We start from the raw sequence: 61,205 nt of genomic DNA, 5'->3' as shown, positions 1-61,205 counted from the left end.
GAGGTCCTCAACATCAGCGCCAAGCTCAGCAGCATCGGCGCCAAGATGGAGGATGAGGACGTGGCGATCTGCCTGTTGCGCAGCCTCCCCAAGAGCTACGAGAACGTCGTGCTGAACTTGGAGATGAGCAGCGCTGAACTACGATCGCAAGACGTCGTGAAGGTGCTGACGAATGAGCACATCAAGAGACAAGGCGAGAAGACGGCGACGGTGAAGACGGAGAATGCGGCCAAGGCGTTCAACACCGACCGAGAGTCTCGCCAGTGTACGTACTGCGGGAAATTGGGGCACACGATTGACAAGTGATGGACCAAGCAGAAGGACGAGAATCGGGGCCCAAGACGCGGCGGCAATGGCAATGGCCGTGGACGCGGGGCCAACAATGCCCAGTGGAGGAACGACGACGCCAGCTACAACTACGCCTACGGCTATGATCGAGTGGCGTTCGCGGTCTCACTGGAGTGTGGCATTTCGACGGGCAAGAATGTGTCCGGGTTGTGGGCGGTCGACAGCGGCGCAACGCACCACATCTGCAACGACAAGGCCAAGTTCGCTCATTTGATTGAGCGGAGTGAAGGCGAACTTTCGGTGGCCGACGGCAACAAGGCGGCCATCATGGGTGTGGGGACCATCGTGGAACGAGTGGTTCTGCCCAACGGCGACGAGCGCGACATCGAGATCAAGAACGCGCTGTACGTCCCAAGCATGAGCAAGAATCTGCTTTCGGTGCCACAGATCAACAAGAGTGGTCTGTTCCAAGTCGTGTTCGACAGCACCAAGATGCAGATTGCGCACAAGGGCTCCAAGCAAGTGGTGGCGACGGCAAACCTCGTGGATGGACTCTACTGGCTCCAGACGCCTCAGCGATCGGCGAATGCGGCGACCAGTGGGAAGACGGTCGACTTACACGCGCGTATGGGTCACGCTCCGGTGGAGGTGCTTCGCAAGATGGTCGACAACAACATGATCAAGGACGCGAAGGCACCTTCCAAGTCGAGTGGACCAAGCGTGTGTCGCGGCTGCCAGCAAGGGAAAATGGTCCAGAAGCCGTTCCCAAGCAACCGTGACAAGCGTCACTACGACACGTTCGAGCTGCTCCACTTCGACGTGTGCGACCCCATGGAAGAAGAGTCACTGGGTGGCAGCAAGTATCTGCTGCTGATCGTGGACGAAGCCAGCGGATGCATGAAGGGGTTCTGCCTGCGTGCCAAGTCGGAGAGCGAGGACTGCATCAAGATGTACGTCACGAAGGTGCAGACGCAGTTCGGCAAGAAGGTCAAGTTTGTGCGGCACGACGGAGCCCGTGAGTTCGCGACCAACTCGCTCAAGGCCTTCTACGAAGTCGAAGGCATCGAGCAGCAAACCACGGTTCAGTACGCGCACCAGACCAACGGCACGGCAGAACGCGCCATCCGGACCATCGTCACGATTGGCCGCAGCATGCTGCATCACGCCAAGCTGGACAAGAGCTTCTGGGCTGAGGCGGCCATGACAGCCATCTACGTGAAGAATCGTCTGCCATCACCCAAGATCGAACACAAGACTCCGTTCGAGATCGTTTACAAGTCCAAGCCGAGTGTGAAGCACATGCGTGTGTTCGGATGCCAAACGTACATCCTGACGCCGAAGGAAAGACGGCGCAAGTGGGACCCCAAGGCTCGCGCCGGGCTGTTCCTCGGCTACGAAGAAGTGTCCAAGGCGTATCGAGTTTATGACATCGAGGCGGGGCAGGTGGTTATCAGTCGCGATGTCAACTTCGATGAGTCGACCTTTGGACTTTCGACGCATACTTCGGATGAAGACGTCGATGATGCTGTGCTAGACTTGGACGCGCTGGACCTGGACGACAACGATGGACCGCGCCAAACGAGCTTCAAGCAGGCGGGGAAGCGTAAGTACCGACCGAGTGGCGACGACAACACTGCCAGAAGATCGCGCCCCGTTCGCCACCGAGCTGGCTTAGAAGAAGCAAGTGCGCCGGGCGTATCCTCCTCGCGCCGAGCCGACCCCGATGAAGAAGAAAAGTCTGGGGACCAAGATGAAGACGACGACTCGACGCCTCCAGTGTTTTGGCGTGCCAGTGCCAACGCTGTGGAAGCAGCAGCCGATCTATCGGAGCCGACGACGTTCCAAGAGGCTGTGAACGGTCCTGATCAAGTGCACTGGCGCAAAGCGATCCGCGCGGAGCTCAAGTCGATGCGACTGCGTGGTGTGTTTCGAGCTGCCAAGTTGCCTAACGGACAACGCGCCATCGATACCAAGTGGGTGTTCAAGATCAAGCGCAAAGCGGACGGCTCGATCGAGAAGTACAAGGCGCGCCTCGTGGCCAAGGGCTTCAAGCAGAAGTACGGCATTGACTACACCGAGACGTTCTCGCCCGTGGTCAAGTATGTGACGCTGCGCATGGTGATCGCGATTGCTAAGTATTTTGGCTGGCCCCTCGACCAACTCGACGTGGTGACAGCATTCCTGTACGGGATAATGAAGGAGGTGGTCTTCTGCGTGGTTCCGGAAGGCGTCGAACTGGATGGTGACTTCGACTGCCTGGAACTGGTGAAGGCCATCTACGGTCTCAAGCAAGCTTCGCGAGTGTGGAACGAGACCTTCGGCGAGTTCGTGTGCTCCATCGGCTTCCAAGTGTCGGCCTTCGATCCGTGCCTCTACATCAAGGTGGTGGACGGTCACTGCGTGCTTGTACTGGTGTACGTGGATGACGTACTGATTACCGGGAGTTCGCCCGAGCTGATCGCACGCACGAAAACCGACCTGAAGACGCGCTTCGAGATGACCGACAGCGGCAAGTGCGCGTTTGTTCTTGGGATCGAGTTGGTGGACGGCCCGGACGGCAGCGTGACCATGTGCCAGCGGCGATACGTGGACGACATCCTGAAGCGCTTCGCCATGGACGAGTGCAAGGCCGTGGTGAGTCCGGTGGACATGAGCACTCGACTGGTTCCAAGCGACGCGGCGACCAAGGTGAACGCTCCGTTTCGCGAAGCTGTTGGTGCTCTGATGCACCTGATGACCGCCACGCGCCCAGACATCGCGTACGCCGTTGGCTATGTATCGCGCTTCATGGAGAACCCCCAAGAGGAACACTGGGTTGCGGTCAAGCGTATCTTTCGCTACCTGCAAGGCACCAAGACGCATGGGATCTGCTTCAAGCCGGGCGACAAGATCGACTTTCGTGGCTACTCGGACGCGGACTGGGCCGGCGACCTCGCCGACCGCAAGTCCACTTCAGGCTACACGTTCATGCTCATGAGTGCGCCTGTGAGCTGGGGAAGCAAGAAGCAATGAAGCGGAGTACATCGCGCTCAGTCTGGCTATCCAAGAAGGCAAGTGGATTCATCGCCTGCTATGCGAGATTCTGGCGGCCGCTAATGAGACTGGACCCGAACTCATGATCCGCGAAGACAACCAGTCGTGCATCAAAATGACGAAGAACCCAGTGAACCACGGTCGCGCCAAGCACATCGACATCAAGTACCACCACATCCGCGATGAAGTCAAGCGCGGCGAAGTCAAGCTCCAGTACTGCGAGACTTCTGTGATGCTAGCGGACATCATGACGAAGGCGCTTGCGGGACCACGCCACACGGATCTGACGGTGGCTCTCGGCATTCGTGGGACTTCGCATTGAGGGGGCGTATTGAGGGTTGCTGGTCTTGGGTACTGTGTACCAGTTGTACCCATTAACCGGTTAACCCGAACCGGTCCAATCCGAACCCACGTTGATTATGGTGATTACGGTAAGTTGTTTACGCCACCGATGATTAGACGAGTAGGATGATTGGATGAACACCGGTGAGTGATGGTTGATTAGATGCACTAGGTGATAGGACGCAGGGTCGCGTGTCTATAACAGTAGGGTGTAAGCTCCAACAATTCAATCACTTTCGAATCTTCATTCTACCCCTCAAGTGCCTTCGCTCCGGTCCCGCCGTCTGCGACGTCCCTCCCTCCGCTTCGTCCGAGCTTCGTGTCCAAGATCCATACCTTCCATCACTCTCATGGTAACATCTTGGCCGAACGACCGCTGCAGATTGTCTCGATGGTCCCGAGCTACGCTGAGCTATCGGCCACAAGCCAACGGCCAGCAGGAACGCTCGGTTAAGACCGTGATACAATCCGTCCGAGTGTACGCTGAAGATCCGCTACAACAAGACTGGGACGAGATCGTGGAGAAGCTAATCTTCGCTATCAACAACTCGCAGGACGCCACGCGCAAGGACACGCCGTTTTGCCTCGTACACGGCTGGGATGCGCGGACGACACTTTGAGCCATGTCCTCGTCATTGAAACGTGACCGCGGTCGCCAACCGGATGCCCTTGCTTGGAGACGAGAAGTCAACCGACAGCAGGAGATCGCTTTGGAAATGGCGAAAGAGTACCAGGCGACAGAGAAAGCGAAGCGAGCCGAGAAGCACAATGAGTCCCTGAGTCGACGGGAACGGGAATCCATGCTGACGTCTGACCGAACCGAACCCTCAGGTGATAACTCAGAGGCAGCGGAACCAGCCGACGAGGACTAGACACGACTGGCGCAACGTGATGAACTGCCGGCGGGGCGATGCAGCCCGTCTCACCAGACGAAAAGAACTACTGCATCAACATTACTGCATGTTTACATATTGCATGTACTTTCGAGTGGATTTCCCAAGTTGCTCAAGTGGAGAGATGGAAATTACGTTTGAAAATGATTGAATTGGAAATTGATTAGGCCTGCAGACTGGAATTACGCTAAACTACGACGAGAAACTTTGGACCAGTCTGGGCAGAGAAGACAGAACGAAGACCCAACAGCCGTGGCCTCATTACTTCGAAGCAGAAGCAGTGCGAGCGGGCGCTTGCAGACGACCGGAGCCTCGAGCCGGACGTTCGAAATCGGAAAGGGAATCCTCCACCGCGCCTTCGATGACCTGATTATCTTCGTCGTCGGAGTCAGAGTCCTCTTCCATACGGATCGAAGTCGAGACAGGAGTGCCGGACTTGTCCTGGACCGCATCCTCATCGATGTCTTCCATGACAACGTCTTCTTCTTCTTCCTCGACCTCGTCCGCATCCTCGTCGTCCGACATCTCTTGGTTCGCGTCCTCGACAACCGTGTCTTCTGGAGCGCGCTTCTCCTCGAGGTCTTCCTCTTGCTCCTCCATGACTGCGCCTCCGCCGGCCATCGCTCCGTCAGCACGAGCTCTCGCCGGGCCGTGGTAGTCGGTGTATGTACGAACCCAAGGCGCCGATACGTCCTGTGGATCTAGCGAAGGGTCGACCACGACCTCAGACGCGACTTCCTGCAGAGTGAAACCGCGGGGGACGAAAACAGGGACTCCCGGGTTGCAAGGCGCGAACAGGGTGTTATACGGATGCAGCGAGGGAACGTCGATCCAGCCGTTGCACCAAGGCTCATGCACATCGATCTCCGCTACCTCATGAACCCAATCGGCCGTGTCCGGGATCCACGAGAGAGTGTCGAGAGAGTAATACTGCGCCGTGGGTTCGAGCAGAGCCTCCGAGTGGAACCCGACGTCGCCTGCAGAGTTCGGAAGGAGAAGCGACCACCAGCGCTTGATGTGAACGCGGAGTCGATCCGAACGCCCGCTCCGATCCTTGGAATACGCGCGCCACTCGTTGCAAATAGCCACGTACAAAAAGGAAGAGCACTTGAGCAGTAGTTGGCAAAATGCAAAGTGATTCGATTCAGGTCCTTAGTTCGCAACCGCGTGCTACCTCTAAGCCTGCTACTGGATACCTCTTACTGGATACACCCTACTGGATTCTCTACTGGATACACAGTTACCTTATCCAATCAGAGAACGCCACGTCGATGCCCATCTTGTACCCACAATCATGTACCCACAATCATGGCGTAATCACCGTGACGTAATCATCGTCCCGTAATCACCTGAATGATTGCGGTACAACACAGTGAAGGTCACGCCAACCTCACTGATGACGCATTCGCGTGACACGGTCGCTTGGCGAGGCGTCGTCACATCAGTCTTGACAACACTCCCACTCGACTCGTCAGCGACCACGATGCCCAGCTTCGTCCTGAGCGCGTCGAACTGCGGCGCCGCGATCGGCTTCGTCATGATGTCCGCCAGCATGTCGAGTGTCGAAACATACTGCAACACCACTTGACCGTCTTCCACCTTCTCGCGCACGAAGTGGTAGCGAATGTCGATGTGCTTGGTGCGCTTGTGGAACTCCGGGTTCTTGGCCAACGCGATGGAGCCTTGGTTGTCCTCGTAGATCTTCACCGCTTCATCGCTCGCCATCTCGCCCAGCTCGCACAGAAACACCTTGAGCCACACCGCCTCCTGCGTGGCCTCCGACAGCGCCATGTACTCGGCTTCCGTCGACGAGAGCGCCACCGTGCGCTGCTTCTTGCTTCGCCAGCTGATGCATCCGCCGTTCACCATGAACGCGTAGCCGCTCGTACTCCGTCGAGACTCGATGTCGCCGGCCCAGTCCGCGTCCGAGTAGCCTTGCAGTCCGTCCTCGCTGCTCGCTTGAAACACGAGGCCGTGCGTCTTCGTGCCTCGGATGTAGCGGAAGACCCTCTTGAGCGCCTGCCAGTGTGTCGGACATGGGTCCGCTGCGAACTGGCTCAGTACTCCCACTGCCGCTGCGAGGTCCGGACGAGTCCCCACCATGAGATACATGAGGCAGCCCACGGCGTTCCGGTACGGAACATTCGCCATGGTCTCGTCGTGCTTGCAGCCTCCCTCGCACATGGCCTTGGTCAGCTTCAGACCCGGATCCTGCGGTGTCTTCACAGGGTTGCTCTCATCCATCTTGAACTTCTCGAGAATGTCCTTCGCGAACTTGGTCTGCCGCACCGACACCTTCCCAGTCGCCACATCTTGCTCGATCTCCATACCGAGGAAGTACTTGAGCTGGCCCATGTCAGTCATCTCGAACCGGTCACTCAGCGCCTGCTTCGTGTCCTTCAGCATCCCGTCGCTGCTGCTGGCGAGTACCAGATCGTCCACGTACAGTGCCACGAACATCATGTCGTGATTGTCCCGCTTCAAGTAGATGCAGTGGTCGGACTCGCACTTCTTGAACCCCAGCTTCAACATGAACTCGTCGATCGTCTTGTTCCACATCCGCGGCGACTGCTTCAGGCCGTACAGCGAACGCTTGAGCCGGCACACGTAGTCGGGTCGATCTCCGTCCACATATCCGTCCGGCTGCGCCATGTAGATGTCCTCATCCAACAAGCCGTTGAGGAACGCGGTCTTCACATCCATCTGGTGCACTGTGAGCTTGTACTTGGCCGCCAGACTCAGCAACACCCGAATCGACGTGAACTTGGCCACCGGCGCGAACGTCTCGTCGTAGTCGATGCCGTACTTCTGGGAGAACCCCTTCGCCACCAGTCGCGCCTTGAACCGCTCGATCTCTCCAGACTGGTTCTCCTTCACGCGGAACACCCATCTGCAGCCGATCGCCTTGCGTCCCTTCGGCAGTGGCACCAGGGTCCACGTCTCGTTCTTGCGGAGCGACTCCACCTCCGAGTCGCACGCCTCTTTCCACTTGTCTGCGTCGCTGGATTCCATCGCCGACTTGAACGTTGTCGGCATCTCTCCCACTGAATCCACGACGTACGCAGCCTCGAAGTCTTCCTTCTCTTGTGCTGCGGCAGACATCTCGTCCAGCGGCTGCTGTCGTCTCGGCACCGCATACCGCTTGGCACTCGGAACCTCCACGGCTTCCTCGAGCGACTGCGTGCGCGGGTGTCGCTTGCTGCCGGGTTCAAAGTCTTGATTCCGCGCAGCTTCTTCTCTGTTCTCGTCTGATCCGGACTGAGGCTCTTCATCCGTGGTGTCTTCATCATCATCTGTCGGAAGACCCACCAACACCTCCTTCGAAGCGTAGTCGCGTCTCCCACCGTCGAAGACATCCTCCATGAACTGCGCGTCGCGGCTCACCAACACGCGACCGCTCTCGATCTCCTCGAACCGATACGCCTTCTCGTGCTCCGAGTACCCGAGGAAACGACAGCGCACCGACCGAGCGTCAAACTTCGACCGCTTCTCCTTCGGCACGTGCACGTACGCGTGGCACCCGAACACCTTGCGGTTGGCCAGCAAAGGCTTCTTGCCGGTCCAAACGTGGTGCGGCGACTTGTCGTGACTGATGGCGCGCGTCGGACACCGGTTGCGGAGGAACGTGGCCGTCATCACCGCTTCTCCCCAGTACTCCTTCGACAACCCGGCGTGCTCCAGCATGCAGCGCGCACACTCCACCAGCGTCCGATTCATTCGCTCGGCCACTCCGTTGAGCTGAGGCGTGTATGGCGGCGTGAACTTCTGCTCGATGCCGCGATCCGCACACAACTTGGCCATCGCACCCGAAGTGTACTCGCCGCCGTTGTCGCTCCGAAGCACCTTCACTCGCTTGCCGGTCTGCGTCTCAGCCAACGCGACGAACGCAGCGAACTTGGCAGCCACCTCCGACTTGTTCCGTAGCAGGTACACCACGCAGAAGTGCGACTTGTCGTCGATGAACGTGACGAAGTAGCGCTTGCCTCCGAACGTCGCCGTCTGCATCGGACCGCACACATCGCTGTGGACCACCTCCAGCACTTGCTTCGCACGGTTCGGCGACGACTTCATGAAGCTTACTCGCGTTTGCTTGCCGAGTGCGCACCCGTCGCACACCTCCCACTGCTTCACCGACGTCATTGGGATGCCAGTGCCGTAGCCCTTCTTGACGATGGCGTCGAGACCACCATGGCCGATGTGACCAAGTCGAAGGTGCCAGAGGTACGACGTGGTGTCCCCTTGGCGATTCTTCGAGCTTGCCGCATTGGCCTCGTCAGCAGGCGTCCTCGGCGTCTTGCAGAGCTTGAACAGTCCTTTGCCTTCGCGAGCGCCGAGCTTCCACTTGAGACCCTTCGTTTCCGCGAAGCACCCGTCGCTCTCGAAGGTCACTGGCCCGACGTCCTTGGTGAAGCGGCCGACGGAGAACAGGTTGCGCGACAGCTTCGGGATGTGCCACACACCCGTGAGCACACCCTTCTTCATGCCGCGCGGTGTCTGCATCGACATCACGATGTCGCCGCTCCCCACCGCCTGAACCACGCCGTCGTCCGCCAGATGCACGTCCACCGGAGAGATCTTCTTGTAGTTCTCCATGTACTCCTTCGAGTACGTCATGTGCTGCGTCGCACCTGAGTCGACCAGCCACATGCCGCTCAGCTTGGAGGCACCGTGTCGCCACCAACCGAGAAGAGGAAGTCGCCAGAGTCATCTTCGACCTGCGCGACGTTCGCTCGTTGCGGCCTCTGCCGCTCCCCGTTCTCGCGGATCCGCACCGGACACTTGGCGATCCAATGTCCGTGCTCGCCGCAGTAGTGACAGGCGCTCGTCCTCTGCGCTTGCGCCTGCCGTCCCTTGCGCTTCCCGTTGTCGCTTGTCATGAACGCTTGACCTTGAGCGTGCGCGGTTCCGTCAGCACCGCCACCTTGTTCCTTGCGCTTCATGTCCTCGTGCAGGAGCCGAGACGTCACGAGCTCCCACGTCAGCGTGTCGGAACGCGATTCCAACGCCGTGATGAGGAACTGGTACGACTCGCTCAGACTGGCAAGAAGCGTGATCACCAAGTCGTCCTCGCTGACCGGAGCGCCGACCGCGTCGAGCTGTTCCGCCAGCGTCTTGAGCTTGTTAATGTGCTCCAGCACATCATCACCTTCGTCCATCGTTGTCGTGAAGAATCGTCGACGAAGAAAGAGCTTGTTCGCCAGGCTCTTCTTCTCGAAGTGTCCCTCGAGTCTTGACCATGCATCATGCGCGTCCTTCGCCGACCGCACCAGCGGCAGCTGTGAGTCCTCCAACGCGAGACAGACGATCGCCAGCGCCTTGCGCGACTTCTTGCGAAACGTCGCTTGGTCCGCCGCGGTCGTGCACTGCTCGAGCTTCACTTCCCCACCCGTCACTTCCCACAATTCGCGCTCCTCCAGCACCATCTGCATCTTGAACTTCCATGTGTGGAAGTTGGTTCCGTCGAACTTGTTGATGCGGGCGGTCGCGGTCGGGGCGGCGTCCATGGCGAAGGCGTAGTCGGGGTCTTGGTCAGGGAAGACGGGGCTTGGGCTCATAACCAAAAGGAAGAGCACTTGAGCAGTAGTTGGCAAAATGCAAAGTGATTCGATTCAGGTCCTTAGTTCGCAACCGCGTGCTACCTCTAAGCCTGCTACTGGATACCTCTTACTGGATACACCCTACTGGATTCTCTACTGGATACACAGTTACCTTATCCAATCAGAGAACGCCACGTCGATGCCCATCTTGTACCCACAATCATGTACCCACAATCATGGCGTAATCACCGTGACGTAATCATCGTCCCGTAATCACCTGAATGATTGCGGTACAACACAGTGAAGGTCACGCCAACCTCACTGATGACGCGTTCGCGTGACACGGTCGCTTGGCGAGGCGTCGTCACATCAGTCTTGACAACAGTACACAGGGTGGGTCTTACCGAGTTTTCGGCCGAGACGCCGGAGCCATCGATCCACAGCAGCGGGGGCGATCCAGTGATCACGTTCGTAGAGAGCAAAACCGAGGTCGGAGTTCTCGGTCGCCCCGAATGCGCGGCTGCAAAACTGGCGCCAGAGCTTGACTGCCAGCTCTTCGACGCTTGCGCGAATCGAGATGACGACGTCAGGCATGTAATCCGAAGCGTCGAACAGACACGGCCACTCAGGAAGCTGCGCCAAGAACTCTTGGTGCGGGTGATTGGGGTTGGTCCAGTCAGCGAATGCCTTGATGCCGTCAACCGAGCACTCAATCAGAGTACTGTTAGGGACGGGAGGCCCGGACCGAGTCTCCAGTATCTTCTTCCAGCAGAGCTCTGCTCCAGGAGACGCGAATGGTGCCGACAAGAGAGTCCCCTCCAAACTCAGAGTCTCAGGGATCACGTGGTCCGACGCCTGCGCGCGCTTGGTCGCGACAGCTGCTTGGTCGGGACGCGACAGAGCCTTTGATTCAGGAACCGGAACCAGCCCAGTCTTCGGAGCAGCAGCGGAAGCCTTAGGAAGCTGGTTGAGCTGCGTCTTCGTCACCTTAGCCGAGACCTTCATCCGCTGCTTCGGCTTGCCACTTGGAACAGCCGTAAGCTTGGACTTGCCCTTGGACGAGCCTTGGACAACTCGACTCCCAGACTGTTGATCCGTGTCTGCCCCAGTCAGGTCAATCTCCGCTGGTGGCAGGACTGAAGCCTTCTGCAACCCAAGCACGGCGTCATCTGGCGCCTTTTCGCTCTCAACCGTGACCTTGGACTGTAGTGAAGCTACAGTTGATGCAGGGCGCACAGGACGCCCATCCTTGCGAGGCTGAATCACGACCGACGCCTTGTACGGCGAGTCGTAGTCCAGGACCACGAGCTCCTGCTCGGCGTCTGACCCTTCAGCTTCTTGGGTGTGCTCAGGCGACGCCACTGACGCTTCTGGCGAACGAGTCGGCGACCCGGGCATTGACGAAGTCGACGCGTCCGAGGGATGCGGAGAAGACGGACGAACAGCAGACGACTCGCCAAGACTCGACCTGGGCACTGCCGACAGGTCGAGAGTCAAGTCGACAACTGCTGGAAGAGACGACGGCTCGGCTGCCGGTACACGTTCTTTAGCATTGGAAGCCTTAGACTTGGCCGCAGGCTTAGTATCGGTCGGACGAGACTTGGACACTCGGAGAATCTTCTTCACCAGGGGCTGAGACGGCCGCCCGAGCCGAGCCTTCTTCTTCTGAGCTACGGATGCCACGTCTCGAGCCGATAGGGCCTTCACAGTCTCTCCTTCCACCTTCCTCCGACGTTTGGAAGACGGGATGATCGGATCGTCGTCGTCCGAATCCTCCTCCAGAGTTACGCCTGCAGTTGACGAGTTCTCAGCGTGAGCAGTTAGGCGTGGACCGGAGTGAGTTGGAGCCGACACCTCCCCGTGAGAACTAGACAGCGCAGAACCCTCACGGTCGCGCTTGGAACCGGACGTGGCCTCCCTCAGTGCGAACTCCATGGAACAGAACTCTTGAAGGAACGTCCGCAGGACTTGAGGCAACGTTGAGCCGTCGCCAAGGTCGAGCTGACTCAGTGTGAACCGATGCTCTTCCAGATGCTGGAGGTATGCGTGGAAGTCCCGGACAGTATTGGTGTATCGCACCAAGCCGTTCTTGAACGTCAGCCGGTCCTGTGCGATCACCGCCTGGGTGGCCTTGTCCGCGTCCTCAAGCGCCTTGACTTGGACTCTCAGCTGATCGAGCATCTCCTCACTCTGCGCGAGGGCTCGAGCCGAGAGGTTGAGCCGCTGGTTAGCGAAGTCTCTTTCCTTACGACAAGACTGGAGGTCTCTGTCCAACCGATTACGTTCGGCTGAAGCTGCGACGCACAGTCGGTCAGCCCTGAGACGAAGAAGGTGCTCCTTGTCGCTCAGGCGCTTGCTCTCCACAGCCGCGTCCTGGAATCGCTGGACTTCACGGCGCAGCTCTTCCATCTTCTCGTCCCAGCAGTAAGGTTTCGGAAGCGCGTCTGGAGCCACCGCTTGGACGACGTCTCGCAGGCTCCGAGCCTCCGCAAGGCGCTGGTCCAAGTCTTCGTCGATACGGAGACTTGGATTGCGGACGAGGCCGACCATGAGCTGGCCGAGATCTGCAAGCCGCTGGTCCAGGTGCTCGTCAAGACGAGCCTCCGACTGAAGCAACGCCTTCTTGACACCGCCGTCGACGAGATCTTCGAGGGCGAAATAGAGAGCCCCTGGGACGACGGTGGAGGCCGAAGGAGTCTTGGTCTGAAGTCCCAAGCGGGACGCGATCGCCAGAAGACGAGTACTCAGATCGACAAAAGCGAGTCGGACCCGACGAAGGCTCGTGCGGTGGAGTAGCAGGAGGCGACGGTGGAAAGGAAGACGGAGCTGCATTTGAGCCCCCCGACGCCCCGCGTCGGCCTTCCATCGGCCTAGCGGGAGTTGTCGACGAAGGCTCTGCGGTGCTCGACACCGGCCGCTTGCCAGACGCCTGAACCGACGGCTGGGCCGCATGCTTTGCCGCCGCAGCCTGAGCCTCAGCCGACGCCCGGCGGGTCATAATAAATCCCCGCCGAGCCCTCCAGGTAGTCATAGTGGGTACAAGATTTGCCTCTCATTAGGAATTCGGACCTAGCCGAGGAGTCGTCGAGTTGTCGGTCCGGCTCGAAGATTCGGCTGATACTTGATATTTGTATAGACATTAGGGATTAGCTATAGGGAAGGCCTCACAGCCTCTAATCACTAAGTCAGAGTCAGGTGCCTGGCCAGTTTAGCGCAAATTTGCGAAGTGTCGCCGCAGTACAGCGATATCTCGCTGTAGACTGGGGTGATTTGAGCACGAAGACCACCTACCGAAAGCTCATTATTAGGACTATCTCGTCTATTTATACGGCTTCTAGCAGGCGATTTCAAGACGAATTGGTGGCTCGTTAGGCAGAGCACACCGAAAAGGCCGTTCGGCCCTTCCGCGACAGTGATGTCTCGTCCTCGCCGAGACCAAGTGCCCCAAGCCAGTCAACCACGGAAGCCAGCTGAGTTACCTGACTCCGGAATTAGAAATCCCGTGCCCTCCGCCAAAGGACGGACGACGGCCCTCGCGGGCTTTTACGGGTCGCCGAGAGCAAAGGCTTCTCGACTCAGCAATCAGTGCCCGGGACGTACGGGAACACCGGCTCGCAGCGGTGGCGAGACTTTTCCTTCGCGCTTGGCGAGACACGCGCCCAACCCGGGCCGACCTTAATCTCTTGGCGCTACCAGTCAACACCCTACAAGCTATGCCTCTCGGGTGCTGACAGCAGACATAATCCGGCCCGTGCAGGGGCTTACTGGAAGCGCGTGCACGTGTTGTGGACCTAGAAAATTCTGCTCTGTTGTTTGTTATCTCTGTCGGGCGCCCTGAAGGGGCGCCTCCACTATTCCTAAGCTCCTATACAAATACCAAATGAAAGTGGGCGGTTTTGGATCTCGGCCGACTCTTCACCGAGCTCGGCGACGCTCGAGCTCGGCTAAGCCGGATAACCTGTCCGGGTAACCCCTTGAACTCGGCTGAGCCGGATACGGCGTGTCCGGATAACCTGGCGAACTCGGTTGAGCCGGATAAGGTGCCGGATAACCCAGTGAACTCGGCGGAGCGACTCGTGAACTCGGCGGAGCGACTCGTGAACTCGGCAGAGTGACCCGTGAACTCGACTGCGCAACTCCCGGACTCAATTGAGCCTGGTTACCGTATCGGACGGTACATGGTACCGTTTAGCCTGAGCTCGGCGGCTTGACCCCCCCCCCCCCATGATCTCGGATGAGCCTGTCCAGTGCCTTCCTGAACTCGGCTGGGTCTTCATCACTGGGTCTGCCACGTGTCACCAGGTCGGGGCCGGTGTGGCTTGAGTTTCTGACACCATCAGCCGAGTTCAGCGGTCCATCAGCGCATTCTTGCCCACTGAGCTCGGCGGACGGTCATCCCGCCGAGTAGAACTTGGCTCCTGGTACGTTGTTCCACTGCGGCCTTGGAGTATGACACAAATCTTGATGTTCCCTACACCACAACTGCCCCGGCCATGCTACGAGCCGGAGTGGTGAGTGGCCTGGCCAACCGGATGTGTCGCACGCTTGATTTCGTCGAATCAGATCTGTCGCAAACACTCTGAGTTCACATTTCCCGAATTCGAGTGGCGCGAAACGCCCGCAACGTCAGCTCGACACCCTCGTTCCTCGTTCCGTGAAGGTGAGACTTGCTTGAGCCTTGATCTTTGGTATAGGCTTTGTCCGCGACTCATGGGTCTGTACACATGTAGATGCCCCTATCGCTCGCACCAAACCCCGTCCTCGGATCACTTCAGCAGCGAATCAGCCTGGATGGTCGTCTCGGCGTGGCAGCCGGTAGCAGGAACTGAACCATACGAAGTCAGCTGATGCCCCTGTCGAAGCTCGGAGTACTAGCGATGATGTTGGGCCTGCCGCCGCAAAGCGAGTAGGTGATGCAGGTGTCGGGGAAGTGCTCGATTGGCTGCAATACCGACGAAGCCGAGCATCGTTGTCTCCGTCAAAATGAGCAGCCATGGATGCTGCCAGCGACTCGGCTGACCCGGTAAGCACGTGCCTCTCGTTTCGGTGCGTCGAGTGGAGCCTGATGGTTGTCTTGGCATGCTACAAGGCTCCGGGAACTCGGCGGGTCAAGAAACGCTTCCCCGATCGGGCCGCGCTGAGCTCGAAATCCAACCCAGCTGAGCTTATTGGCGAGAAGTGCAGCAGCAAGTTGAACTCAGCTGTGTCCGAACTCGGCTGTCCTGACGACTAGCTGCTATCCGCTGACCTTGAACTCGGTTGGACTTGAACACAGCCTCCGCTTCATCGACTCAACTAGCCTGGTAAGTGTTTGCCCCACTCACTTTGGTGCGTTGAGTTAGCTCTCACCGTTGCTGTGTCATTTTATAAACGAACAAGGCGATCCCGATGCGTTTGATGCTCCAGTCGAGTTGTCGAGCTGGGTTCATTGGTCAACGGACCTTGACTTCGGCATGTCTCCCGCTCTGTTAGACCAGCTTACCCCGACTGGGCTCAGCTTGGTTGGGAAGGTGGTGGGCAAGCTCGACTGGAACAGCACTTCATTCGGTCACATTCCAACTCGGCTCGCCGCGAGCTCGGCTGCGTTCAAACTCAGTTTGAATTCGGTATCTTCGGTTCAGCTGTGAAGCGTGTTCAGCCTCAGCTCGACTACACCTCGAACTCGGCATGAGCGCTCTCCAATCGGAACATGGTGCGTTTACCAGCACTCAACTAGGCGAACTTCCGAACGCGATCTCACTGAAACTTGGCGTACCGCAACTCAGCCCAGTGTTTCCTTCCGTTGAAGTGAGTACACTTCAGATTGGCGCCATCCAACCCGTGGCACTACTGGAACTCGGCATCCCATTCCAGCTTGATCGTACTCCAATGTTCTCGGCGTCGCAGCAACCCAGTGCGAACGCGACCACATTAGGACGCAGCGTGATCTCAGCCTCGCTTCAGCTCAGCTCTGCTCGGACTCGGCTGCGCATAACGTCGGCTCGACCTAGTTCGTCTCGGCTGGAATCCGACGAGAACCGGGCACAAGACCGAGATGTATGCGTTCCCACTGGAACTGGACGCGAAGCGGCCCAACTTGATCGTGGCTTTGCTTCGGCAAGGTTGCTCTTCAATCGACTCCACTCCAACGACCAGCGCTTCTTCGAAGCGTTGCTCGAACTCGGCTCCGTTCCGGCTTGGTTGAACTCGGCTTCACGACATCTCGGTGTCAAACTACTTCCACGCAGAGTGCACTGTCTCGCTTCAACTCGGCTCTGCTTGAACGCATCTCGGCTTCAGCTTGACTGTGGTTCAACTCAGTTGGTGCTGACCTCGGCTGCACTTGTACCTGATCCCGATTCAGCTCGGATTCAAGACAAACCTCTGCTGCAATTCGCCTAGGCGCCACTTGATCCCCATGTTCTGTGGCTCTGCCACGAATCAACCCGGGTCTAGCGCGACTCATGTTCACCTGGAATTGATTCCGCTTCAGCTTAGCCCAGTTGAGCAAGGTGAGAGGCAAGCTCGACTGAGCGAACGACACAGCTGGCTGCCTGACCAGCTCTGTCCCTTAGCGGAAGTATCAGCGCTTTGAAGGGATGTTTCGACTTGGCTATGCTCGACCCCTGACCAAGCTCTGCTCATGTTGGCTCAATGTGAATACGACCGCGGCCGCGTGGAATCCATTCCTCTTCAGTCCACCTTTGGATGTTGGGTACACCTTTGCGACGCCGTGACTCAGCGATTTCACCGACTCGGCTTCAGGCTGACCGCAGATAAACGCGATGGTAGCCCTACGTCGGATCGAGTGAAGTCGGAGTTCATCTTCAAAGCAGGTGTCTGCTTCTGCTCAGCTACGGATCAACTCGGCTCCCGTTCGAGATCGCTGGCACGTCGACATTCTCGGCGACGCGCCTGCCCAGCGTGCCTCCGCTGAGCTTTGCTCAACTCCAGCTTTGCTGCAACTTCGGTTTGTTCACCGCCGCCGCGCATCGACCGACTCGGCTAGCCGCCTCTCGGTAAACATGGAGTGATTACGGCCTCACTGGAACATCGTGCGAACTCGACTTCGCTTCGGCTTTCCTGCTTGAGCGTGGCTCCATATCAGCACAGCTCCGCGTCAGCACACCTGCGCTCCAATTCAGCTTGAGCGCACAACGGGAAGATCGTTCATCGACTTGGTCGGAGGTCCCGGCGGTCGTACCCAAGGGTGTCGATCGTACCGCCGCATATCACACACAGTGCCCCAGTGGGTGTTCACGGACCCAGTGACGAGTCAACACAACTTCGGCATCGACGGCTGACTCGCTCAATCTGTGCAGACGCACCATCACCTCCCTCAGCTTCTTCACTGGGTCGTTGTCAGACCAGCTGGGCTTAACCGCTCAGCTCGGCAACTCGGCTGAGACTTCGCGCCGACTCCAACGCTAACCCGGCGAATGGGCTTCTTGCTTTCCAGCTCCATCTTCGCTCACTCCATTTCGATATCATGTAATTCATATAATCCATACAGTTGACGCAGTATCATTCTTCGACTCGACCCAGCCTGCTGTCTTCACTGAGTCGGCGGATCATCACTTTGGTGCAATAGCCTTAGACCGCATCTGCAACTTGCACCATTTGCAGACGGGTTTCACATTTCTTCGATTGCCCCTAGTCGAGTGGAAAGGTTTCCCACGAGACGTTCGGCATCGAATCCCAACTCGGGCATTTCGCGCTGGATGCCCTCGTCGCTCGTTGTATCAGGGGCGGACGGTCCCCTGGAGCGACGGCTTGACTGTCGTCGTCCGCATCGTCACCGAGCTCGGCTGCGAGGTTTTGTTGGGCTCGTCGAGGTTTCTCCACGCGCCCAACATGCAGCGAGAACTCAGCTACCCCGCTGAGCAACTCAGCTTTCTTCAATTCTTCATCATAATCTCCGATATTTCCATCTCTTCCTCGGTCTTGGGTGCGGTCGTCGCCAAACCGAACGGTTGGGACCGCTTCCATCATCATGTCGGCGATCCTTCCGCCAGCTGAGTTCGGCTTCGTGTGAAACGAACCCCCAGCCGTCGCTGGGCTGGCCCAGCTCGGCAAAGATCTCCCCTTGACCATCTTGCTCAGTACTCGAAACTTGGTTGACTTGGTACCAACGAAAACAAACCACCCTGCTCCCGGGTCGCGTCACCATTTGTGGTGTAGTAGCACTCACAAAATCATCAGATGTGGCACCCAAGCCACAAACACAACAACAGCCGAGCTAGTCGGCCCTTGTTGGCCTGCGCTGAGATGTCCCCCAGCGGTTCGGCCCTTCCGGGACAGTGATGTCTCGTCCTCGCCGAGACCAAGTGCCCCAAGCCAGTCAACCACGGAAGCCAGCTGAGTTACCTGACTCCGGAATTAGAAATCCCGTGCCCTCCGCCAAAGGACGGACGACGGCCCTCGCGGGCTTTTACGGGTCGCCGAGAGCAAAGGCTTCTCGACTCAGCAATCAGTGCCTGGGACGTACGGGAACACCGGCTCGCAGCGGTGGCGAGACTTTTCCTTCGCGCTTGGCGAGACACGCGCCCAACCCGGGCCGACCTTAATCTCTTGGCGCTACCAGTCAACACCCTACAAGCTATGCCTCTCGGGTGCTGACAGCAGACATAATCCGGCCCGTGCAGGGGCTTACTGGAAGCGCGTGCACGTGTTGTGGACCTAGAAAATTCTGCTCTGTTGTTTGTTATCTCTGTCGGGCGCCCTGAAGGGGCGCCTCCACTATTCCTAAGCTCCTATACAAATACCAAATGAAAGTGGGCGGTTTTGGATCTCGGCCGACTCTTCACCGAGCTCGGCGACGCTCGAGCTCGGCTAAGCCGGATAACCTGTCCGGGTAACCCCTTGAACTCGGCTGAGCCGGATACGGCGTGTCCGGATAACCTGGCGAACTCGGTTGAGCCGGATAAGGTGCCGGATAACCCAGTGAACTCGGCGGAGCGACTCGTGAACTCGGCGGAGCGACTCGTGAACTCGGCAGAGCGACCCGTGAACTCGACTGCGCAACTCCCGGACTCAATTGAGCCTGGTTACCGTATCGGACGGTACATGGTACCGTTCAGCCTGAGCTCGGCGGCTTGACCCCCCCCCCATGATCTCGGATGAGCCTGTCCAGTGCCTTCCTGAACTCGGCTGGGTCTTCATCACTGGGTCTGCCACGTGTCACCAGGTCGGGGCCGGTGTGGCTTGAGTTTCTGACACCATCAGCCGAGTTCAGCGGTCCATCAGCGCATTCTTGCCCACTGAGCTCGGCGGACGGTCATCCCGCCGAGTAGAACTTGGCTCCTGGTACGTTGTTCCACTGCGGCCTTGGAGTGTGACACAAATCTTGATGTTCCCTACACCACATCCGCGTTCATGAAGCCGGATTCTGTCGTCGAGACGGCTGCTCTGGGCACGGTGCAAAAGCCCAGGACGTTGAGGATGACAGTTTGGCCTGGTAGAATAAAAGCTGGTGGAATTGCGGTGCCATCCGCTCCACCACAGGCTACGATTGTAAGATGAAAGCTGGTTGATACCTCGGCCGTCCAGACGTTGCGGGACCCGCGAGCTGCAACCACGGTCTTGGTGTTCTTCTTCGACGCGAAGCTTGTCTCGTCCATGTTGAAGACTATGCACGCTTCGAATCCGTATTTCTCATAGGCGTCTGCTAACGTCGTGTGGAACAACGTTACGTCATCTGACGTGACGCTGTTCCGTGCCTTTGAAATGGCCTGAGCTGTGCGCGTCGAAAGCAGAGGGAACCGCTGCATGAATCGCTTGTACCAGCCGTCACCGAGACCTCTCTGGAACAGTAGGTTGGATTTGTGCTTGCCTTGTGAACTGGTCACAGGGCGAAGGACCTGCTGGCGGCCAAGAACCCACTCATAGAGATTGATCTCAGCTTCGGCTGGTAGCAGAGGCGCTGGGCCGCGGACGCGGAACTCGCCACGTTTTGCTGCGGCTACTGAACTTGCTAGTGTCCGATAGCGCACGCCACTCGTCTTGCTCACTTGCGAGATAGAGGCACCCTCGAGAACTTGGGCCACGGCGGTGTTAATTTGTGTGTCTGTGTAGCTTAAGCGTCTTCCGGGCATCTGCAAACTGAGGCTACCCAAGGCAACCAGTGGCTGCGAATAGCAGCCACTACTGTAGCCTGCTATGCGTTCTTAAAAGAAATGGGATTTTTGTCCAATTTCATCCAGTGGAGATGGTATTGGCCACACCATTGGTAGAAATTCCGAAATCAGTACTGAAATGGGCAAAGGGTGATGGGCACCGCTACAAAATTCTATATGTTTGGCTGCGGTAAACTGGACGGGCGGCCTTTCGGTGTGCTCTGCCTAACGAGCCACCAATTCGTTAAATCGCCTGCTAGAAGCCGTATAAATAGACGAGATAGTCCTAATAATGAGCTTTCGGTAGGTGGTCTTCGTGCTCAAATCACCCCAGTCTACAGCGAGATATCGCTGTACTGCGGCGACACTTCGCAAATTTGCGCTAAACTGGCCAGGCACCTTAGAATTTCCCCCCGAAGCCACACAAGGGTCAAGTCCGTCTACCGGTAAGTCTTAGCTTAGCTGTAGAGTCTGGATACGCTCGGCCGACGCGGGGTATGTCTGCCGGTGAGCATAAGGTACATTGACCGAGTGTTCATCCCTGGAAGGGCCAAGAGTGAGTGGTGGCCGAGTGTTTGAGGTATCAGAGACCTCCCGGTACGGTTGTACGTTTGTCTGGGTGTGTGGCGTGGCCCCCCAGTATATTTGACTTCCAGCCGAGGCTTCGCCCCGGCGCCCCTGTCCGAGGCCTCGATTGGCCTGGTACCCTTCCTTCTGAGGGACCACAGTGGGTTAAGCGTGAAAGCGCGTGTGTAGATTGCATCCTAGCCGTAGCTCGTGGCTAAGGGCGCTCTTATATTTGATTTACGGGCTCTACCTACCTGACCGACGACTCGCACAAGGCACAATCCAGCCCGGTGTAAGGGATCGGATCTGGCCTTCAGATTTAATCCCAACAATAAGCGCCGAACTTTTAGGAGGGAAGCGTGTTGTTGGTAGGGCTCGTCCCAAAAGCCTTGGCTAGAGGGACGAGGACTCGTTAAATCGTGTTTTCCCTATACGACACTACCCTCCTCCGACATGACAGAGACCCTCGCTTCATGGGCGAAGTCTTCCAAGCATTTACGGAAATGATGCAATCGAGGTCTCGGGCCACCCTGATCTATCGGTCACAAGCCAACGGCCAGCAGGAACGCTCGGTTAAGAATGTCATACAGTCCGTTCGAGTGTACGCGGAAGACCCGCTGCAACAGGACTGGGATGAGATCGTGGAGAAGCTGATCTTTGCTATCAACAACTCGGAGGACGCCACGCGCAAGGACACGCCGTTCTACCTTGTACACGGCTGGGATGCGCGGACGACACTTCGAGCTATGTCTTCGTCACTGAAACGAGGCCGCGGTCGCCAAACCGACGCCTTGGCTTGGAGACGAGAAGTCAATCGGCAACAGGAGATCGCTTTGGAGATGGCCAAAGAGTACCGGGCGACAGAGAAAGCCAAACGAGCCGAGAAGCACAACGAGACCCTGAGTCGACGCGAACGAGAATCTCTACCGACGTCTGACCGAACCGAACCTTCAGGTGAAAACACTGAAACGATGGACCCGACCGATGACTCGTCGACCGAAACCTCGAAGTCGCTCATTGAGCCGGGTGATCGTGCCTGGATCTACATGGAGCGTGTGAAACCGGGGCTGACGAAGAAGTTGGCGCATCGCTGGCATGGCCCCTTAAGAATCAAGAAGAAGGTGGACGAGTACGCGTATGAGCTGGCTCTACCAGACCGGAGTGGGTATAGATTCTACCCAGTCGTCCATATCTCGACTAAAGAAATTGAACGAGTTTGGAGACCGACCGAAGACTCGGTTGGTAACTGACGTCACGGATGAGACGAGACTAGACTTCGATGAAGAGCTTCTACCCGAAGACAGCTTTGAATCGGACCACCTCACTGGTGAGTACGAGGTGGAGGCTATTCTGGATGATCGAACGCCGCTCTCGACGGGCACTGAACGCGCGGTCAGAGAGTTCCAAGTGAAATGGGTTGGTTATGATGAACCCACGTGGGAGCCCGCGTCCAACCTGTCGTGCGGAGGGATGCTGTACGATTACTTGCGCGCTAAGCGCAGCGATCGTCGTTTGCAGACGGTCCAAGTCGCAGACGAGCACTAGATGCGACTGGCGCAACATGATGAACTGCCGGCGGGGCGATGCAGCCCGCCTCAGCAGACGAAAAGAACTACTGCAGCAACATTTACTACATGTATGCATATTGCACGAACTCTCGGATGGATCCTACGAACTACTCAAGTGGAGGCATGGAGATGCTGTTTGAATTTGAAATTAGAAATCTGACGACGCCCACAGACTGAGAAACACTACAATGCATCGAGAAGACTACGTTCAGGCCGGGCAGAAGAAACGAAGAGGAGAAAGCGAGCCTATGGCTTCGACGCGGAAGCGGCGTGAGCGAGCACTTGGAGGTGGCCAGAGCCAGCGGCCGGGCGCTGGAGTCCCGGCGGAGATGTCGACTCCTCAACCGAGCCCTCGATCTGGTTGTCCTCGTCTCCAGAACTGAGGACGGGCTCGTCAGATCCAGCCGGAGGTATCGGAACGAGGCTCGGCTCAGGAGAAGCAGCATCGTCCGAGCGCTCGGGCGAACGAAGAGTCGGCGCCCCGTTTGGAGAGTCATCCGGCCGTGGGTCATTCCCCGCTACCTCTTGCCCGTCCGTAGCTGCTTGAACCGAACTTTCATCGAGAAGCTCCTCAGCAGGAGCAGGAACGCCGTGGTAGTGGGTGTACTCCCGGACCCACGGAGCCGAGACCTCGAGCACCGGACTGACGATAACGGCAGACGCCACTTCCTGGAGAGTGAACCCGCGAGGAATAAAGAGCATCGCCCCAGGGTTGCATGGTGCGAACCTGGTGTTGTAGGGGTGAATGCTTGGCACAGCAATCCAGCAGTTACGCCAAGGCTCGTGGCCATCAGCTTCAACGACTGCCTCAACCCAATCTGCCGAAGACGGAAGCCACGAGAGCGTTTCGAGGGAATAGTGCAGGACCGAGGGCTCGAATAATACCTCGGGGGTGTAGCCGAATTTCCCATCCGCATCGGGCAGCAGTTGGGCCCACCAGCGCTTGATCTGAATGCGGAGGCGATCGGACCGAGCGTTGCGCTCAGCCGAGTACTGGAGCCACGTCTCCTGGATGGCTAGGTACTCTTCGGAATCCTCTCCGAGTCTTCGACACATACGGTCGAGCCATCGCTCTACTGCCACCGGAGACGCCCAGTGCGCACGCTCGTACAACGCAAAAGCCAGATCGTGACTCTCGGTTGAACCGACTGCTCGGCAACAAAACTGACGCCACAGCTTCGTGAGCAACGCGACTCCCGTCGCACGAATGGAGATAGGAACGTCCGGAAGGAAGTCGGTCACGTCGAACAAGCAAGGCTCGGCTGGGAGACTCTCAATGAACCGCCAGAAGGGGTGATCAGGATTCGTCCAGTCGCTGAAAACTTGGATCCCGTCAACCGAACACTCGACTTGGGCAGACGTTGGACAGGCGGGACGGTTCGAGTTTCCAGGATCTCTCGCCAGCACTCCTTTGCTCCAGGACTCGCGAACGGAGGCGACAGGAGTGACCCGTCATAGTTACCGCGGCGATGAAGCTGGTCGCGGCGAGCAGTCGACGCAGCCGGGCGAGACGAGGCCTCAGCACGGCGGGCTTGAACAGTAGTCTGACGGACTGGAACGGGACCAGCCCTCGGCTGCACAGGTTCAACCCTCGGACGTGAAGCCGGTGCGACTGGAGCAACAGGAAGGGCCCGAGCTTGTGAACGCTGACGGAGCTGTATCTTAGCTCCTTTAGCTGACACCTTCTTGGGGTTGCGACTCGATCCACCACGCGAAGACGCAGGAGTGCGAGTTGCTACCGGGTCCGAACTCTCCCCTTCGCGAGTGAGATCTACCTCGACAGGGCGCCGAACCGACGGCTCGTCGAGACCCAGGACCACGTCGTCAGGGGCGTTCTCACTCTCCACCGCGACCTTGGACTGGAGAGAAGCCACAGTGGGCGCCGAACGCATCCTTGCGAGGCTGAATAACAACCGAAGCCTCGTAAGGTGAGTCGTAGTCAGCACCGAAGAGTTCCCGACGTCCTCTGCTCCCCGTGCCCGGTCTGAGGGTACTGCAGACGAATTGGACAGACGATCCGGCGACCCGGGCAACGACGAGGTGGAGGCGTCCGAAGGGTGCGGAGACGACGGCGCGACCAGAGGGCGGGGAACCGACGCCTCGGTGCCGACCTCAGAGATGGCTGCCGATGAGGCAAGCGTTCGGCTCGAAGCAGTTGCCTGCTCCGCCGACGTTGCCGAAGCAGCAGGAAGACGTAGTGGCCGACTGCCAGTAGGACGCCGAAGCGTGGATGCGCTCCTCTTTACAGGAGGCTTTGAGGGACGGCCGTGCTGAGACTTCAGATTTGAAGGAGCGGGCTTCCGAGGGACAGCGGACGACGCGACGGTTGTAGGAGTCGACCCAGTCAGCTTCTTCCGACTCTTCGACGATGGCACAAAGGTTCGTCATCGTCCGAGCTCTCCGAGAAGAGGCCGACGTCCCCGAAGTCCTCGTCTCGATCTGAGTCAGGACTCGTCTGGTTCCGGGCCTTGGACTTGGGAGACGGGCGGACAGCCGCCGGGTGAGGCCTCACGCGGACGCTTCAGCGGGGCCGTCGCCACCGAGAGTTCGAAATCCATGGAGGCGAAGTCTCGGAGGAACTCCTTGAGTACGGGAGGCAGCAGCGAGTCATCGCCTAGGTCAAGGTTCGCCAGGATGAAGCGTTGATCGTTCGACTGCTGGAGATACGCATGGAACTTCTTCAGGGTGTCAGAGTAGCGAGACAGCCCTTCACGAAAGCTCTGACGATCCTTCTTGATGACGGCGTGAAGGCTCGTCAGCGAAGAGTCGCGCTTCGAAACTTGGGCCTTCAGGTGATCGATCACCTCAACGCTCTGAGCGAGAGCTCGGTTGGCCGTAGCGAGTTGTCGGCTAATGGAATCCCGCTCATCGCGAAGGGCCTGGGCAACCGTAGCCAACTGCCCTCGCTCAGCCGACGCCTGGGTACACAGCTGCTCCGTGCGGAGACGAATGTCGTTCTCGTTGTTGAGCCTGCGCTCACTACGAACTGCGGCTTCCTCGAGACGACGGACCTCCTGGCGTAGGGCTTCAACCTCTTCATCCAAGCCGAGGGAACGCGGCAAGGCGTCTGGCGAGACTGCTCGGAAGACATCGCTGAGACTTCGGGCATCAGCCAAACGCTGGTCGAGGTCGTAGTCGACTCGCAGCGGCGGGAACCGAACGAGGCCGATCATGAGCTGGCCGAGGTCTGCCAACCGTTGGTCCAGATGATCCTCCAACCGAGACTCGGAGCGGCGCACGGTGCGAGCGACGCTTGCGTCGATCAGGTCCTCGAGTGCTGCCTCAAGCGACCAAGGGATCGGCGCGCGAGGCGAGGACTCAGGGGCGTCACCAGGAGCCGACGACGAGGGCTCGGGCGAAGCGGGCTCGTGGGCTTCCGTGTATATTAATCGGCAAAACCGCGTTGGGCCAGACACAGGGTCGACCGAGTCATCGGACCGCACACTCGACGGAGACTGAGGAGGAGAAGATGGAGCACCTACCTCTGAGCGAGCCGACACCCCACGTCCACCTTCCACCGGCTTCCTGGGAGTTGGTGACGACCGCTCACGGGGGCTCGACATCGAAGGCTCGGAGAGACCGGAGTCAACAGAGACACGGGCAGTATCGACCTCGACCGAGTCCTGGCGCTCATCCGACGCCCCGCCAGCACCAGCTGCAACGGGAGTTGGCGACGGAGACGCGCCAGGAACGCCGGGCGCTTGAGCAGCCACAGGCGTTGCGCGGGGTACCACGCTTGCCGAAGCAGAGGCGGAAGTTGGCACCGCCGAGCCCTCGAGAGAAGACGCCGAGCCCTCGGGTGGAGGCGCGGAAGAGCCTCTCCCGCTAGCAGATGAGTGTGGCGCAGCAGGCGGCTGCACATGGCAAGAGGAAGAAGGTTAGCGACGGAAGCTGCGGCGCGATGACGAACAGATACTTCACCAAGGATATGGACTTACCGAGGAATCAGAGCCGACGGCACGGAGGGCGGCAGCTTGCGCGAAGGCAGAGACGGCGTGCACCACGACACTCTCCAGTTGGGCTGGGTCGGGCTTCGGTGAGGGCTGCTGTGATATCGGGAAATGACCGAGAACGGCCCGCGCCGAGGACTAACGGTCTTGAACCTTCGAGTGACGGCCAGCCGAGCACTCTGGTTGGTTACTCTCATTCCCCGCACTAGAGCGACAGATGGATAGCCATTTAGTGACCAGGCACGGCGGGTCATAATAAATCCCCGCCGAGCCCTCCAGGTAGTCATAGTGGGTACAAGATTTGCCTCTCATTAGGAATCCGGACCCAGCCGAGGAGTCGTCGAGTTGTCGGTCCGGCTCGACGATTCGGATGATACTTGATATTTGTATAGACATTAGGGATTAGTTATAGGGAAGGCCTCACAGCCTCTAATCACTAAATCAGAGCGAAATTTCCCCCCGAAGCCACACAAGGGTCAAGTCCGTCTACCGGTAAGTCTTAGCTTAGCTGTAGAGTCTGGATACGCTCGGCCGACGCGGGGTATGTCTGCCGGTGAGCATAAGGTACATTGACCGAGTGTTCATCCCTGGAAGGGCCAAGAGTGAGTGGTGGCCGAGTGTTTGAGGTATTAGAGACCTCCCGGTACAGTTGTACATTTGTCTGGGTGTGTGGCGTGGCCCCCCAGTATATTTGACTTCCAGCCGAGGCTTCGCCCCGGCGCCCCTGTTCGAGGCCTCGATTGGCCTGGTACCCTTCCTTCTGAGGGGCCACAGTGGGTTAAGCGTGAAATCGCGTGTGTAGATTGCATCCTAGCCGTAGCTCGTGGCTAAGGGCGCTCTTATATTTGATTTACGGGCTCTACCTACCTGACCGACGACTCGCACAAGGCACAATCCAGCCCGGTGTAAGGGATCAGATCTGGCCTTCAGATTTAATCCCAACAATAAGCGCCGAACTTTTAGGAGAGAAGCGTGTTGTTGGAAGGGCTCGTCCCAAAAGCCTTGGCTAGAGGGACGAAGACTCGTTAAATCGTGTTTTCCTATACGACATTAGTCTTCGCACTGAGAGTGTCCTCACTCTCAGTGGTGGTCTTCATGAAGAACTGCCTCAGTTCTTCATTCTCGCTCTTCGTTCTCTCGGCGTCCGAGAGAATGCATATTTGCTCGATGCGTCCATCGTGCAAGTCACGCACGAAGCGCTTCCAGCTCATGACTGGAAGCGAAGTCAACTCCGACGCTTGCGGCGGAGGATTAGCGAGAGTCATCTCCCTGTACCGGAACCCGGCACAGGTACGCGTCAAGACGTTCAACGTCTCGACGTCCGGCTTCTCAGCCTCCGTCTGCCCGGCAGACATTTCTTGTAGCGTCTCGGCCCCAGACCGAGACTTGCGCAGCGACCTTCGCATGCGCCGTCTTCTTGTTTTGCGGAGCCCGGCTCCGCTTGGTTCTTGACCTCGTCCAGGCCCAACCGTGGACGGGTGTTCTTCTTCGGTACAGCCGGCGGGTTTATCCCGCGGGCGAGCGACTTCAAGTCCGGCTTGGTCGCCCGGCGCTTTGTCGTGCAGTCGGCTGCACGACAGCATGCAAGTTTTTCCGGTGCGGGACGTTTGCAACCGTCCGCACCGCCTGCAGCGTCGGCTCCCGGAGCCGACCGCCATCTTCACCTCGACGCCTGTTATTGGCGGAGCCCTTCGTTACAAAGGGTGCGTCGACTCCCAGAGTCGACGCGAAACTTCTTTTCGCAGCGCCGGTTCCCGGAACCGTCGCGACTTTAGTACCTCGACGCCAACCATTGGCGGAGACCCCATTGCGTAGGGTGCGTCGGCTCCCCGAGCCGACGAATCAAATTCGTCCAAGCTATCGACTCCCGGAGTCGACGGCGTTTCGTCACCTTGGGTCTTATTATTGGCCAAAACTGATCCAATCAGATTCGCGTCAGCCTCCACGGCTGGGGCGTGTGACTCGCCTGTGTCATCCGTGCCACTTGAGACCTGAGACTCTTTCTGATTCGCTGAAAAGCGGGTGTCGACCTCCGAGGTCAACACATTTCCTTCATTAGCTGTCGGCGGCAACGCCGACGCTAGCTGCTCTTGCGCGCGTGCTCGCGCGCGCACAGGGTGCTCCGGGACAGCGGTATTAGACGCTGCCTCGAGTGGGGAGTCGCGCGCACCTGTCGGTGCGTGCGTAGCGGCAACAGGGCCACCGCTCACTGTTCCGCTGTCGCGACCGAAGCGCACGAGAGTGGCTTCTCCCAATCGATGACCGGATCATGCCGTGGCTTGCCCAGCATGCCCAATACAATGTCAAACTTATCGTCCAGATCCAGGACGATAAAGGTCTCGAAAAACTGTTGATCTTCGTACATGAAGCGCACGCGTACCATGCGCTTCTCGGTTTTAACGATGGCACCCGTTGCCAATCGAACTTCCAACATACTTCGAGGTATAATTACCTCCTCGAAGTCAAGCCTTGATAGACTTCGCAGTCGAACAAAGTTGTTCGACGCGCCAGAATCAACCAAAGCACGGAGAGAGCCGCTTGCTCTCATCGAGTTCACGTTCAGGTTGACAAGGTCAAGCATGTCATCTTGGTTCTTGCAGTGAGAATGAATCTCACTGGGGGCTGCAGTCCTCAGTGTCGCGTGTCCAAGGTCGACACGCGGAACTGCATTACCAGTAGGGCGCCCCGCGCCTACTGGGTTCCAGCGTTTTTTGTTTGTCCGCGACGATGCCCGGCATCGCCGCATCGACCACCATCTCGGTGCACGGGTGCCGTGCACTCTCGGGCATAGTGACCGATCCTTCCGCAACGGAAGCATCGTACATTACTTTCTTGTTGCTGTTGATAATCAACAGCCGTTGCATTCGAGAGGTCCATTGGTTCTGGGCCTCCCGTCCTCACTACCGGGCGTGGCTGTGGCCTCGGCAGATGTGCATGCAGCTTAGCCTGCCGCAGGCTAAACTCCTCCTGCATTGCAAGAGTAATTGCAGCTTCGAGAGTACTCGGGTACTCACGGAAGAGATAGGTCTTCACAGGCCCATCTCTCAGTCCCTTCATGAACGTGACGACCTTGGTCGCCTCGTCGATCGGATTGGTCACGATGTTCGAGACCAAGTACCGTGCTCCCTGAGCGTAAGCATGGACATCATGCTGGCCCTGCTGCAGGTCGAGGAACTCCGCTCTCGACCGGAACTCGTTTTGCGGGGGCTCAAACGCTTGTCTGAGCTCTTCCTTGAAACCCTCGTACGTGCTAAAGCACGTAGGGTCCGAGAGTCGGCGTCCATACGCCCAACTTCTTGCACGCCCACCAAGACATGACATGGCGAACGCAACCTTCGACAACGGGTCGACGATATGTCGAGCCGCAATGGCTGTGTCGAGTTCGACAAGCCAACGGAGGAGAGGTTCACCCTCTCTTCCGACATAGTTGCTCATATTGAGCTTCAGCGATTACGCGCGTGGTGTCGTCCCGGACGGCACCGCGGTAGTAGTAGCAACATCGCGTTGTTCCTTCAGAATGAAACCCAGAGCAACACCGTGTTGCTCTGTCGGCGTTGCGTACGCAGTATCGTAGCTACCGCCGCATCACCAATGACTGTTGACAGTCGTTGGAGAGCTTCCCACTCTGGATCCGACAGGTGGGGACAGTCAGCGCGTGCAACGTGAATTGCAGGCGTAGTGGAGCTTTCCATGGGCACCTCTGGAAGGTTCTCAGCTCCGCGTTCGTGCGGTGACATACGAACTCAGGTAGTCGGTCGTTGGACGGACTACAAAGTGCTACCAGGTGTAATGGGCCTACTTTGGCTCACTACTTTAGCTTACACGTGTGCGCACGTGTACGAGGAAGCGTAACTTAGTTTAACTTAGAGTTAATTATACTCGGGCCTCCGAGTATAGATTAATCTAAATAAACGATCCAAATAATGTTTTTGGGTTAAAATGAGAACTGCTATTTTTGTTTTATGTTTCTGACTTCCTCTAAATGTAATATTCTAAGATAGGAATCTGCCAACGGCTGGTTGGCAGAATTCCAATGCTATGCATGTCGCTCATTGGCTAAAAGATGCTGCTTTCAGCCAATATGAATCCTAAGTCTCTATGGACCACCCGTGGTGGCCGTAAATGTATGCAGCCTTTGGTGTGTCTACACCAAGTTCGAGAAAGTCTTTCGAACCTCTAACAGACGTCGTGTCTGTTAGAGTTACACGTGACTGTAGCCACTTGTGCGTGTAACCCCGTTACAGGAACTGTCTGCTCAGGCGAACGAGGGGTTGATGCCCGGTAGCCGTCCAGAAATTGCTCGATTTGGCGGGTACCCAGTCACGTCGATCAGGCATGGATCAGGGATGAGCCGGCGCAGAACTTGGACAGGGTGAGCGAGGTTCTCCTACTTGCCGAAGGCCTTGATTCCGTCCGCCGAACACGGAGCAACTAAGTCGTCGTCAAAAAGGAGAGGCACGCTAGCGTTCTGGATCAAACGCCAACACTCTTGACCGCCGGGTGACACGAATCCCGGTTCGAGAAACAGTGACGCCAGGTTGTTGAGCTTGCGCGACCCTGCCGCCGCGTCCGAAGCGTCGACCATCGCAGGGGCGATAGAAGCAGGACCAGCCCTCGGTGTGGCAGTCACTGTAGCTGTCATTAACGCGTGAGCGTGAACCGAAGTCGACCGAGTGTAAGGTCATTGGGGCAGCGCAGCTGGAGCGGCTTGGGCAACCACAGGAACCTCGGTCGCCGTAGCCTGAGGTGCCGGAGGTGCTGCAGGACCTGTCCGTTGGGCAGCCGAGGCTTCGCTTTCGTCGTCGGAGCCAAACATCTCTCGCATGAGTGCTGCACGATCCTCCGAGGTCTCCGAGCCATCCGACGACCCTCCTTCTGGCGAGCCCTCGGGAGGCGATGAGTCACCGGGGCCAGCGGCAGTCCTCGTTGGAGGAGCCGACGGCGAGCTTCTCGAGGCAGACGGACCCTCGTTGTCACCATCAGGAGACTCGGCAGGTGCGTCGCCCGTCGGACCAACGCTGACCAAGGCTTGGGACACGATCGACGCAGCTTCGGGAACCGGGACGGCAGGCGGAGACTCGGTGGTAGTAGCAGGAGCCTCGGAAGCGGGGCCTTCAGCCTCCTCTGTACCGGCCGGCGCTTCCGGAATCTCGCCGGGCTCAAGATCGTCTTGCGGGACGTCGTCTGGACTTCCAGCACCGCCGAACTCGAAGTCGGGATACCCCTCGTCCCGCGGAGGTGGAGACCGAGCTGGCTGAGGAACTAGAGTAGCGCCCGTCAACCTAGGGTATAGCGGCACGTCCGAGTGCTCGTACGGAAGAGGCTGAGCATCCAACCGGCTAGTTCGGAACGTCGTTGAGGGTCGTGGCGTCGACGGAGGCGGTGCAGGGACCTCACCCGATGCTGACCGAGGCTGGATGACCCAGCGGCCGCTGCAGCTCTGACTCTCAGGTCGACCGACGGTCTACCGAAACGCTTGGGCGGAGAAGGCTGAGATACCGTGCCCTCGGCAGAGGCCGACTCGGCTTGCGAATCGGGCTTGCGCTTGAACGCCCCGGTGGACTCAGACAAACCAGCAGACACCACCTGCGAAGCCGCGGGAGCAGCTGAACCCTCGGTAGGCTCAGCCATCGATACGCCAGCCGTCTTGGACTCTTCCTCTTCCTCGGACGAGGATTTGTTACGGCGCGGACTCGCGACAGTGACCGTCAGTGGAGACAGCCCGAGGAGATTCCAGTCGATCTCAGCGGCGGAGATGCCAGCCGAGGCCAAGACCAAGGAATCCACGTAGAGCCCATAGGCTGCCGAGTGCCGTCGAAGGATAGAGTTGGCCCGTCGCAAGCTGTTGTTCTCGTCCGTCAACGCCCTGATACGGGCAGGGATAACATCAGCTCGGTCACGGTCGGCCAACTGCTTCCGAAGCTTTTCCAACTGGGTGTTGTAGACAACGAGGCTTGCTTTGATACGCTCATGGATCTGCGTGTTCCGGCGAACAGCAGCTGCTGCGTCTGCTTCCGCGGTCTGCGTCCGACCTTCCAACGACCGAGTAATGTTGCCGTGCTGGGAGATGGCCGCGTTCATCTCCAACAACTGCTGATTAGCGTGTGTGAGCTCGGTACGCATGTCTTGGATGTTCTGGAGCGCTTGGTTGCAGTCCGAGTTGGCCGTCACAAGGAAATAGTCAGCCCGTTGGCGGAGATGCATCTCCTCGTCGAGCTTGTTTTAGGTGTCGACGAGCTCCTCGCGCAACCGATCGTTGTCGCGACGGAGATCCACCAGCCCATCCGACTCCGCGAGAGGGAACGTACAGGGGCCACAGCCGCGGCCAGCACCTCACCGACGTTAGTGGCAGCTTGCAGGTTGCGGTCGAGAACAGGGTTGACTCGAGCTAGAGGCAAACGGGCAACACCCACGACGAGACGAGCGAGTTCCAGCACCTGCTGCTCGCCCAAGACAACCGCTGTCGGAGGAACCTCGGCCGGGCCAGCACCAGCTCCGGCGCGACCTCCTACAGCTGCCTCGCCCCCCCCACCGACGCCCCGCGAGTTGCCAACGTGACCGAAGGCGCGGGAGTTGGCGACGGTGGAGCGCTGGCGCTTGGCGGTGGTGTCGGCGGCGAGTCGGGAGCCTCTTCAATGGGAACTGCCGGCGGGGGTGTCTCGGTCGCCCCAGCATCAGACTCAGGATTACTTGGAGGAGCCGGTGGAGGGTCGACCAAGGTCCCGGAGGCGGCTGGAAGGACCGTAGGGTCACCTGCAGGCGCGGCCGGGGCTGGAGGCACAGCACCAGCGACGGTAGGGGCGGTGGCACCCGCCAAACGAGCCTGGTGCGCCGGAGGACGACCCGAAGTGTCGGTGGCGACATCAACAGCTCCCTGAGATGATCAAGAAAGAGATGGAGTCAACAACAAGGATCCCAATGACAGTGAGGAGCAGCAGGAGCGACGAACGTACCGGTCCGGAGCACTGGAGAGCCCGAAGAGCAGCGGCAGCCGCGTCGGCGAGCGCACGCGACGGAGGAGCCATGGAGTCGAAGAACCGAGGACGCCTAGACGCTCACCAGCGTGGGGGCCTCGCGTCGAGGCGAGGGCAGTCTGGTGTAGTACCCCGCGGAAGAAGTGGGCGCGCCGGGCGCCGGAGGAAGAAGGCGCCGGGACGCGAGTGATGGACTTCGACGCGGCTGATGGAACGCGACGCGGATTGATGGGCGCGACGCAGGGCCGAGCTCGACGGGAAAGTCGGCGTGGGTGATGGTCCGTGAGACACGGTGCCAGAATCCAGTGCGACGCGTAATCATCCGACGGGTCGACCAGCGCACCCGGTTCTGCAAAACGCGCCGACCCTAAACCCCGCCGAGCAAAACGCGCCGAGCAAAACGCGCTGAGCAAAACGCGCCGACCCTAAACCCCGCCGACCAAAACGCGCCGAGGTAAGATCTTGAGTGCGCCACGCAAATCAGGTTGAAGGACGGCAGTGCAAGCACGACAGAAGTAGGGATAGGCACACAACGATAGGCTTAGGAAGCAGTAGTACGGAGTAGGCAGTAGCTGGGGGCATAGGATAGGATAAGGACTCAGTCCCGAAATTTCTCTGAACCACAAAGACCTCCCGTCTTCTCCGAGGTTCCAGGGGAACCACCAAGCGCCGGCAAGTAGAGCCGCCTCGATATCGCGGCCCCCCGTCGTTTGCTGGTTCGGGTGCTCACCCCCCACAGACCCGTGCTGGAACAAAGGCACGTTAAACGTATACCGTTTAGGTGGGCGCCCGATAACGCGCTGCCTAGGCGAAGGACCGCGCTGGCCTGATAACCGCCGTGCACAAGACCCCCGTGTAGGCCCGATAACGCCACACAACCCCCAGGAAACGCCGGCCCGATAACGCCGCACGCCCGACGGGAACGCCGAGGAAACGCCGGCCCGATAACGCCGCACGCCCAAGGCTCGACGCCCTACGACAAGGAAAAAGCGTCAACACAAGAACCCCCAACTCCGAAGCCTGCGAAGACTTGGGCCTGTATTTCGAAGATACGCTACTCCAACAACCGGGAATAATTTGCTCGGCGCGACCGCTATCCAGACGCGCCGAGTTTGTGCGAGATCGCATTCGAGAGATTTCTGCGAGGGCGCTACTCCACAATGGTACCGCGACCCGGGAGTACTACTTCGAATGACGGGCTAACGATCCAAGAGGCATCGGAGGCAGATGCGCAGTCGGCTGGAAGGTCGCCGACCGCAAGAGAGCACAGTGAGAGACCTGTCGCGTCGTGGAGCTCTGAGGGAACCTTCACGACAGGCCACGGGGCCAGCGACGACCAGGAGGGCTACGAAGAACAGTTTGCCGTTCCCGATGTGGCTCCCGACGAGGGAGCCGCGACATACGTCGCGGTCCTACTGGTCGGAAGCCTGCAAAGGCCGACGACCAACAACAACTCACCGCCAAGGCCACCGCCAAGCGCAAGTCGCCCAAGAGGAGGAAGAAGAAGAAGCTGCGCGCGCCGGACTCGGCGGAAGCGTCGCTGTCTAAGCCGCAAGGCAAGGACGCGGGGCGCCAGTACACCGTCGAAGAGGTGCGGTACGTCGTGGCACGCACTGAGCTCTTCCGGCTGCTGGAGCAAGACCCGATCTTGGTCTTCCTCAAGCCCATGCTGATGAGCAACTTCACAGGCCCCTTCGTGGCGCCGGACTTCGATAGTCTCACCAGCGTTGCCCACGCCGCGCCGACTCTCTTCCAGATGCTGCGTGACTCGGGGTTCGTGCTGGGGGCTTTCGAGATGGAGAGGCTGTGCGATTGGGACCTCAAATCTTGGTTACGTGCGATTCGCGTCGTGCAGGAGCCCTTGGCGATTCTCGCCGGATCTGTCAAACAAGACGCGACGAGTTCCGCGACGGGCCAAGACGCGCCGAGCCCCTCGGCGGGTCCAGCCCAGACTTCGACGACCACGCCCTCGCCTCCACCTCGATACCAATCGAGCGTGGACTCCGACAGCAGTTTCGAGTCGCCCAAGCGCATGCCCATGAACCGGCCGCCGCGCGTCATGCAGCTATCCGCGGCGCCCGCACGCACAGAGGTGACGAAACCCGCCGAGGAGGTGCTTCCCAAGGCCTTGAGAGAATCTATCATCAAGCTGATGCAGACGACAGTGATGAACACCCCGCGCGCCGACACGGCCGCAATTCCGACGGGGCCGAAGCCGCCCGCGGATCCCACACCCACGGTCCAGGAGGCAGCGGATGTCGCCATGGAGTCGGTCAGTTTGCGTTCCTCGACGAGGTCCAGAACTCGACGCGACGCGGACGAGGACCCCGATGACCTGTTCGACTTGGACATCGGAGTGCCAAGAACCGCGGCCGCCGTCTCGACGGTGACAGCCGGTGGCGTAGCCCTCGCCCGCGTACGCCTCTCAGCATCTTCCGAGCTGAAAGAGTTCTCGGGACGGTACGCCAGCGAAGAGAAAGCCAGACTGTGGCTCAACCGTCTGAAGTCCGCCGCGCGGCGCGACGGGATGACGGGCGAAGAAGTGTGCGGGCAGTTCAGCGATCTAATGAGCGGCCCTGCGCGCCAATGGTATCTCCAGTTGCCCAGGAAGGTCAAGAAATCATGGACCGGGCTGATGGAGCAATTCCGGGTGCAGTACTGCGCCAAGGGCGTGTCAATGGCCAGTCGCTACTACCATGCGGCTCAGCGCCCCGACAAGACCCCTCTGGATTACTTGTACCGGCTCAACGTGGCGGGCTTGAGGGCCAACATCCCATACGCCGAGGGCACGACTGAAGAGAAGCGCGAACACGTCGAGCATTTCATCCGGACGCTGAACACGCAGGAGGCCGAACTCGCCTCGCGTCTCACGCTGATGGAGGTCGCCGACTCCGAGGCGCTGGAGAAGAAGCTGCGTGCCCGACAACGTGGATTGGCTCACCAGAAGAAGACTCTCTTCGGCTCGAACAAGTTCCGCCAAAAGGCTCCGACCCCGCCGACTCAGCCGGCGCGCGCCGTGCATGCGATTCACGTTGCGTCGGACGAGTACGACTCGGAACGCGAGAGTCGCGACAGCGACGATCGCCAGTACGATCAAGACGGGGAGGACGAAGAACGCGCCAAGTTGTTCGTCGCGGGACAGGCCCCGCCGGGAGAGCCGGCGCGTCGCAACTTCGATCCCGACGACTCGGGACGCGACCGCCCGCGGTGCCGCCACTGTGGTTCACGTCGCTATGTGCTGAAAGTTGTTGACGTGTCAGAAGTGTGGTGGCCAACACCCGACGGAGCGATGCTTGAGGGTGTGCAAGGCCTGCGGTGACGTGCACGAAGCCGGAGAATGCCCGATGGAGGAGTTCTTCAACCAATTGCGTCAGTGGTTTGACCCGAATAAACACGCGGGAATGCTGCCGCCGGCCGCCGAGAAGATGTTAAACTAGGACGCTCGCTGGCTTGGAAACCAGTACGAGACGAGCGACATGTTTCCGGCTATGGATATGTGACCAAGAAGTCGTGAGAGGTGGTTAGTGAGAGCCCGACTTCCCTGAATGATAATACATGTGAATCCAACCCGGAACGTACCACGCAAGAACGCGCGCCGCGAATCTCGGCGGTCCGACGTACGACGGACGACGAGTTTGCACGTGAACCACCCCTGGACGAGATCGACTTGCAACCAGGAGAGCGACGCGGATACTGGAAACATTACGCGCCGCACAAGTTGTACAAGCAGGCCAAGATTCATGGAAAGCTGAACAACCGCCGTGCTGTGTTATTGCTCGACACAGGTGCCGAGGTGTCCATCCTGGACACCACCTTTGCTCGTGAGGTAGGCTGCCTGATTGACACGGAGATCACGCAAGAGTGTGTGGGAATTCGTGATGAGACATATTACACGGTGGGGAGAACCAGAGTCAAGATTACCTTGGCTGGGAACTTGGTGTACTACATGCACCTGTGGGTCGGCGACTTGGTCGGCCAACACGCAATCCTGGGAATGAACTTCATGGTGCCCGCTGGAGTGCGCATCGACACTGCGGATGGCACGGCGTGCCTCCCCGACGAGGTGCATATCCAGATGATCGGACGAAAACCGTTATACGGCGCACGGATGCACCCGGTCAACGTCAAGACGCCTGTGAGGCTCGAACCAGGAGACACGCATGAAGTCTTGCTGAGGCCGGATCGAAACGCACCGTTCCTGTGGGTGACACGGGCAGAGTCGTGGGTGACTACCTTTGTCAAGGGGAGAGTCGGAAATAAAACGTACCTGCGTGTCACGAACATCGGAGACGCAGCGATAACCCTCGACGCGCATGAAACGCTTGGGTGGTGGACGCCGTCTGACGGCCAGCCTCGGAACCGTGGATTCGTCCGACTGGGCTCCACCCGGTACCAGCAGTGGCAGAATCTGGCGTACGGCGCGACGCGCGACGCGGAGGAGAACTGGATCCCAGCCGAGCTCGACGGACCGATGACGGATCGCCCCTCATACCCGACGCCTAAAGCCATCTTGCGCCCGGAGCCGAGACAACTCGGGACGCGACGCACCGTGACCCCAGTGTTGGCGGCTGTCGCGGAAGCGCCGAAGGGAAGGGGGGTAGACTTGCCACCCGACGACCACAAGCCGGATACGGACGAGGAGGCGGTGGAAAGTGAACCCGATATGCCTCCGACTGTGGCTGGAAGCACTGCGATGGAAGAATCGCCGGAGTCGGAACTCGCCGAACCAAAACTCGACGAGCCAAAACTCGACGGACCAAACCCCGCCGAGCCGAATTTCGACGAGGCGAAACCTGATGATGATGAGGAAGACGACGCGGTCCTCATCCACGAGGGGTCCGACCTGTTCGTAGAGGATCTCGAGTCTGAGATGGCAGTGCTGCCAGACTTCTCGCTGACCGCCGAGGTGAAGAACGAGGACTTGAAGGTCGGCATGCCGACTGGACTCCCGCCCGAGGAAGCCGCAAGAAACGCGGCTACGCCAAATCATCTGGAAGCGACGGAAGTGGTTGATCGGCAAAGGCAACGCCTTGCCGCCGGCCGCCCTGGGTATTGTCTGCGACATCGACGTGGGCGACGCAAAACCCGTCGCGCAACGCGTCCGGAAAATCCCGCCGCAGTTTCGAGGGAAGGTCGTCGACTTGATCAAAGGGCTGCTGAGCGCGAGGATGATCCAGAAGTCGAAGTCGCCGTGGGCGTCGCCCATTGTCGTGATCATAAAGAAGAACGGCGTCGATATCCGGCTTTGCATTGACTACAGGCTCATCAACGGGCTGACACAGTTGATGATTTACCCCATGCCGCTCGTCAACGACTTGCTTGAAGACTTGGACAAGTATCTGTGGTACTGCTCCCTCGACATGGCGAGCGGCTTCTGGGTCGTCCCCATGACAGACCGGGCCCGGCTCATCTCAGCCTACATCACGCCGATGGGACTGTACGAATGGCTGCGTATGCCGTTCGGCCTGTGCAACGCGCCGCAGATTTACCAACGCTTGATCGACAACGCGCTCTACGGGTTCATGAAGCTGTCCCTGGATGGCAGCACTCGGGACGTCTTTGGAGACGGCGAACCGGTGAAGCCAGGTATTCACTCCGTTCTGGGACGGAGGTCGTACATCGACGACATCCTCATCGGGGGTACGTCGTGGGACGACCTGTGCGAGAAGGTCGAACGCTTGCTGGATGTCTGCGAGCAGTGGCACTTGTCCATCGGTGTCGAGAAGAGCGAGTGGGGCATGTCCAAGGTCGACTACCTGGGCCACCGAGTCTCAGGACTCGGTCTCGAGGCGAAGCCGAAGAATCTGGAGTCGCTGACGTCGCTCGAGTTCCCGCGCACGCTCAAGGGCCTGCAATCGTTCTTGGGTAGCCTCAATTACTACCACCGGATCATTGCAGACTTTGCGGTGTACGCTACCGCGCTGTATTCGCTGACGGAGACCGACAGCGAGTACGTCACGCATCCAGATGTCCGTGGACATGAGCAGTGGACGCACGCGACGCGCGCCTTCGACGCGCTCAAGGCAAAACTCGCCGAGACCCCAATGTTGAAACACTTCGGCGCGAACCGAGAATCCGTCGTGATCGTGTACGCCAGCGACTGGGCCATCTCAGGGGTGTTCACGCAGGTCCACGACGAAGTGTACATGCCTGTGAAGTTCACCAGTGGTACGTTGAAGCCCAACGAGCTGAACTACGACATCGTCGAAAAGGAGATCTTGGCCCTGTTGCGCGTCTTAAACGAGTGCTACACGATGCTAGCAGGGAGACCAGTCCGCGTCTTGACACGTCACACGACACTCGCCTGGTTGTTCCGGTCCAAAGGACGACAGGGGCGACTGTCACAGTGGGCCGCGATCCTCTCGCCGTGGAAGTTGGAAATCTACCGATCCATGAAGGGAGAAGAAGAACTCCTCGGCGCGCTCGCCGCGAGCATTACCCCGCGAGCCTTCGTCGACGCGGCGCTAGAAGAAATCACCCTACGGAGACGGGCGTCCAGGATTGTAGTCATTCCAGTCCCCGACGTGGCGCGCGACGAGGTCTTGCACGTCTTGAGCTTTGACGGATCGGCCAAGGCGAAGCGAGAAGGCGGAGCATACAGTGCCGTCATTTGGCAGCTGCCGAACTGGGAGATCGTGCGCGCCACGTCGGGATATGCGACGGACCTCACGGCCAACGAGGCGGAATACCGCGGGCTGCTGCTCGGATGTTCTCTTCTAGAGGAGCTTGACGACGTCACCCGACTCGTCGTATGCGGAAACTCCAACCTTGTCATCAGGCAGATGCGGGACGAGATGGACTGCAAGTCCCCAGCGCTGAAGCTGCTGCGACAAAAGACGCGAAACGCACTCCAGGCATGGCCGCGCCACGAACTCTTCCACGAACGACGAGACTGGAACGCGAGTCCCGACATGCTGGCTGGACAAGCTCTGCAGCGTCAAGGAGGCCGCAACACGCACAGCCCCGAAGAGATTCAAGATCAGAAGACGCTGAATCGCTTGGAAGAAGTCATCCGACCACGGGCATCGAGTCCCGAGAGGGCGGCTTCAGCCAGTCTCGACGCGGATAATCTCGACGCGGATGACCCCGCCGGGAAGGCCATGGACGCGGGACGCGGGACAGCACAAGTCCTCGCTGTGACGACGCGCTCGGCTGCCGCACGCACGACAACACGTAGGGGCCGACCTCCAGAAGTCCTGGAGGAGCTGGTGGTGCAACGACTGCGCCTGGACCGCATCCGCGTCGCCCAGGACGAAGAGGTCTGGATCGTCAACCTCAAGAAGTATCTCCGCGGCGACGTCGGTGACCTATCTCGGCGCGAGGTGAAGAATTGCCAAAAGCTTGCACCTCAGTACGAAGAGGGCGAAGGCGGGCTGCTCTACTACTAGCCGAGAAACGATGATTCCGCCGAGGATCGCGATGTGATGATGAAGCTGGTGATCCCGGAGATCTTAGGGAGGATATACTCCACCACTATCACGCGAGCCTGGAAGGCGGACACCAGGGTATTGGCCGCACGTACCAGCGCGTGAGGCACCACTTCCATTGGCCAGGGATCTTCAGAAGCGTCCAGCGCTACGTCGGCGAATGCACCGACTGCGACACGGGGAAGGGTCGGCCGACCATCCAGGGCGAGTCGCCGGGCAACATAGTCGCGACGTACCCGTTCCAGGTCATCGCCATGGACCATATTCCGTCGTTGCCGGCATCCTACAAAGGCAACACAGAGCTGTTAGTCTGGGTCGACCTCTTCACGGGGTTCGTCGTGGTCAAAGCGAACGCGTCACGAACCGGCAGACGGTGGCCGAGGCGTACGAGGAAGCGGTGTTCAGGCGCTTCGGCGCGAGCGAGGCTATCCGCCACGACCGCGAGCCGGGCTTCATGTCCGACTTCTTCAAGGCGTTCAGCAAACTCATGGGTCAGAGACAGCGAGCGACGCTCGCTTACCGTCCCCAAGCCAACGGTGCTGCAGAACGCATGGTGCAGACGGTTACAAGAGCGATCAAGATGTACATTGCGGATGTCGACCAACGCGACTGGGACGAATACGCCGAGCGTCTTACCTTCGCGCTAAACACGTCGCACGACCGACAAGGAACGAAATCCCGTTCTTCTTAGTGCACGGCTGGGATCCTCGGTCGACGCTGGAAGCAACGCTGGAAGCAACGCTGGCCGTCGGGAACACGTCGACCCGGGACGCCGAAGCGAGGCGGTGGAGGCTTCGTATTCAGCGACACTACAAGGTGGCGAGGGCACAAACGTTGGAGTTAGTCCGAGAGACCGTCGAAGAGAGAGCGCGTCGACAAACTGAAAACGCGACGCAACATGAGATCGCGACGGGCTCGCAAGTTTGGCTGTACCTGGATCGGGTGAAGCCGGGGTATGCGCGCAAGCTTGCGCACATGTGGCACGGACCCTTCCGCGTCGCCGAGCTGGTCAGCGCGTTCGCAGTGCGCCTCGAGACGGCGGGTACGCCCTACCAGCTGTACCCAGTCGTCCACATCTCCAAGCTGAAGCCTGTCCGGGAATTCCCGTCGCGACCCACGACGCAGCTGACGGTGCCGGCCGAAGAGCGCTTCGACTTCGACGAGGAGCCCTTGCCGGAAGAAAGCTGAGAAGCCACGCCCGAGCTGGAGGATGACGTCTTCGAGGTCGAGAAGATCGTGAACGTGCGCGAGGGGCGGGCTACCCGGTATGGGCGCACGCGACGCGAGTTCGAAGTCAAATGGAAGGGCTACCCGGACACGACATGGGTCGACGAGCTCGATCTGAATTGCGGCGGGTTGCTGTACGACTTCCTGCGCCAGCGCACGGGACGCAACCGGTTCGAGGCGATGCAGTCGCATGAGAACGCGGAGGCGGTGGAGCCTGGTGGGTGGTCGCCCACGGGTGCGACTAAGTCGGCAGGGGGGCTGCCGACGGGAGGACTGGTGGGAAGCCTCGACTCTGGGAATGGCCGGAGCGAGGGATTGGATGAGGGAAGTGAGGAGGACCAGCCTGTTGCTGAAGATAGGACGGCGGAGGGCCGTCTCATAGAAAGATGTGAAAAAGGGAAAGAAAAGAGGGAAGGTGTCAAAGGGATGCATTGAAGTTGCGGCTACGAGCTACACTAACGTAACGGACTACGCTCAAACCTGCTGGATGAACTTGCCTGCAAGGCGAGGCACGAGGTAAGCGTGGTGGGCACGCGTCACGCGACAACGCACGTTGGCATCCATCTGCGCGACGGTGAGCGGCGTTCGGTAGAAGCGACGCCAAGGCTCCTGGGCGTCAACGTCGTCGAGCGCTTCCTGCAGCGTCGTGTGCTGGAGTCCCGGAAACCACCGTCCGATTCGTGAGTGCGCCGGTGGAAAGTGAAGAACCGCGGGGTCCAGAAGCAAGTCCATGTCGGCGAGCCCACGGCGAAACAAGTCGACCACCAGCTGGAGGAGACTGTTCAGGTGGTCGCCTGCGTGCGACCGTCGGGAGTTCCGAGATGAACGCCACGACCGCCACGCAGCGCCAGACACATGGAGCTCATGAGTAGACTCCCAGTACGCCTGTGCCCAGCCCTCGACGTGGTGCCGAAGTCGACGCATGAACGGCTGGAACGCGGCATCGCCCGACGCGAACAGCACCGACCCCACTTCCTGAGCCAAGTAGCGCCAGGGCCGCGTGGCGTACAACGCGTCGACGTTGGCACGTGTCACCAAGGCCCGGTTCGAGTTCGCCGGTTCAGGAACAGGCGCGCGGGGGCAGATCCAACCCCGCGGTGGCAAGAAGCGCGCTCGCAATTCGTGAGCCGTGATGGTGTGGAGCCGAAGACGACGTACGGACTTGGGCCATGGAAAATAGCGACGCTGTGTCCAACCCGAAGGCGTGCCAGCCGGGGGGATTACTGGAACGAAGAACGGCACCACAGGTGCGGCTCCCTCCGAGCCACTGGACACGGAACTGGAAGACGAAGAGCGGGCAGAAGACGACGAGGACGAGTCGCCGCCGTCGGAGTCATCAGGCCCGCCGGAGTGAGTCGCCGAACTAGGCTGAGACGATCGTCGACCTCGCGTGGGAGGACCTCGCGTGGGAGAACGTGCCGACCGCGAAGGCGACGCTGACCGACGCGAGCGGGTCGAATGAGTGGAAGCAGCCGACCCCGCGGAACGCGCCGAGCCGACGGAGCGATTCGACGAGCGCGACGAGGAACTCGACGATGAACGCGAAGCCGAGCGGGAAGGCGACACCGAACGCGACGCCGAAGCCGGACGGGAGCGCGGACGCGAAGTCGATCGAGAACGTGAACGCGGCGAAGAACGCGAGCGGGAAGAAGGGCTTCGCAAACGACGGCGTTTTGGCTGAGGAGAGTGCGCCCCGGCGTCACTCTCCGAGGACTCTGAACCGAAGAGAGACGCGTCTGCACGAGCACGCGCCGCAGCCGCAGCCGACAGCGACGTGACAGGGGAAACTTGTGCGGCCGCACTGTTCGAGGCTGCTGTGTCAGCCCTTGTAGAAGCCCGCTGGCTCCGACGCCGTGGCGAAGAACTCGACGTGGAGGTCGCCGGGAGCCCTGCGCAGCTCGAAGAAGGGTGCCGAGAGCCCGAAGGCCTGGCTCCACTGGGTCGAGGCCGACGTGTGCCCGATAATGATGGAGCTGAGGAAGACACCGGAACCTGAAGAGGAGCCGGAGTACCGACAGAGGACGACGGCTGCTGAGTCGAATCACTTGACGAAGGCACGGTGCCAGAGTCGGGGGCTAACGCGGACGGCCCGGCGACAACAGCTGGGGGCCCCGGCGGGATCGGCGGGAGGAAGGGGGACGCCAGCGTTCACTTCCGCTGCGTAGGTAGCCTCGAGGCGGTGGATCAGGCCGGCGGTGTCGATGGTACCGCCTACCGATGAAACGGAGCTGGCCAGTTTGCCGGCCAGGTCGTCGCGCACGCGCTGTGCAAACTCTCGGCTCCGACGCGCGTCTCGGAGCATGCGTCTCCAGGCCATCGCACGCTCGTCCCGCTCCCGGACCGCTAGATCGCGTTCGTCAGCCAGGTCGGCGACGCGGACGCTCAGACGGCGGATGTGTGCGCCGGTCGCATCGCTCTGCTGCAGCAACCGACGCCGCATGGCTAACCAGCCGGTGCGATACTGCCCGGATCGCGAGACAGCTTGCAGCTCATTAGCCTGGGCCCGGGCTGTCTTCGCTTCTGCGACCACGCGTGCCGTCGAGGCAGTCGCGGCTGTCGTCTCCAATTCGCGTATGCGAGCCGTCTCGCGCTGGAGCTCCTCGGCGTGGGCAACCAGCAACGCATTCACACGCCGGACGTCGGCTTGCAACGGGTCGTTCATCCGCTGGGTAGACTCGGTTTCAGCCCGTCTCTGAGCAAGTGAGTTGCGAGTGACGCGGAGATCCTCGACCAGAGCATCGTGCTGCTGTTCAGCTCTCGCCTGAGCTTGACGTGCCTGGTCGCGCTCACGGGTTGCAGCGCCACGAGTTTGCTCCAGAGCGAGGGACACCTATCGAGCCTGATCGCGCTCCACGATGACTGCGTCGCGCTCCTGCTCGAGCGCCGCGAAGTCCCGACGCGCTTGGTCACGCTCGGCGAGGGTGACGTCACGCTGCCGCTCTCGACGGACGGCGGACTGGCGAGCTCGACCTCGCCCCGCCATGGCCGCGTCGAGACGGAGACGAGGGCAGCTTCCGCAGCGGCCAGCCGAGTGCGCAGGTCGTCGCGCTCAGCACGCGCGTCGTCTCGCTCACCGAGCGCGGTGAACAGCCGCGCCATAGAGACCGTAGACGTCGAGGCAGGGGCCGCCACCGCGGGGACCGCGGCGAGCCGTGCAGACATGTCAGCTACCTGCGCTTGCGAGGCGGCGAGTTGGTTCTGCAAGTTGTGATACTCCTCTTCCGACGAGGCTTTGAACACCCGGAGTTGTGTCTCGGCGGCAGCCGTACGGCCCGCCATGTCACGGAGGCCAAGCACGCGGTCTTCGAGCTCGGAGTTGGCCCGCTCAGTGCGCTCGCAGGACAAGCGCGCCTGCTCGAGCATCACCATACCCGCCCGATAGCCTTCGCGGGCATGGCGAAGGAGAGCGAGGTTCCGATCGTGTAGCACGGAGGCGTGGGCGGCCAAGCCGGCATTGTTCACTGACACAAGCTCATACTGAGCCCGAAGCGTTCGATTCTCCTGGGCGAGGGCGCGCGCGTCGGCTACGAGAGCCGCCACCGAAGGAACTGGCGTGCCAGGTGCTGGAAGCGTGACGGGAAGACGCGCGGGAGGATGAGGACGGTGCGCTCCACTCGCGCAGACGACGCAGCCGGCTGCCTCGAGGTCTTCGGTATCGAGCTCGTCGTCGACCACCTCTATGTCGGCAGCGCGTACGTCGTCGCGGCGAACCATGGACTTGGAAGGAACGACGGCGATACACGGCGACTGGAGAAGCTTCAGTAGGACGGGGCGCGACAGACGCGGAGCGAGTTCTGCGACGGCACACCCACTTGGGGAGTGCGCGAGCGTGGTAGCGGGACGGATGTGGAATAGCGCCCCACGAGATGTCGCGCGCCAGGGAACGAGTGACCGAGAGTGATGGCAGCCGACGAGGCGGACGGAATACGACGCGTCGAGATCGCCAGGGAGGTTGACGGGGTGATGGACCGTGTGACACGTAGACCAGCTGCGGAATCAGGCGGATCCTGACTGATTCGACGAGCCGGTTCGCACGCCCGGCTATGCGAACCCCGCCGACCCTAAACCCCGTCGAGGAAATCCCGTCGAGAAACCCCGTCAAGCCCAAGTCTTGATTATGCTACGTAAATCAGGTTGAAGGACGGTAGTGCAAGCACGACAGAAGTAAGGATAGGCACGGAGCGATAGGCTTAGCGAGCAGTAGTGGGGAATAGCCAGTAGTGAGGGCATAGGATAGGGTAAGGATTCAGTCCCGAAATTTCTCTGAACCACTCAGATCTCTCCCCTCCGGAAGATCGCCAGGTTCTTGAAAACCACCAAGCGTCGGCAAGCAGAGCCGCAAGGAACACGCGGCCCCCCGTCGCTCGTTGGCTCGGGCACTCACCCCCTCAAACCCCGTGTTGGAAACGAAGGCACGTAAAACGTATACCGGTTAGGAGGCGCTCGATAACGCGCAGCCTAGACGAAGGACCGCACGGCCTGATAACCGCTGTGCACAAGACCCCGCGTCGGCCCGATAACGCCACGCAACAAGCCCCAGGAAACGCCGGCCCGATAAGTCCGCACGCCCAAGGAACAACCGACGCCCTAAGACAAGGAACAAGCGTCCACTCAACCCCCCAACTCTGAAGCTTGCGAAGACTTGGGCTCTATATTCGAAGATACGCTACTCAAGATTCGGGAAATTGCCCGTCGCGACCGCAGATTGGACGCGTCGGGTTTGTGCGAGGACGAACTCCGCGATTTCTGTGAGGCCGCTACTCCACAGAGCGAATGCCGGTCGCACATCGGACATTCCGTCTGAATAGCAAGCAAATCAGCGGGCTCTGGCTTAATCGGCCGATTATAATAGCAAATGTAAATCCGACTCCTATGCTCTGACTCTGCAAGTCGTCCTAGATTATAATCTTGAGTATAAATCGAGGTATCCCAGTCTAATTAGGAGGTCGGATTTATCAAATCGGGGGTCGTCGGTCTTATTAAGCCACTAAATCGACGGATTAACAATGCGATAAGACATTCTAATCGGCTTTCACAATAAATCGATCGCGTTCTGCGATGCATATGTCAGTGGATGTACAGATTAAGCGATCGTTTTATGGAAGCCAGGTCGATATACCCACGCTTCGAGCAGAATGCCCACCTTTTACGAGGCGATCGCGCAGCCAAGCGATGCATCTAGATCACGATCGATTTCAGCCCTGATTTGTAGTCTGGTTTATTTAGTGGTTGAAATCTAATAAAGGGTTGCTAAAGATGGGCGTTTAAGCCGGTTCTCACAATAACTACAATAATACGTATCACTCAGCTATCGATGCTAAGCCATCTGAAATGGAAGGTAGGGTAATGATCGATGAAATTGATCATAATAAGAATCGTAAATCAAGAAAATCACCCGGCGCAAAAGAGCTCAATTAAATTAAGTTATGTTCAGGCAAATGTCATGTCAATATTATAGAGAGCAACATGCACGCATCATTCCAATCGTGAAGTGAGCGCGAAGCAAAGCGTAAAGCACTACTTAGAGAAACTGAAAAGGATATAAGCGTTCACAATCACCTGGAGGCAGGGGCGGACCCAGAATAAAAATCTGAGGGGGGCCGGGCCAAAAACAGGGGGTAAGTCTATATGCGGCTCAAAAATAGGGGAGTATGTCGATCCGACAGCTCAGAAATACGGGGGTAAGTGTGTTGTCTTCCAAAATCTGGGGGGGGGCACCGCCCCCCCCCTAATTTGTATGTAGGTCCGCCCCTGGGCTGGAGGAGCGATATAAGGACGCAAGGATGATGGAAGGTATGGATCTTGGACACGAAGCTCGGACGAAGCGGAGGGAGAGACGTCGCAGACGGCGGGACCGGAGCGAAGGCACTTGAGGGGTAGAATGAAGATTCGAAAGTGATTGAATTGTTGGAGCTTACACCCTACTGTTATAGACACGCGACCCTGCGTCCTATCACCTAGTGCATCTAATCAACCATCACTCACCGGTGTTCATCCAATCATCCTACTCGTATAATCATCGGTGGCGTAAACAACTTACCGTAATCACCATAATCAACGTGGGTTCGGATTGGACCGGTTCGGGTTAACCGGTTAATGGGTACAACTGGTACACAGTACCCAAGACCAGCAACCCTCAATACGCCCCCTCAATGCGAAGTCCCACGAATGCCGAGAGCCACCGTCAGATCCGTGTGGCGTGGTCCCGCAAGCGCCTTCGTCATGATGTCCGCTAGCATCACAGAAGTTTTGCAGTACTGGAGCTTGACTTCGCCGCGCTTGACTTCATCGCGGATGTGGTGGTACTTGATGTCGATGTGCTTGGCGCGACCGTGGTTCACTGGGTTCTTCGTCATCTTGATGCACGACTGGTTGTCTTCGCGGATCATGAGTTCGGGTCCAGTCTCATTAGCGGCCGCCAGAATCTCGCATAGCAGGCGATGAATCCACTTGCCTTCTTGGATAGCCAGACTGAGCGCGATGTACTCCGCTTCATTGCTTCTTGCTTCCCCAGCTCACAGGCGCACTCATGAGCATGAACGTGTAGCCTGAAGTGGACTTGCGGTCGGCGAGGTCGCCGGCCCAGTCCGCGTCCGAGTAGCCACGAAAGTCGATCTTGTCGCCCGGCTTGAAGCAGATCCCATGCGTCTTGGTGCCTTGCAGGTAGCGAAAGATACGCTTGACCGCAACCCAGTGTTCCTCTTGGGGGTTCTCCATGAAGCGCGATACATAGCCAACGGCGTACGCGATGTCTGGGCGCGTGGCGGTCATCAGGTGCATCAGAGCACCAACAGCTTCGCGAAACGGAGCGTTCACCTTGGTCGCCGCGTCGCTTGGAACCAGTCGAGTGCTCATGTCCACCGGACTCACCACGGCCTTGCACTCGTCCATGGCGAAGTGCTTCAGGATGTCGTCCACGTATCGCCGCTGACACATGGTCACGCTGCCGTTCGGGCCTTCCACCAACTCGATCCCAAGAACAAACGCGCACTTGCCGCTGTCGGTCATCTCGAAGCGCGTCTTCAGGTCGGTCTTCGTGCGTGCGATCAGCTCGGGCGAACTCCCGGTAGTCAGTACGTCATCCACGTACACCAGTACAAGCACGCAGTGACCGTCCACTACCTTGATGTAGAGGCACGGATCGAAGGCCGACACTTGGAAGCCGATGGAGCACACGAACTCGTCGAAGGTCTCGTTCCACACTCGCGAAGCTTGCTTGAGACCGTAGATGGCCTTCACCAGTTCCAGGCAGTCGAAGTCACCATCCAGTTCGACGCCTTCCGGAACCACGCAGAAGACCACCTCCTTCATTATCCCGTACAGGAATGCTGTCACCACGTCGAGTTGGTCGAGGGGCCAGCCAAAATACTTAGCAATCGCGATCACCATGCGCAGCGTCACATACTTGACCACGGGCGAGAACGTCTCGGTGTAGTCAATGCCGTACTTCTGCTTGAAGCCCTTGGCCACGAGGCGCGCCTTGTACTTCTCGATCGAGCCGTCCGCTTTGCGCTTGATCTTGAACACCCACTTGGTATCGATGGCGCGTTGTCCGTTAGGCAACTTGGCAGCTCGAAACACACCACGCAGTCGCATCGACTTGAGCTCCGCGCGGATCGCTTTGCGCCAGTGCACTTGATCAGGACCGTTCACAGCCTCTTGGAACGTCGTCGGCTCCGATAGATCGGCTGCTGCTTCCACAGCGTTGGCACTGGCACGCCAAAACACTGGAGGCGTCGAGTCGTCGTCTTCATCTTGGTCCCCAGACTTTTCTTCTTCGTCGGGGTCGGCTCGGCGCGAGGAGGATACGTCCGGCGCACTTGCTTCTTCTAAGCCAGCTCGGTGGCGAACGGGGCGCGATCTTCTGGATTGTGTTGTCGTCGCCACTCGGTCGGTACTTGCGCTTCCCCGCCTGCTTGAAGCTCGTTTGGCGCGGTCCATCGTTGTCGTCCAGGTCCAGCGCGTCCAAGTCCAGCACAGCATCATCGACGTCTTCATCCGAAGTATGCGTCGAAAGTCCAAAGGTCGACTCATCGAAGTTGACATCGCGACTGATAACCACCTGCCCCGCCTCGATGTCATAAACTCGATACGCCTTGGACACTTCTTCGTAGCCGAGGAACAGCCCGGCGCGAGCCTTGGGGTCCCACTTGCGCCGTCTTTCCTTCGGCGTCAGGATGTACGTCTGGCATCCGAACACACGCATGTGCTTCACACTCGGCTTGGACTTGTAAACGATCTCGAACGGAGTCTTGTGTTCGATCTTGGGTGATGGCAGACGATTCTTCACGTAGATGGCTGTCATGGCCGCCTCAGCCCAGAAGCTCTTGTCCAGCTTGGCATGATGCAGCATGCTGCGGCCAATCGTGACGATGGTCCGGATGGCGCGTTCTGCCGTGCCGTTGGCCTGGTGCGCGTACGGAACCGTGGTTTGCTGCTCGATGCCTTCGACTTCGTAGAAGGCCTTGAGCGAGTTGGTCGCGAACTCACGGGCTCCGTCGTGCCGCACAAACTTGACCTTCTTGCCGAACTGCGTCTGCACCTTCGTGACGTACATCTTGATGCAGTCCTCGCTCTCCGACTTGGCACGCAGGCAGAACCCCTTCATGCATCCGCTGGCTTCGTCCACGATCAGCAGCAGATACTTGCTGCCACCCAGTGACTCTTCTTCCATGGGGCCGCACACGTCGAAGTGGAGCAGCTCGAACGTGTCGTAGTGACGCTTGTCACGGTTGCTTGGGAACGGCTTCTGGACCATTTTCCCTTGCTGGCAGCCGCGACACACGCTTGGTCCACTCGACTTGGAAGGTGCCTTCGCGTCCTTGATGATGTTGTTGTCGACCATCTTGCGAAGCACCTCCACCGGAGCGTGACCCATACGCGCGTGTAAGTCGACCGTCTTCCCACTGGTCGCCGCATTCGCCGATCGCTGAGGCGTCTGGAGCCAGTAGAGTCCATCCACGAGGTTTGCCGTCGCCACCACTTGCTTGGAGCCCTTGTGCGCAATCTGCATCTTGGTGCTGTCGAACACGACTTGGAACAGACCACTCTTGTTGATCTGTGGCACCGAAAGCAGATTCTTGCTCATGCTTGGGACGTACAGCGCGTTCTTGATCTCGATGTCGCGCTCGTCGCCGTTGGGCAGAACCACTCGTTCCACGATGGTCCCCACACCCATGATGGCCGCCTTGTTGCCGTCGGCCACCGAAAGTTCGCCTTCATTCCGCTCAATCAAATGAGCGAACTTGGCCTTGTCGTTGCAGATGTGGTGCGTTGCGCCGCTGTCGACCGCCCACAACCCGGACACATTCTTGCCCGTCGAAATGCCACACTCCAGTGAGACCGCGAACGCCACTCGATCATAGCCGTAGTCGTAGTTGTAGCTGGCGTCGTCGTTCCTCCACTGGGCATTGTTGGCCCCGCGTCCACGGCCATTGCCATTGCCGCCGCGTCTTGGGCCCCGATTCTCGTCCTTCTGCTTGGTCCAGCACTTGTCAATCGTGTGCCCCAATTTCCCGCAGTACGTACACTGGCGAGACTCTCGGTCGGTGTTGAACGCCTTGGCCGCATTCTCCGTCTTCACCGTCGCCGTCTTCTCGCCTTGTCTCTTGATGTGCTCATTCGTCAGCACCTTCACGACGTCTTGCGATCGTAGTTCAGCGTTGCTCATCTCCAAGTTCAGCACGACGTTCTCGTAGCTCTTGGGGAGGCTGCGCAACAGGCAGATCGCCACGTCCTCATCCTCCATCTTGGCGCCGATGCTGCTGAGCTTGGCGCTGACATTGAGGACCTCGTTGCAATGATGCAAGACGTTGCCGCCTTCCGACATCTCCATGCTGAAGAGTTGGCGCTTCAGGTAGATGCGTCCAGCCTTCTGCGAACCACCGTACAGCGTCTTCAGGCGCGTCCACGCAACCCACGCTTCCTCGCAGTCGTCGACCACATGGTGGTAGTCCGCGTCCATGTGGAGCAACATCAGTCCGAACGCGATGTTGCTCGACTTGACGTAGTCGTCCTTGGCCCGCGAGTCCGTGAAGCTCGGCGTCGTCTCGCGGTTCACGACATGCCACGTCGACTTGGTCAGGAACACGCCACGCATGTAGCGGTTCCACGTCGCGTAGTTGTCCCCGTTGAACTTGTCAATGGAGACCTTGGTCGAGGCGTCTTGGGCAGAGGACATGGTGCTTGGGCTCATAACCTGATGGAAGGTATGGATCTTGGACACGAAGCTCGGACGAAGCGGAGGGAGGGACGTCGCAGACGGCGGGACCGGAGCGAAGGCACTTGAGGGGTAGAATGAAGATTCGAAAGTGATTGAATTGTTGGAGCTTACACCCTACTGTTATAGACACGCGACCCTGCGTCCTATCACCTAGTGCATCTAATCAACCATCACTCACCGGTGTTCATCCAATCATCCTACTCGTATAATCATCGGTGGCGTAAACAACTTACCGTAATCACCATAATCAACGTGGGTTCGGATTGGACCGGTTCGGGTTAACCGGTTAATGGGTACAACTGGTACACAGTACCCAAGACCAGCAACCCTCAATAGTTGAGGACCTCGTTGCAATGATGCAAGACGTTGCCGCCTTCCGACATCTCCATGCTGAAGAGTTGGCGCTTCAGGTAGATGCGTCCAGCCTTCTGCGAACCACCGTACAGCGTCTTCAGGCGCGTCCACGCAACCCACGCTTCCTCGCAGTCGTCGACCACATGGTGGTAGTCCGCGTCCATGTGGAGCAACATCAGTCCGAACGCGATGTTGCTCGACTTGACGTAGTCGTCCTTGGCCCGCGAGTCCGTGAAGCTCGGCGTCGTCTCGCGGTTCACGACATGCCACGTCGACTTGGTCAGGAACACGCCACGCATGTAGCGGTTCCACGTCGCGTAGTTGTCCCCGTTGAACTTGTCAATGGAGACCTTGGTCGAGGCGTCTTGGGCAGAGGACATGGTGCTTGGGCTCATAACCTGATGGAAGGTATGGATCTTGGACACGAAGCTCGGACGAAGCGGAGGGAGGGACGTCGCAGACGGCGGGACCGGAGCGAAGGCACTTGAGGGGTAGAATGAAGATTCGAAAGTGATTGAATTGTTGGAGCTTACACCCTACTGTTATAGACACGCGACCCTGCGTCCTATCACCTAGTGCATCTAATCAACCATCACTCACCGGTGTTCATCCAATCATCCTACTCGTATAATCATCGGTGGCGTAAACAACTTACCGTAATCACCATAATCAACGTGGGTTCGGATTGGACCGGTTCGGGTTAACCGGTTAATGGGTACAACTGGTACACAGTACCCAAGACCAGCAACCCTCAATAAAGGACGCATTATGGAGCGCTGATGTTCAGAGTAATGGGTGCGATTTTTCAACTAGCCACATTATAATTTTCGACTAGCCACTTTTGTGACTAAGGTTCCGACTAGCCACTCGTTGCATGAAAACTAGCTACTAGTGGCTAGTCGAGACGCAACAAGTAGCTAGCCAAAAACTCAAACGCCAACCCAGGGCGAATTATTGACTAGCCACTTCATAGTGGCTAGTTGGCACGCTAAAAGTGAATACTCGAGTCGCTCAATGTGCATAGTAGCAAATACAAATGTGGTATCAAAATTAATTATCGAGTGGCCACTTTTTCATTCGTAAACTATGCACTTTTGTTGAAGTTGGGTGCTTGATGTTGAAGTGGGTAGGACACTCGCGCGTTGGCACTCGCCTGCGGACTTAGCGACGGCACTTCAGAGTAATCACCTTACCATGGTTCCGACACGATCGACTTCATGCGCTCAGACAGACGCTACTATCCCGCCAAATAAGACCGTTGAATCAGTTACATTTTCTACGAACACGGCGGGGGTAGAGTCACCCGCACCTGCAACAGCGACGACTGATCGAGTTTTTTCGTTAGAAGATAGTTTAGCGGACGTAGCATCTGATGCTCAATCCAGAAGTATGAGTGTCAGCTCAGTTAATTCACTTGAAGAAGAAGGCTCTTCAAGATGAGGCTCATGAACAAGTTAAGATACAACTATATCAGGCGTTCGGTATTCACGCACATTACTGTACGCATTATCACTACTCTTTAGTACCTTGAACGATAATGTACCGCCAATATGGTACAGATCTAGATAGTGAGTCCTCTGTATAGTGATAAAAAGTAGTCTCCCGAGGCTATCACTGTGATAGCCTCGGGAGACCACTTTTTATCCGAGGCTAGCCTCGGCCACTTTTTATAGTAATAGTATCACTACAAAGAGGATCGTCTGTACATGTAATATCTATTACTAAGTTGCACAGTTATAACTCGCGAATACCATCACATTTTTTACTGAGATAGCATGTGTACCGTAAGGTATGCTGCTACGCAGCCGGTACAGGATTAAATCGGTGTCGCATGAAGCCGTGCGTGTATCGCACCTGTTTAAGTATCCATCATATATTGAAATTAAATAATTATCTAGTCGGTCTCTATCGGTGAGGAAGCATCAATCGCATCATCAAGTTTCATTCGAACCATTTCCCATTCTCACACCCGACCCGAAGACGCAACACCAGGACGAAGTTACAGCACGAAGGTAAGTGCTTGGCAGGGCGCTGTTGCAGCTAATAGCTTTCTTGTATTTGATTATTAACAGCGCTGAGGTATGAAAGTACTACCTCCGTTCGGAAAATAAGGGCAGTTTCAAAAAAAAATTGCGCATAGCTCCGCCTCGTTTTTTGTGAATTATAAGCTGTGCAAAGAGAGCAAAATTAGAGCACGACCAATTTTTGAATCAGAATAGGTAACGAGAGTCAAGCCGAGGTGCGCATCGAGGCCACCGCATTCAATGCCGCATTAAAGGCCGCCACATCCAGGCACCGCAATTCGCCGGGCTGAAGAGACAAGCAGATCAACTGCGAAGTACATGGCCCACCGCCTGCTGCCCAGCGTACTTGTTCCGCCTCCAGCATGTTTGTAGGACTGTGAGCAGAGCTTCATTCTTATAGGGGGTCGCCAGGATCTACTCGATGCTCAGCCTGGCAAGCGCGTTCACTACAGTAGCATTGTAACGGGGTTACACGCACAAGTGGCTACTGTCACTTGTAACTCTAACAGACACGGCGTCTGTTAGAGGTTCGAAAGACTTTCTCGTCCTTGGTGTAGACACACCAAAGGCTACATACATTTAGGATCACCACGACGGGTGGTCCATAGAGACTTAGGATTCCTATTGGTTGAGAGCAGCATCTTTTAGCCAATGAGTGACATGCATAGTTCTGCCCTCCAGCCGTTGGCAGATTCCTAGTTTAGAATATTACATTTAGAGGAAGTCAGAAACATAAAACACAAATAGCAGTTCTCATCTTTTACCAAAACACGCTACTTGGGGTCTTTATCTTGTTTAAAATATACTCGTGGATCTCGAGTATACTTAACTCAAGTAAAAGAAACCTACGCTTCCTCATACACGTGCGCATACGCGTAAGCCGTAGTAGTAGGCCCATTACAAGCATAGTCGCGTTCTGGATGTCTAGACGCGCTCTCCACTTGACCGACATATGTCGCGCGCTTACCTCCTGCCTTGGGGTCTTCCTTAGCCTGCGATCATGCTGGACATACATACGCACAAACAGCACGACCGTTAGCACACGAGCGTTCCGCGCGAGTCTACCCAATCAAGTACTCACTGAGGAGCCTCACACACGCGGCTTGGGGCTTGAGCCTTGACTTCATGCTCTACGATCGTGCAGCAGCTTGTTGCTCTCCCTTGAACTTGCGAAGTGAACTGGGCGGGAGATTCGAATCAGGACCTCTCCACCCATCCCTCTTCGAAATGATGCGAACGGATACACATTTGTTTAGCGAGGTATCTTCTTGAGGAGGATATAAAACTTGCGAAATTGGAAATAGTTTGAAACTGCCTTTTATTTCCGAGTGGAGGTAGTACAGAGAGTAGCGGCAATAAGAAAGGGTTCAACGATTAAAGTACTGAAGGTATATACAATAATCAAGTCAAATCAAATCTTACGGAGCTTTAAACGTATTGACTCAACGAAATAAATGAAACAGGTTAGGTACGTTATTACTTGGCCCGATCGACAAAGGACTTCGACGCTACAGGCACTGGTATCGTCGTCGTACTCGTCTTCCTGAGGCGCACGATCTTCAAGTGCACTGGCTGTGAGTCACCACGACGCCCTGCTTGTCCACGGCCTCCGCATATTACTGTAGCTACAATACGTATCGGCGGTGTGTGTAACGGGCCAGGTGTGTGTCCGTTACTAGCTTACACGTAGCAGTGAGGAAGCTTAGTTAAGACTCGGATTTAATGAGACCAACAGTCAGACTTGGGTAAAATCAACTCTGTTTTATGTTAGGACCAGGACGGCTACCCCTGGTCTCGTGTGAGCCGCTCAAATGCAGGTCAACGTCTGATTGGCTGAACTGGGGTCTGGCTCCCCCAATTCAGCCAATCACGATGACCGTCAGTACACGCTAGCCGTGTACTGACTTAACTACTTTATGTACTGTCACTCTACCTACTTATGTAACTGGGGCCCATTACATCACCCCCCCCTCTCAAAGTTGCGCTTACGCAACGTAAGCGCAAAAGACACATTTCCGAAAGAACACCCGAAGAACACCATGGACGACCGAGGCGGCGGAGGAACGGCGCTCGCGCTACCGATTGACACAGGACGACGCAGGTGCAGCAAGTGTGCACACACCAAGACATCTCGTCGGCGCACACGCCGATGCAATGCGCAGTGCCCCAAGTGGCTGCGGACATCCCTGGACACCCGAAGGGACGGTGGACGTGGAAACGACGCAGCATGTGGAGCGACACCAACGCTTGACGACAAGCGCAACTGTGATGCCCACGGAGCGGAGACCCGGTGAGTGTCGAGACACAGGATGGCGATCAGCGTGGCGCGACTCTTCGAGACGACCCTTCGAAGTAACCCCGACAAAGGGTCGCGTAACCGTCGACCCGAACCGACGTGGCAGCGAGACCAGCTTGGACACCTTCGACACCTGCGACCATCGGTGGTGCGGCGTAGTGGGCAAGCGCTCACCGAGCTGAGCTGTGACGCGTGGGTTCAAGCCTCACGCGAATCCTTTTTGCCACTTGCCACGCGCAGTCGCTCCAAACTTGACCAGGCCGAGAGCGTCGTCGAGGGGACTCGAAGCCTAGCTAGCGCAGTGGTCGAACGCTGCGCCACCAAGGCGGAGGTCACCGGTTCGAGTCCGGCGGTCGTCGTCGGATTTTCTTCTTAGTCTTCGCGATGAACGCCACCGCGAGCTCCATCATCACGCTCACTTAAGGCTTCAGCTTCCGCGGGGAGCTCCGTGGTCTCGTCAGCAGCAGCGACCTTCGCCTCATAGTCACGAACAACATCGGGGACATCCCGAAGAAGAGGTGCACGCGTCTCCCACGTGTCCTCGTCAGGTGGAAACCCAAGCCAGCGTACTCGGTAACGTCGCGCGGCTGGGATCGCACGAGGAGCTCGGACTGGATTACGCCCACGCCCGTTTGCACGACATGGGTCCTCGTGGTGAGCGATGCGGTCCACAATCCAGCGCGCTTCACCCGCCGAGTCGACAATCGGAGGAGGGCCATCGCGACGGTACAGGCTTGGGTGATGGGTGTTGGCGTCGCGAGTAGCGTCGGGTACATTACCCGCCAGTGAATCCTGGTGATCAGAGGTCGGAATATCGGCAGGATGATATCGCTTGAGGCGCCCGACGTAGAATTCGGGTGAAGACGCAGCGACGACGGGATGTCCAGTGTGTACGCGTCGCCGAGAACCTTGATCATCTTGAACGGGCCGATGAAGCGCGGCGCGAGCTTGTTGGCACCGAGGTTGGTCACGGCGGAGGAGCGGATGCCTTCGGTAGACAGTAGCACATGGTCACCTGTCGTAATGCGGGTTGAAGGATTGTGAGGCGATGGACCCGGAGGTTACCCGAAGGTGACCCGAGAGTGAGCTACTTGAATTGTGGGACACCCTAGCTCGGCGTCCCGTATAGAAGGCCGGCGACTGATTACGAAACCCGATGGCGTATTTACGGAGATCCAGAACGGGGAGGCCCGTAACAAGGACGATGACATCGCATGGAGACAGCAGATGACGTCATGAGGTAAAGGCGTGCAGCATACCGGTTGGTTGGTTGGCCGGCAGATGAGCCGCCGGTAGATAGGCAGTTCAGTTCAGAATTTCCAACGACGAGACAAGGTACTTCTTCATATTAGTCTTTGTGTTGTGCGGTTAGCGCCTACGTGTGTACTGTGACTGTTTCCTACCTACTTGCGGAGTGTACTCGGGGTTCTGGATTGATTTGGCCTCCCCGGTAACCTTCTAGTAACGTAGTGTGTTGCATTGTCTGGACTCAGGAGATCAGCTCTCAGTGTTCGACAGTAGGACACTCTAAACGGTTTAGTAAGGTATTGGTGTGCGTCTCGCACTTTGGTTTGGACCCGCAGACTAGCTGCGGCAGGAGATCTCCAGTAGATCTCGTACATATTGTACAACAAGTTGTCGTACAGTGAGAAGAGTTACCTCGCTGTACAAGTGCATCCGCGACAGAGTTAACCTAAGTCTCTGCCTGCGAGTGTAAGGAACCCCATATCCACCCCTTCATATTACACGTCTTCTAGGAATTACGCTAGATAAAGATCCGAGTCTTGCTACAAGGGTACACAAGGTGAGGCCTAGAGATCTCGGGACTAGTTCTCGTTGTCTTTGGGTATTTGGCTTGCAGGGGTAACCCCCCCCCCCGTAGTTGCGTGGCAGGACACGTGTGGGAGTTTATTAGTTTTTTTCTGAGGGACTCCACCGCACACCCGTGCGAAATGAATTTTTGTTTTTGCGCCCACGCTTGTCTGCATTTTCGTTATGCTTGTCCACTTCAGCTTGCAGTGCGTCCCGCACGAAACGTGTGATTGCCTGACGCTGCTGCACAAACTCGGAGACCGCGGAGTGGTCTGCGGGACCCGCCGAGGACTTCGGTGCGTAGTTAGCGGGAATAGCCGGTTGCTGCTTTGTCGCTGGAGCGCCAGCGGGGTCGATCAGAGTGCGCTCCGTCCAGTCTGCGAGCGGTGTCACCGCACTGCGAGGTGCAGTCAGGGCCTTCTTCACTTGGGATCGTGTCGCTGCATCCGCGCTTGATTCGGTCACTGGTAAGCGTGGCGGCGCTGGTGATTCGACCGGCGACGACTCTGCCGTCGTCTTGGTCGGCGGTGAGTCTTCAGCGGCAGGTCCTCCCCCACCAAGCGTAGAGGCACGAGCCGCCGTGGGTTGGCCCATAGCATGCATAGCGGGTACACGCGGGTGGCGCGCGGAGTTCACGAAGAATGGAGTCATGCCCGTCGACGAGTGCTCGGCGTTGTTCAGAGCGAACTCGGTCAGGGGCAGGAAAGCGCTCCAGCTCGGAAACGACGTGGCGTAGCTGCGGAGCACGTCTTCGACGACGCGGTTGACGCGTTCGGTTTGTCCATCCGTCTCCGGATGAGCCGCGGGGACATCGCCAGCTTCGTTCCAAGCAACTTGAACAGCTCAGTCTAAAACGCGGACGTGAACCTCGGATCCCGATCCGAGACGATGGAGTCGGGCAGACCATGAAGGCGGAAGACGGCGTCGACGAAGTGGGCTGCGGACTCTTCCGCAGTAACCGTAGCAGCCACGGGAACGAGATCCACCATCTTGCTGAACCTGTCGACGAAAACGAGGACTCCCGTGCGCCCGTTCGAGTCGGTGGAAGACCGAAGATGAAGTCCATCGAGAAGAAGCGCCAGGCTTCCGTGGGGACCGGAAGGGGACGCAGCGGAGCCTGCGATGACGGCGAGGGCTATACTCGCTGGCAGATCTCGCAAGTGCGCACCCACTTGCGCACCCACTTGTACAAGTGGGGTCAGAAGAACTATCGCGCCACCGCCGCGAAGGTCTTTTCGCGTCCCAAGTGACCCCCGATCAGAGCGTCGTGGTACTCATGGATGATCCGGGCGCGAAGGTCTTCGTCATTCGGCACCACCACTCTCGGGGCATCGAATCGGTCGATGGTGTACGTCAGCAGGGAGCCATCAAGTCGATATCGCTCGACGTGGCGGCGGGTCGAGCGCGACAGAGCCTTCAATGTCGCCTCGCTTGGAGAGCGGAGGTGGGCCAGGATGCTGGCGTACTGCGCGTCATGCTCGTACGCTGCGGCGATCTCGTCCCGAAGCGGCATCTTGGGGGCGACGCTCGTCAGGTTCAACCCCGACGTCACACACGTCGCACACGCGTCTTCATCGTCTTCGTCAGCTGCCTGGCGCTCGAGGCCTTCACGTGGGTCGTAGTCTGGACGCCGAGACAGCGCGTCGGCGAGGATATTGTTCTTGCCAGGCTTGTAGTGCACCATGAAGTTGTACTCGGAGAAGAAAGACAGCCAGCGGGCGATGCGCTGGGACAGATGCGGGGATTTCATCGCAGTTCGCAGCGATGCGTGGTCAGTGTAGAGTCTACACTGTAGACCGCAAACGTCTGCTCTCCGAGCAGGTAGACCCTGAACTTGACCAATGCGTAGCGCATGGTGAGGAGCTCCTTGTCGTGCACTGGGTAGTTCCTATCCGCCGGCTTGAGCTGGCGGGACTGGTAGCTGATCACCCGCTCACGACCCTCGTCGTCGAACTGCATCAGGGCGCACCCGATGGCAAAGTCGCTCGCGTCGCAGACGACGTGGAATGGCTTCGAATCGTCCGCGAGCATCAAAACAGGGGCGGATGACAGACCCCTCTTCACCGAGTCAAATGCGGCTTGGTGCTCTTCTCGCCACGACCACGTGGTGTCCTTCTTCAGCAGCGACGACAGTGGCTGGATTAACTTCGTGTAGTCCTTGGTGTACTTGTGCAAGTAGTTCGCCATGCCCAGCCACTGACGAAGCTCAGTGGGACTCGTGGGGGTCGGCCAAGAGCAGATTGACTCAACCTTCTCAGGGTTGGCGCGGACTCCGTCCTTGCTCACGTAGCAGCGATCTCCGGTGCACAGAACACGCACTTCTTCAAGTTGGTGTAGAGCTTGTTCTCCCTCATCACCTGGAAGACTTGCCGCAGGTGCTTCAGGTGGACTTCGACAGCGCTAAGGTCACCTTCGGCGCGACTGTGCACGAAGATATCATCGAAGTAGCTCGGTGCGAAGTCACGGAGCGGGCGCAGCACATGGGAGACCATGCGGTTAAACGTGGCCGGCGCGTTCTTCAGACCTTGGGGCATCACCAGCCACTCCCAGAGCATGCTGCTCGGAGTGCTTACCGCTGTGAGAGGTATGTCACACTC

General features: G+C 58.3%; 10 protein-coding genes and 1 pseudogene across 11 annotated transcripts; 4 read left to right on the top strand and 7 right to left on the bottom strand.

Annotated features, from left to right (window-relative positions):
• Positions 1–7,917: 7,917 nt before the first annotated feature.
• PHYSODRAFT_513632 (hypothetical protein) lies at positions 7,918–8,298 on the top strand (the record flags this gene model as incomplete). The annotated part of the gene is made up of 2 exons (XM_009532457.1): positions 7,918–8,141; positions 8,178–8,298. The coding sequence occupies 2 exons, from the start codon at positions 7,918–7,920 to the stop codon at positions 8,296–8,298; spliced, it is 345 nt and encodes a 114-aa protein (XP_009530752.1).
• Positions 8,299–9,494: 1,196 nt separating this feature from the next.
• PHYSODRAFT_511339 (hypothetical protein) lies at positions 9,495–10,029 on the top strand (the record flags this gene model as incomplete). Its single annotated transcript, XM_009532456.1, has 3 exons — positions 9,495–9,748; positions 9,833–9,901; positions 10,008–10,029. 3 exons carry the CDS (start codon positions 9,495–9,497, stop codon positions 10,027–10,029), a joined length of 345 nt encoding a protein of 114 aa, XP_009530751.1.
• A 433-nt stretch (positions 10,030–10,462) lies between these two features.
• Positions 10,463–12,028, bottom strand: PHYSODRAFT_510838 (hypothetical protein; the record flags this gene model as incomplete). Its single annotated transcript, XM_009532455.1, has 2 exons — positions 10,463–11,692; positions 11,816–12,028. 2 exons carry the CDS (start codon positions 12,026–12,028, stop codon positions 10,463–10,465), a joined length of 1,443 nt encoding a protein of 480 aa, XP_009530750.1.
• Positions 11,983–13,124, bottom strand: PHYSODRAFT_259146 (hypothetical protein; the record flags this gene model as incomplete). The annotated part of the gene is given in 2 exon segments (XM_009532454.1): positions 11,983–12,796; positions 12,816–13,124. Coding segments are annotated over 2 exon segments (1,123 nt in total), but the record flags the coding sequence as incomplete, so codon positions are not given.
• Positions 13,125–15,086: 1,962 nt separating this feature from the next.
• PHYSODRAFT_335081 (hypothetical protein) lies at positions 15,087–15,326 on the top strand (the record flags this gene model as incomplete). The annotated part of the gene is made up of 2 exons (XM_009532453.1): positions 15,087–15,116; positions 15,183–15,326. The coding sequence occupies 2 exons, from the start codon at positions 15,087–15,089 to the stop codon at positions 15,324–15,326; spliced, it is 174 nt and encodes a 57-aa protein (XP_009530748.1).
• A 2,399-nt stretch (positions 15,327–17,725) lies between these two features.
• On the bottom strand, positions 17,726–18,166 carry PHYSODRAFT_335080 (hypothetical protein; the record flags this gene model as incomplete). Its single annotated transcript, XM_009532452.1, has 1 exon — positions 17,726–18,166. One exon carries the CDS (start codon positions 18,164–18,166, stop codon positions 17,726–17,728), a length of 441 nt encoding a protein of 146 aa, XP_009530747.1.
• Positions 18,167–19,434: 1,268 nt separating this feature from the next.
• On the bottom strand, positions 19,435–19,860 carry PHYSODRAFT_379855 (hypothetical protein; the record flags this gene model as incomplete). Its single annotated transcript, XM_009532451.1, has 1 exon — positions 19,435–19,860. A coding segment is annotated over one exon (426 nt), but the record flags the coding sequence as incomplete, so codon positions are not given.
• A 2,708-nt stretch (positions 19,861–22,568) lies between these two features.
• Positions 22,569–26,469, bottom strand: PHYSODRAFT_259239 (hypothetical protein; the record flags this gene model as incomplete). The annotated part of the gene is made up of 4 exons (XM_009532450.1): positions 22,569–23,470; positions 23,605–24,444; positions 24,835–26,147; positions 26,261–26,469. The coding sequence occupies 4 exons, from the start codon at positions 26,467–26,469 to the stop codon at positions 22,569–22,571; spliced, it is 3,264 nt and encodes a 1,087-aa protein (XP_009530745.1).
• Positions 26,470–30,659: 4,190 nt separating this feature from the next.
• PHYSODRAFT_335076 (hypothetical protein) lies at positions 30,660–33,297 on the bottom strand (the record flags this gene model as incomplete). The annotated part of the gene is made up of 6 exons (XM_009532449.1): positions 30,660–30,901; positions 31,040–31,736; positions 31,772–32,488; positions 32,581–32,745; positions 32,805–33,146; positions 33,226–33,297. 6 exons carry the CDS (start codon positions 33,295–33,297, stop codon positions 30,660–30,662), a joined length of 2,235 nt encoding a protein of 744 aa, XP_009530744.1.
• A 9,077-nt stretch (positions 33,298–42,374) lies between these two features.
• Positions 42,375–45,614, bottom strand: PHYSODRAFT_259165 (hypothetical protein; the record flags this gene model as incomplete). The annotated part of the gene is made up of 4 exons (XM_009532448.1): positions 42,375–43,268; positions 43,342–43,554; positions 44,116–44,592; positions 44,691–45,614. 4 exons carry the CDS (start codon positions 45,612–45,614, stop codon positions 42,375–42,377), a joined length of 2,508 nt encoding a protein of 835 aa, XP_009530743.1.
• Positions 45,615–57,083: 11,469 nt separating this feature from the next.
• PHYSODRAFT_t1248 lies at positions 57,084–57,155 on the top strand (annotated as a pseudogene). The gene has a single exon. The product of its transcript is annotated as a tRNA-OTHER (tRNA).
• The last annotated feature ends 4,050 nt before the right edge of the window (positions 57,156–61,205 follow it).

This window comes from Phytophthora sojae (genome assembly GCF_000149755.1).
Source record: "Phytophthora sojae unplaced genomic scaffold PHYSOscaffold_6, whole genome shotgun sequence".
NCBI classification, from domain to species: domain Eukaryota; phylum Oomycota; class Peronosporomycetes; order Peronosporales; family Peronosporaceae; genus Phytophthora; species Phytophthora sojae.
The sequence above is the reverse complement of the archived record's forward strand: the minus strand, read 5'-3'. Positions and strand labels throughout refer to the sequence as shown.